The sequence below is a fragment of the Xenopus tropicalis genome, chromosome 5 (assembly GCF_000004195.4).
Source record: "Xenopus tropicalis strain Nigerian chromosome 5, UCB_Xtro_10.0, whole genome shotgun sequence".
Classification (NCBI taxonomy): domain Eukaryota; kingdom Metazoa; phylum Chordata; class Amphibia; order Anura; family Pipidae; genus Xenopus; species Xenopus tropicalis.
The window spans coordinates 32,665,740-32,737,828 of NC_030681.2; the positions used below are offsets into that span (position 1 = coordinate 32,665,740).

At 41.8% G+C, this 72,089-nt stretch overlaps 1 protein-coding gene across 2 annotated transcripts; it reads right to left on the reverse strand.

The window, feature by feature from the left end:
• Window positions 1-236: 236 nt before the first annotated feature.
• On the reverse strand, window positions 237-55,241 carry ugp2 (UDP-glucose pyrophosphorylase 2). Of its 2 annotated transcripts, none has more exons than XM_012962907.3 (10): window positions 55,087-55,241; window positions 36,818-36,945; window positions 36,475-36,582; window positions 15,849-16,034; window positions 13,293-13,426; window positions 11,594-11,891; window positions 7,814-8,011; window positions 6,839-7,081; window positions 2,114-2,218; window positions 237-622 (listed from the first exon to the last, which is right to left on the reverse strand). In XM_012962907.3, the coding sequence occupies exons 2-10, from the start codon at window positions 36,929-36,931 to the stop codon at window positions 515-517; spliced, it is 1,494 nt and encodes a 497-aa protein (XP_012818361.1). In that variant the 5' UTR covers window positions 36,932-36,945; window positions 55,087-55,241; the 3' UTR covers window positions 237-514. The 2 variants fall into 2 exon arrangements, with proteins under 2 accessions (XP_012818361.1, NP_001007511.1); NM_001007510.1 differs by lacking the exon at window positions 55,087-55,241 and adding an exon at window positions 51,233-51,478.
• Window positions 55,242-72,089: the final 16,848 nt, after the last annotated feature.

Genomic DNA, 72,089 nt, shown 5'->3' on the forward strand with positions numbered 1-72,089 from the left:
CTCGCAGGATAAGAACCAAACAAACCATGTATTTCTTAATCCGTCACTGTCAGTATAGTCTCTTTACAATACCAGTTTCCCTTCTGGACCCTGGATGTCACCATAAAAGCAAATACACATGTAGACTTTCTCCTATACCCTTCCATTGCTTCAAGCCAACCACAAATAAAAATAATGCAAGGACATGTCCCCCCCCCCCACTCACCCCCCAGAAAATAAATATGACCACAAACGTGTCTGTTTGTCCTTTTATTTACTTCACAGTAGAGGACAATATTGCACTTGAAGTTTTCTTGCACATGAATAGATTTCTGTATATACTATGTGTTTAGGTATTGCTTCCAAATAACAAGGGCTTTATCATTCTGTAATTAAATAAAGACTATCGCACACATAGGAGAATACTGTGAGGTACAGCGGGAGTCGGGATTACAAACTAGAGATCTACGTGCCAGCAATCCCTGTATGGAACGCTTGCCTATACTGTACATGATCCATAAAAAATGTTGTGAGCTCAGTGATCCAGGATCCGCAGGTTTCCAGACACAATCTTGTTTTCTAATACTGCCCCGGGAGGTATGTCGATTCTATCTCCGTGGTTTGCAATTATAATCACAGTACCCTAAATGGAGACATGGAAACAGTTACAGGCATTAGGTTCATATATGGGCCATTGAACAGCTGCATCCATACATACATATAGAATGGTATATTTTGGATTTTTATTGTGCTATATTCTATGGCAGGTAAAACCAGCCCATATAGAGCTAAGAGTGGCTAGTACAACTCTATGGCAGCCTTCACACACTGCACTTTGGTTTTCGCTTCTTAAACACCGGATGAACCTTAGGGGTAGATTTATCAAAATGTGAGATTGTAATTTACCAGAAAACTCACCCACATTCTATTCATTCCTATGGGATTTTTACAAACACATTTATCAAATGGTGAACTCTAACTTTCACCAATTGATCAATACACTTTAAAAATCCGAAAAGAATGAATAGAAAGTGGGTGAACTTTTCTGTGGTACACTCTAATCTCACTCACAATGGGCCCTTGAAGATGCAGTACATCCCCTTGCAGTACATCCTCTGTGTAGCTACATCCCAAGCAGCTGTGACTGTCAATACAGCTATACGGAGAGGCAGAAGGGAACAGCACAGCCAATGCTCTCTGTGCACTTGTCCTTAGGGCAAAGACACACAGCGCTACTTGTCACAGCAAATAAATGCCAGTAAGGGTGAAGACACAATGAGCTACTAGTAGCAGCTACTTTTTCACGGCTACTAAACTCCAGAAAATAACCTGCCATAGACAATACTGAGAACTGCCTTTGCTATAACACACGTAGAGACAGTTATTAGTAAATGATCAGTATTGTCTATTTTAGTATCAGCTGCTACTAGTAGCTCAGTGTGTCTTTGTCCTAAATACCCTGCCACCCTGACAATACTGACAGTTCCTCTGCTAAAACACACAGAGACAATAATTGTCTATTTTTGTTTATTAGCCATGGAAAAGTAGCTTCTACTAGTAGCTTAGTGTGACTTCACCCTTATACAAGTGAAATATCTATGCATTGCAATCTAATTATAAGGACCAAACATGGAGTAGCCCAATTCATTGCATTCATATGGAACAAGGGGTGTACTGGCACTTTAATGAGGATCAGTGATAAATGCCAACACTATGGCTGGTAGAACTGTTCCATTTCTAAAGGAAATGATTTTGTGCATCTTTAGCCTAAGCTGTACTATACCTGTTATAAGGCAAAATGACATTCTGCACCTCCGCGTAAAATAATAAGTTCCTTGCCTACTGATCCTGTATGGATACGCTTGCACTGTACTATTTACATGTCAAACTGTCAGGGCCGATCTGCAATCACATTTCTATTTATAAGTTTCTTTGTGGCTGGAATAGTTGCCAGTGTAGATATTTGCACACTGCACTGTATTCTATTGTTTCACTTGTTTGCCCATCCATTGTGTGTGCGCGGCCTCACAGCTCTGACCTGGGAAGCAGCCGCCATGATAAGGAGGCAACACCCACGCCTGAGCTCATACAGGGTGCCGTGTGGAACAAAGCACTGACTAATGGTTCTACGCACCTTCAGTACCACATTCTTCCCAAACGTGACATCTCCGGACACGGTGAGGTGATCCAGTTCCAGCATATCCGGAATACTTTCAAATCTCTTCAAATAGTCTTGTACCTTAAATAAAGAATAATAATATATGAAGTGCTCTAAAGAAGGGGTGCCCAAAAGGTAGATCGTGGTCTACCAGTAGATCACTTTAAAGTTTCTGGTAGACCTCAAGGTGGAATGTAGTGGGATGACATCCCAACACTTCATTTTCTCCCCAGCTTTCGAGTGCGGCTGCTTAAGCCATCCGTCTTTAGTAGTTTCATCCCTGTATAGAAAATTGTCCCTACCAGGCCGCTGTATTTATTTATTCCCAATTCATATATCTTTCTGTGTGCAGACTACAAAGTGGGCCATGAAGAAGGGAAGTAAAAACTACTACAATCCTTTTACATCAAACTTGAAGTTGGCACCTGAATAATGTTATGTGGGGTTTAAATGTGAATTTGGCACTGCATTTATATATTGCTATGTGCATTTGTTAAACATCGATACTTTTTCTTGCTTATAGCGCCAAATAATAGACGTCACACTATTTTAACTTTTTTTTTTTTTTATTCAGGCAAGTTTATTGAGAAGAATTTACAGCAGTTTCAGCATATATACATCACATTATGAGGCAGAGTTACGCAATGTAATAAGGTTCTAGCATAAGACATGTTTTTCAGTGACAAAAATTGCGAGTTATGTTGCATTCGAAAATACATTGTGACTTTTTCATTTGTAACCATTTTCCTTTTCCCCGTTCATTTCTGACCTTTTCCCTCAGGATGTTGACACAAATTACAGTTTACTGACATATTATCTTAAAATGCTTTATTAAAATACCGCCTATATTTTCCTAAGTGGATTTTTCCAGCCGTTTTTCCCATATTTTTTCTTGTTTTTTGGGAGCTCCTCTAGTTTTATGTATTAGATTTTCCAATGTACAAGGAATTCTCCTATTGTACTCCCAAGTTGTTCATCTATGTCTAGAATATCTAACCATGCTGGGTTAAGGGACCATCTCCTATCTGTGTTAGTTTTCAGATTTTCCAAGTTGGTTAGTAGTGGAGCATGGTCCAACGTGAGATGAAAAAGGTGAGATGTAGAAAGAAAAACAGGAGTAGTGTAAATCATTGGGGGTGCAGGTGTCTCCATCCTTCTGTTAAACCCATGCCGTTGTTAGGACCATCAAATTAGAGGGGGTGGAATCGTGGTTGGTATACTTTTACAGAGTCTGTACTTTTGCGGATGGAGTGTTGAGTTAAAGTCCCTTGCACATATTACTTGGGCATGAGGGTATGATGCTACAAAGGCAGCCAATTTTGAATACAGATGTCTGAGAATGGGGGGGATGTATATATTTGCTAATTTAACTGCAGTAGGGTTTAGTAAGCAGTAGACAAATACCTATCACCCACGCGGGTCTGTTTGTATATTAAGGGGTTGAAATATAGTTGATTTCGGGACTAGAATGGAAGTACCCCCAGCATATGTAGAAAATGTGGAGTGAGAACTCCATCCAACCCAACCTGTTTTGGTAATGTAATAAATTTACTTCCTGTTAAGTGTGTTTCTTGAAAAAATTATTTTAGCCTTTTGTTTCCTAATTTAATCCATTACCAGTCTCCTCTTAATTGAGTCATTTAGACCCCGCTCATTCCAGCTCAACACAGACACTCCCATAATTGTAAGCATATCGTTTTACCCGTGACACTGTGCAATACAAGAATTTTAGCTCAATACCGTGCCTTAAACTTAATCATTTGCCTGATTAACATTGGAACTAACAACCCTTTGAACTTCCCGGGCCCAGATACACTTTGAGTTGCACAGTTTATATTTACATGCTTGGTTTTCTATCTTCCCCTTCCCTCCCCACCTGCTTTCGTTGTATAATGGAAGCAGATTTGACCCAAACAGAACTGTTAAACCGAACCAACATGCACTCAATAGGGAGTGCTGCGGGGCGCAAGTGGCTTATCTTCCAGCTTGGCCTGAATGGCCTTAGTAGAGAGTCAGAACAGTAAAAATACCGATTTGCTCCGTTGTCGATGGGTCCTTTTGAGCAGAGTATTGGACACAGCTAATAGGAACCAGGTAACATTCAGGCATATAAATACAGAAGATCTCTGCGCCAATAGTGAAGTATTTTAGTAGTTGTCCAGATAGTACAGTTTCCCATGTGGCGCTAGTGGCCTCCAGATCTGTTGGTGCAAAAAATTTGGCGCCATCAGCGAAGCATCGTAGCGGCTTTACGAATTTGTAACTTGTTAACTGTTAACTTTATTTATTATCATGCTGTTGTTGCAGCCTGCATTACCCTTGTGTGGAGTTTAGCAAAACTTTTTATTCATTATGCTGTTGCAAATGTGAAGCCAAGTTGTAGCCTCCTGTGGGGTAGTGAAGAAGTGGACCTTGCCATCGACCATAATGCGCAGTTTGGCGGGATAATGCATTGCATATGTTATCTTCGCTTCTCTTAGTGCTTTTTTTGACTTCCGTGAATTTAGCACGTTGCCTTTGTACCTCCAGGGAGTAATCGGGGTATATAGCAATATTGACATTTCCAAATGGCAGTTGGCCTTTGTTCCTTGCCAGTAGGAGAATTTTGTCCCTGTCCCTCGTATTTAGTAGTCTGGCTATTGCTGGGCGGGTGGGAGCACCCGGAGGAGGTGGCCGCATAGGGACCCTGTGGGCACGCTCCACTGAAGAGGTAGATGTAAGCGAGTCACTCCCAAACATATCAATAAGCCATTTTTGGATAAAAGATTCTGGGGACTCACCCTCCGCACATTCTGGGAGCCCCAGCAGGCAGATGTTGTTACGCCTCAAGTGATTTTGTAAGTCATCTGCTTTACTTTGCCAGGTCTGAACTGCAGCTTGGAGGTCTCTCATTTGTGTCGGGAGAGGTCTGCTTGCTTCCTCTAGGTCACTGACACGCTGTTTTACTGCCGCGGCCCTTTCTCTTATCTTTTGAATGTCGTGCCAGATGATGGATAATGCCACCTTCACCTCGTCTACTTTCGTGGCTATCAGCCCCGTGCATGCCTCTCTGCTGGATGTTATCTCGGAGAGTAAATCAGTTAGTGTCGGCTCAGCGAGCGGTGCTGTGTTGGAGCCTACTGGGATACTCTCCTGTTGCTCGGACAGGGATTCAGCGCCATTTTGTTTCCCTTCACGTGCATACCTTTCAAGCTTTACTGCAGCTTCTGCTGCTCGTCTTTGTGCTTTATTTTGCCCCATAAGTGCTCTCTGAGGCAGAGGATGCTGCTCTTGCGATGTAGGCTCCGTGTTTGTTCTTTGGTAAGCTTTTTAGGTATCACTAATGGGACCCAGACTCTGGAGCTAAGCTGTTGCACGTCCTCTCACATTGAGCTGGTAGCCACGCCCCCCCCCACACTATTTTAACTTTGGTAGATCTCATGACGGATGCCAGGTGGCAAGAGTAGATCACAGGGTGACGAAGTCTGGGCACCCCTGCTCTACAGGGAATCAGCAGAAAAGTGTAATGGCCGATTCTTAGCAACATTTCAATTGGTCTTCATTTTTTATTTTATACAGTTTTTTATCTGCCTTCTTCTTTCCAGCTTTCGAATGAGGGTCACTGACTCCATCAACAAAAACTACTGCTCTGTAAGGCTACAATGTAATTGTAATTTTTCTGGTCAGGCCTCTCCTATCCATCTTACAGTCTCATTCCATCCACTTTCTGGGGTAAATCAAACCCTAGCATCCAGAAACCCTCCGAACAAATAAGAACCAAAAGAAATGATGACTAAATGGCAAATATCACTGTCTAAAAGTGATAACTAAAGTTATTGTCTTGCTTTTGCTATACGTAAGGAAATCAAATAAATATAATATCAGAGGAGTAGTTACACCTCATAAATGTCTATGGTAACTAATGCAAGCACCCTAATTACATATATTCTCTTAATATAATGCAGGGTAGATGCAGGTGTAACCAGCAAAGGAAAAAGGGCCTTTGGCATTTCACTTGCTCACTGCTTAAAGAGTGCAGACCCTTCCTTAGGGGGTGGCAAATAGGGCAGTATCACCAAAAAATCAAAGTGTTTTAAAGTAACTAAAATATGATGTACTATGGTCCTGCTTTTTTCAGAAAATTATAATTTATATAAACAAAGCTGCTGTGCAGCCACGGGGGCAGCCATTCAAGCTGGAAAAAAGGAGAAAAGGCAAAGGTTACATAGCAGATAACAGATAAACTCTGTAGTATACAATGGGAGTCTGCACAGCTTATCTGTTTTCAATGATGTTCCTGTACTTGAATGGCTACCCCCATGGATTAACGGCTACTTGTTTATATAAACTATAGTAGGGTTTCTGAGGCAAACACAGCAGTTTTAACACTGCAGGGAAGGAACCCAAGCTGTTTTGAGAATTTTCTGTTTAATGACTCCTCCATTAATATGGGAGCCCTAGAGCACAGAGCTTCTTCAAGGCCCCCCCTGGCCTCTGAGGACGGCCCTGTTAGGATAGCTCTGTGCCAGTAACATTTTCAGTTAGTGTTACGTGGCCTTAATTCTACAGACAGCAAATCACAGATACGTATGCATAAACACACATATCTACAGTGTTTCCCAGACCTCCTTACTACATACATGCCTACATACATACATACATGCCTACATACATAAATTCCATTACTTTAACTAAAACCCCAAGAGCAGATGGAAATCTCACCTTTGTGAAGGAGCTTCCCAGTTTGGTGAGTGGGACGGTGGGGAACTCACGCTTCTCGCTCATGGTCAGGGAGCCGGCATGAAGGCTGTACAGGTTGGACATGACAAGCAGAAGGTCTGACGTGGTCTTGACAGGAAGGAAACGGCTTCGAGGAACATTGATACCCAAAGAATTTTCAAAACTTTTAATAGCTGCTCCAACAGCCGTCTCCAGCTGAATAACATTTAATCCTCCATCCAACGTCTGCAAAACAAGATGAGCCATGCATTGTCATCCTACCGTTCCATCTTGATAATTAAGATGCTCGGCCGATTTGGCTGTTTAATAACAATCATCACTAGGGGACATATTTATCTAGTGAGTAAGCCAACATCACTAGTGATGGTGCCCATAGCAACCAGCTGCAAAAGCAAAGCTTTGATTGGTTGCTATAGGCAACATCACAGTTAATGTTGGCTAACTATAATAAATATGCCCCTATGTGTGTGGAAGTCTACTGAGCAACCAGTGCCAGATCTGATCCTGCGTCTCTAAGTTAAAAATCCTCATGGCAGGATGTAAAAAAGTGTAAACCTGCATGGGGTGGGCAAGCAAAAATGCTTGAGTGATGCCACTGCAGGAACCAATCAGGCTCATTTTAATTGCCCACTGAGCCCACAGTGACTCTATTGCATTTACAGATTATTAAAGAGAGTCATAGGGAAACCCAGTCAGTCAGGGCGGTGCCTTCATTTATTTATTTTTTTTTAGTGACTGTCTTTGGCATTTAATTGTTGTTGGAAAGTCTCCCAGAGCAACATTAACCTAATTTGAAGGGTAGAGATTTTCAGCTCAAATGTTCTTGAGCAAGGTTAATGCCAAAATCTAGCCAGTGATTAGTTATAGTCCACGTATTCCTCTATCACTACCTAATGCCACAAGGCAAGCGTTAATAAACTGATACATGAAGAGAAATATAGCATTTTGAATGTTTACCTTGGGATTAACAATGATTTCCATATCTATGGCATTGGCTTCTTGCAGCCTCTTGATTGCAGATAAGGAAATCCACAAATTATTTGTGTTAAAGATCTTAAACTTGGAGACAGATTTAAACTCATCTACATGGGCTCTTGGCACTTGGGCAATTTCCACCAGCCTCAGTTTCCCTTCGCACTGAGTGAGGGTCCCACCCTGGAAGCAATAGAAAGGAACATGGTTATAAAGCAGCACATCCCCCCCCCAAATAGCCACATTAGCGCTACCGGTTACCTGCCCTGAAGACACAATGCACACAAAATGAAAAAAGTTTCTATCTTCATTATATTCGCTGAAATTAACACCTTTCCATATATGTGTTAAGAAATATGACAGAATCGTTAACTCCCTTATAGCACAGGTTGTGGCCATAGGAACCAATAATTCAGATTTTGCATTAGAATGCTGTCTGTGAGGAAAGCTTCAGGCAAGGCAACAATATGGCAGCTTTTAGTCAAATTTGTAGAATGTTCTCACACAGGTCACACAAAATAGGCCCTAGCATTTCAAGAACACAGAGGCCCAAACAGCCCCCCACAGGCCTAATAAATAGTGACTGTCAATGGCATCTTACAGCAGCCCCTCTGGCAATTGTCAGAACCAACAAATTGCCAGTCCGGGCCTGTTCTCAAACAATAATTGCATAATTCCATTGAAAACCATTTCTAATGAACAATGGCATCAGAAGGAATGCGTGGGGAAAGGATTAGGAGGCTTACAGGTGATTCAATTACAAACATATAATCAGAAACCAAGTCATGTTTTGGCACATGATGAGATCTAATTTATAAAGGGATTTAAAGTTACATAGTTACATGGTTGAAAAAAAGAAAAAAAAAGTCCATCAAGCTCAACCCCTCCAAAGGAACCCTAGTGTACAGGGTGGGCCATTTATATGGATATGAATCCATTCCCATTATATTAAGGTGTATCCATATAAATGGCCCACCCTGTATATACACACACACACACTCTAGTAAAATAATATCAGTTTAAACTTGCTCTGAAGCTATAAAAGTTTGTTTTGAAACCATTTTAAATATGGCTGGCAGTTTTCTACTTCTAATATTGGGATTTAGGCTCAGAGTTTGTTTCAGAGCTGCAGTGACTGTGGCTTGTGACCTAACTAAATATACATGTGGCATCTCAATAGAGTGCTTTCCCTGAGAACACTAAGCAGGGGGACATAGGATATGTGTTATGTTTCCTCACAGACAAGAGTCACTAGTGGGGATATAGGAAGCAGTGTTCTCAGGAGGTGCCACACACAGCAATATGCAGGAAATGTTGTACCTTATGTTTTGGGCTTCTGGCACAAGCCCAAGGCAACCACAGCCCTTTAGCAGGGTAGATCTGTGCTTTTTTTTTACTATGTATTATTATGAAATTGTAATGTGGCATTAAAATGCCCATGGAAAATATAATTGTTTACACACACATATTCCAGTTAGGTGTATTTCTAAATTGCCCATGATCCATTCTTCTCCATTCACGTTTCCCACAAACTACCACATCATTATGTCAATCTAAGCTTTGCCATGCACATTGCTGCAAGTAACAACGAGATGGACAAATCTGCTCCTACATCTTGAAACGCACATTCTAGCTTATTTTGGGGGATATCAGTATGTGTTGTCCAACAAACATATTACAGTGTTTTCTACGCTTATTTGACATTTTAACATCACACTGGCATGTATAATAATGCAATCTTTTACTCAACCCTAAAGTAACTAGAAAAAGTGCTTAAATTCAGATAATCTGAAAGTACAGTAGAATTTTATGAGATGGCAACTACCTTGCACCTTAGGCCTAAGAAGCACTTAGTCTGGAGACAATTGGTTCTAAAGCACACAAAATAAGTCTATCTGTATCCTGTAGGGTGGTTATATTTGCTGGGGACACCATGTGAAGCTTAGAAATGGTTTAGAAGAAATGGCAGCCAATGCCTAAAAGTATATTAATAAAGCACAGCCTCTTTTGCCAACATTCAATAAATGTACTAAGGGAGACTTAGCTGCTGGCATGGAACAAAATATAATTCTCTCTCTGAGTGGCCATGGGGCAACTAACCTACCAAATGAAGCTGTTAACACTATGGAGATAAGCTTCTGCAATATATGGGTTAATTTGTGTGTGCGGCACCTCATTGTTACAGGAAAAATTAGGGATTTGGGTTTCCCTGTCTGCCCACAATCTTGTAATATCACAGGTGCAACACTGAGATGACAATATCTCTAAGTAATGTACTGACTCAGATCTGCATGTCGGACAAGCCCTGGTACAGGGCAGGCACGGTGCTCCATGGAGCAGGAGGGAGCTGCTGTTAGTAGTTAGTGACCAGAAATGATGGAGGATTGTGGCCCCTCATTATTCCATAAGCACTAGGCTGTAGCCCTTCAGAGCTACATCAGTTCTACAGTGTCAGATGAGGAGATCTATTATAAAGTACTGATATTTAAAAATGAAGAGTGTATAAATAAATTGCAGTTTTTTTGTATTTAGTAATTACCCTTTAGGATAACTGACATATTTGACCACCTTGTGCGACCACCACAAGACTTTGCCAGGCACCCCTCCTCTGGAGAAGCTTATCCTCATCTAGCTCAGCGCAGCCTCAGTATGCACTATATATGCTGCTAAATGCATCACCTAATTCTACATGTCTCACCTTGCTGACTTCTGATCTTGCCCATTCCCATACCTTGTGTCTCAACCCCTATGTTGGCGCTGTATAAATACATGTTAATAACAATAATAAGGACATAATGTTAAGCCAGACACTATTTCTGTCAAATTCCTAGCAAGAGATTAAAAGATGACAGTTATTAGAGTATAATGAGCCAGTCAGTGCATAACAATCCTAAGTGCAAGCAATAAGGATCTGCAGCCATATTCACTTTTCTGGCAGAATCCTTTATTTTTTATTTAGTTTTTTTTAGGATCAGGTGCTGCCCATATATTTATTATTTTTTCTGTCCTTTAGCTCTGTGCAATAAAATTCTTGTTCAAATTACAAATCCAGAGGCACCAAGCCACAAAGTCATGTGTAAAGCAGTGTTTGCCAGTTATTAGCTTTGGCATCTCTAAGTCTTGTTACGAGGATACAAACATAAACTGCTCAAATATATACATTACTAATGAGTCTACTGCATTTGCATTTCAGGGCATCATTAATTATTGGAAGGAGGAGCCCTTCCATTAAATATCAGCGATCAGAGTTCATACTGTGCCTAAGGCTGAGTGCTTAGTGCAGAATGTGCCAGGCTACAGTTACACACTACAGCAGGCCCTATGTTTCCAAATAAACTATTAAGACCATTGTTCCGTGCAGTTTGGCTGCTGGATCCTGTTCCTGGTGGCGAATGACACTGTAAGCTTTGGCCATCTGGACCAAAGTGTATGGCCCCATGTACTTAGATGAGAAAGGTTTGAGGCCCAGCATTGTACATAATTACCCTTAACAGAACATAAGAGGTTCTCCACTGTTTAATCATTTGCCATAAAGCAAGACAGAACAGTTGCTTTTTAAAATGAAAAGAAGTAGAGACACATATTAAAACCAAGAAATACTGTTACAAGCTGTTTTTGTAGTTACAAAATATACCATCTACTGCATAACTTTACCCAATATTTTCAGGCATACATTAGCACTTTGGTTCTGATAACAGTATGCCATTCATTGTGCAAAAAATATAAACATTATGCATCAGTGAGATGTGCAAAATACAGCCATACCTTGACATCAGCCCTCGTTTTGTCAGTCACCTCCATGACAAATTCACATTTCTTGCCATTTGGTGGATTCATGAGATGATTAAGGATATATAGGTCCACTGTGGCCCCAAGATTGTCAATGTTGGAAACAAAGATGTACTCCTTCCCTTCCCCTATGAGCCTGTCTAGGAGGCCGGAATTATAAAAGCTGGCATAGATATCACCATGACCAGGGGGGTACCACGTCTCAGCATTTTCCACAGAATAGGACAAGTCTTTGGCAATGGGCAATAGTGACTCCTTACTTATCCTTGGGTACCTGAAAGGGAACATGTGTTAGAGCAGTAGTGCCACAAGATATTGCCAGCAAAAAGATATTCTAATCTTTTTTACATATTTTCTAACCTACCTGCAAGGATGGATTTATTAACATACAATATAGGAATTTACATTTTTCCAGTAATCGTGTTATAGTTCTCCATGATCTCACAGAGAAAGAATTACAGCAATTGGCATCACTTGCTTTCCTACTCTTTTCATGCAGCAAGCCAGTCATACAAAATGTTTGTGAGATCACAACCTCGTACGCAAAAGTCTATAAAGTCAGTGGACAGTTGGGGGGTCCTTAAAAGAGACCTTGGAGGGCTGCATAGGGGCAGTGGCAGACGGAGAGATACGTCGCCCCACGACAAATCTTCGTTGCTGCGGGCAACTAATCTCCCTGCAATGCCATCCCACTGGCAAGAATGTAAATTGCCGGTGGAATGGCATACGCGTTGCTACGATTTCCCAAAATTGCCTTGAGAGGAAACTTCGGGCATCTTTCGGAAATCGTAGTGACGCGTATGCCATCCCACCGGTGATTTACATTCTTGCCGGTGGGATGGCATTGCGGTGAGATTAGTCGCCCGCGGCAACAAAGATTTTTTACATGGTGACTTATCTCCGTCTGCCACTGCCCTAAAGGTGCCCATACACCTTCAGATCTGCTCGCTTGGCGACATCTTCTCCCGATATCCCCCACCTACAGGTGGGCGATATCGGGAGAATCCAGGCTAATTTAATCGTTTCGCCCTGGGGCCAAACGATCAAATTATAACGACGGGCATAGGAAAAGTTGGTCCGGAGGTCGCATCAACGAGCTGAAGCGGTCCCCGATCTGACTAGATTTTTTAACCTGCCCGATCGATATCTGGACGATTTCAGGCCAGAAATCAGTCGGGCAGGCCCACCAGTAATGCCCATACACGGGCTGATTAACTGCCGAATCGGTCTAAGGGGCCGATACCGGCAGCTAGAATCAGCCCATGTATGGGGACCTTAAGAGTCTCCAGATAACAGGCTCTCTGACTTAGTCTCTCTGACTTTGCTTACATCCTTTGGTCACGACTTCTCTTCTTGGCTGTCAGTGACCCCAATTAAAAGCTGGGAAGATGTAAGAGAAAGGCAAAAATAAATAATGAAGACCAAAAAGTTGATAAGGAGCAGCACATTCTATGATACAGTAAAAGTTAACACAAAGGTGAAGCCCTACATTCTACACTGAGTGATCTTGACAAAGTTCTTGTGGAAGGAATATATCTCGATATTGATTCTGTATCTACAATTGCAACCAGAAAGCAAGGAAGAACTGGCGTTTTGCTGTGAGGATAGTAGCACTAAGAAATATCACATGCAAGAGCTACAAAGTGACAGAGTGCTAATGTGAATAGCACAGTACCTGCTCTGATTAAAAGTATGAATCTTCACTCGACAGTGACTGTACTTCTGTAGGATCTTCTTGGTATCTTCATCTGTGTTGAAAGAGTTCATCAGGACAAGGGGAACATCTGTGTTGTATACTGTATTCAAGTGCTGGGGAGAAACACAATCCAACTTTATAAACCTCCTAGAATTTCCAAATGACTCAATATCTGGCACTAATGAAATCTCACATCCATCAAGCACGGAGCTGTGTGCAGGTCATGAGGAGATATTCAATACATTATTTCTCTGACTGTTGGAAATGCCAGTCTGGGATTTTGTGTAGAGAAGCTGTAGCTTAGACACATAAGCTTTAGGCTAGGCTCTCCGGCATACAGGCATCTTTTTGTTTTGCTTGCTAAGTCTAAAGGCTTATTGGAAAACTAAATGATCTAGAGCTTTCTTGATTTTAATAATTTGGATTTTAATATAATATCCCTTGCCTACTGGTATTTTGGTTCCCCTTGGTTGACCTTTTCCTCAGCTTTCATCTGATTAAGTTAGTTGTGAGAACATAAGGAGACAAAATCTGACGGAAATTTCTGCACTTGGAAGCATCGAAAACCAATTTTGAGATAGGAATAGGAAAAGCAGAACCAGGCAACAGCACCTATATTGTAGGCTGAGCTGGCAGCTTTAGTCTTGCCTGAGCAGCCATTGTCTATCTAAAAAAAAGTCATTATTTAACAGGTAGTCTGGGGGGGAGGGGGTTGTATGACATAATGGTGCTGTAAATTAGAAAAAGAAACAAATATTGGATTGGTTGCTAGGGGTACCTGTACAATTTAGCAACTATGTTAGTAAATCAGCCCATGTGCCTTAGGTTTATTCATAACCTGTAAGGAAAGACCTCACATCTATGGCAGAGTAGTAGTAGTAGTAATCCCCTATAACAGGCAGAATTCTGGAGAAAAATGATTTATGTCTATGCAGTCTGCTTAGTGTGTGTGACTACTGTACCCTTTGTCATGTAAAGAATCACAAAACAAAGCACTGGAGATGGTGGTATGAGAGATTAGTGTATTGTCACTAGGAAAGATGTTTTTACTAGAGTGCATTTTGTGTATCTGTTTATGACTTGGAAAAATTACATAATAGATTATGAATGATTAATTGCCAAACGATATTACAAACCTAGAGCACAGGTCATGTGATACAGTATAGAAGATAGCACATTCTGAACTGCTCTGCCATCGACTTTGACTGTGTGTTCAGTGCAATAAAGATAAATTTGCCCTTTAATACTCCAGTTACAGAGAACCACAGTATACATTTGGCAATAAGTTTACAAAACAGGGTTCTACAAGCAGGGACCTCCCTTATCCCTCATCTCCCATAATCATTGCCACTGTGTTGGTTTATATTTATTTATTGCATGTCAGTCCCCTTGCTCGTACTATTACTGCACTGGAAGAATGTGCTGAGGAGTCAGTACTGTATATAAATAAAGCTATACAAGTAGTTTAAGTACTACTATTAAAGATGCTTAAGAGTAGCAATAAAGTTACATGATAACTACTATACGACCATGGTTCACACAGTGAACAAAACAAGCAGATTTTTGCCTGGTACACACCAAAGCTAACACCGCACTCCTTCTCAGCTCAGCCTCCAATATGTTTTTCATCGTCCAGCTGAACAAAGTGAATTTCTTAGAACAGATGTTTTATTGCATAAGCCCTATGCTCCTTTAACCTCAGCATTCCTGTGAATGCCCCAATGACGGGAAATGAGGCGCATTGCTGTCCGCTGCAGATGAAAAACATGATGAGGCTGAGAGGAGGAGGAGGAACAATGTCACTGTGTTTGCGTGTACGACACTTACTCCTAGTTACACAACAGCTGATTTCAGCAACAACTGAATAAATTATTTCTAGAGAAAGTATTTAAATACTTTCCAAAAGTAACAGCAAATCTACTGTGATTGCAAGCACTGGATCATGGCAAACTGATACTGATGCTGTAAGCTTGCTCTTCAATAGCTGGCAGCAAGCAGAATTGCATGAACAGATGTAATTTGACATGCTAGAATTTAAAGTTAAAGGGACAACAGGAATACCCTCCTAAGCTCCTAACAGCTTTCTGATGTGGCTGCACCCAGAGCCACTGCATTGGCCTGGGTGTAGGCACACAGAGTGGATTTCGGTGCAGAAATGCTTGAGCGTGCATTTTTCTGCCTAAATCTGCTCTGTATGCTGGGCAACACAGCGTCTCCAAGTGCAGGTACATCAGAAAGCTATTAGGACCCTAGGTGGTGTAGAACTAGCCTAAGGGCTCCTGGAAAATATATGGGAATGCATGTTTATTGTAAGTGAATTTATTTTTGCATTTCTAATGCAATCATTTGTGAATGTTGTAATATTTAAAGATGCATTTTTCTGCAGACCACTGGGTACCACTTTGCCTTTGCTAACTCTTTCATGAAGAGCTACGTCAGTCTGCAACTCACATTGTAATGTAGCTTGGGGGCTTGCAGGCTTAATCATGGTTAAAGTAATTTGCAAAGTTAGATCCAAACATCCTCTGCACTTACCTCTATTTGCTTCACAGTAAGATCTAGGAAAGTATTCTCATTACGAACGCCAATCAGGCTTTTGGGACCTTTGCAGCCCATGCTTGTACCCAAACCGCCATTAAGCTTTACCACAACCAGCTTGTTCAGGACCGAAGCTATGTTATCTGGAAGGCCTTTTGCCTTTATCTTCTCGTATGGCTGAATCTTTAACAAAAAAAAAAATTAAATTAAATTAGAGAAGGGAACAAGAAATCAATGTGACCTTTCATTATGTAAAGCAGAGGTGCCCGATGCATATGTTACAATGTGCCCTTTTATTAAGTACTATTCATGGAGCAAATGAAAGAGCAAGTAACAGGATCCTAGTGGAAGAGGAACTTCAAGCTGCCAAACATTTCTTTGAGGTAAAGCAAAGGCCAGAATTACGAGGGTTATTAACTGAACAGGAATAGGAGCAAAAGTGGCAGGAACTCTTATAAACTGCTGCTTCAGTGGGAAGCAGAGAATTCAGTCTAAATGACTTTTGTGCACGGGGTATATAATATACCTTACACGGATCACTATCACTGACCTACTAAGCTCATACAAGGCTTCCCAACAGAAAGTACTTTAGGAAACAATATATTTTTATAGAAGCTATTTGTATGTCACAGTATGCATATGGCAAGCATTTCACACATCGTGTGACATTTTACTAAAATTTCATATAGGACACCATCATAACCCTGCCCCTTAAAATTTACCTTAATATGAACTTTTATTATGATGTGGAGATTGCAATTGGTCTTTATTTTTTATTATTTAACAATAACAATAAAATTGTAGCCTAACAGAACAATATTTTTGTGGCTGTCTGGGTTAGTGACCCCCATTTGAAAGCTGGAAAAAGGCAGAAGAAGGTAAATAATAAAAAAAAACTAAATTAAAAAGGTGCAATGAACTGGCAATTCTATAACATACTAAATGTTAACTTAAAGGTTAACCAACCATTTTTGTTGGGTGGGGGGGGAGGTTACTTAAGCCCATTTATTTACGTTATATTTTTATTTAAATTAACATCATATTACACTTAGATTGTAAGCTCTACGGGGCAGGGACCTCCTTCCTACCACATGGTACTTATTCCCTGTGCATTTATATATATTTACTGTATTTATTTATTATAATACTTGTCCGCCCTGTGTGTAATTTTGTATTTTGTAAGACTGTACAGTGCTGTGTACCCATGGCCGCCATCAGAAATCACGGGGCCCCTCACAAAAAAGTTTTCTGGGCCCCCCCCTCCTCCCACACCCCCAATGGCCCCTCCCCCAGTGACCCCTCCCATCAATACAAAGAACATAAAACATTGGTAGCCAGGGCCCCCTAAAACATTGGTGTCCAGGAGTTACATTTTGCATTGGTGCCAGTGCAGGTACAGCGTCTCCAAGTGCAGGTACATCAGAAAGCTATTAGGACCCTAGGTGGTGTAGAACTAGCCTAAGGGCTCCTGGAAAATATATGGGAATGCAGGGGCCGGCCGACCTGCTGCCGTGGTGTCCTCCGGTATGTGCCGCGGCTCCCAGCTACTTCTGCGCTTTTATAAGGTTGCGCCCCGTGCGTGTGACGTCAGCACGCACGGGCGCAACCTTATAAAAGCGGAGAAGTAGCGGCACATACCAGAGGACGCCGCCGGAGCCGGAGGAAGCGAGGGCCTGGACTTGATTAAAGGGGGCCCGAGCTAAGAAAACTTTAGCGCGGCCGGGCCCCCTTTAAAGCTAAAAACGTCCGGGCCCGGGACAATCGTACCCCCTGTGCCCCCCTGATGGCGGCCCTGTGTGTACCCTTGTGGCGCTTTATAAATAAAGTTATACATACATACATACATACTCCAATGTATTATATGCTATGATTATTTTTTGTTTGAGCTTTACCTCGCCCTTATCATTCGCCCACCTCTTTATGAAGATCTCTCCATGTTGCACATATATAAATCGAATTCTTACACATGATGAGGATAGCTTATCATGTACTTAGTAATTAGTAATAAATATATCTAGACTTTCGGTGGAAACATGCAATAGAAACACGCAATAGAAACACAAGAGCAGGCAGAGCTGATAAAGTTACATAGTACAATAGCTGACAAGGGACACAGGACTAAGGTGTGTTTTTCTCTTAATGGAAGGCAAATATTTTCCTTGAAACAGCAGCAAACACAGTGCTGTTAGTTCTATCCTGGTTAAGTCAGACTGTATAACACTGGCGCACAATTCTTACTCCCACACTCTGTGTGAGCTATCTCCCTAGTTCTGCAAGTTCATAAGGTCCATTATATGACACAGATTACTGAAGGGACTCAGTTCCGTGCAGAAACACCTCAGGGAGCTTTACCAGCTAAAAGCCCATGACTCATAGTGAAAGGAAAGGAAAATGTGAGGTGAAATTTACATATTGCGAAACTGGAAAAATGAGCTCTCCAAAACCTGATCCTGTTGTTCCCCCACTCCATATGTAAGTGGTTTATTCTGCACATGAACGGCACATCTTTTCTTGTAAAGGAAATGGCTTCAGAGATCACAATTGATTTCAGATTTACCGATAGCTGTAGGTACTGCAGTTAATTACCAGCTGGAGAGCCCCATAGTTCCCTCATATTGTGGCCCCAGCACATAAATCTAGGGCTTCATTAGATCATAGGTTCCCATGGGAAGCACAGACAGCAATATCACTTGACTAATCAAATAACTGAAACAACACTATTCATTGGTGGGGATAAAGGCAGCAGCTGATTATATCAAATGCAAAGCTAAATTATTGATACGCCAAGTTTATATAACTCATTAACTAAATGCCGATAGTTAGATACCCAGCGGTCTCATTACCGTAAGCTCCACCTCCACAATAGAGCAAAACTCATTAGCTCAACCATACATAAGCAGCTGGGACAATATCAACTTTTAAAAATTAGTACTAATAATAATTATAAACTTAAAGCATTCTTAACATGGGGAGGTCATACCCCTGTACCACTCTTTTGTCTTTTTGTTGCTAGCCCACTATTAGAATCTACCCCTGCCAATAAAATCTTGGGATACCTAAGCTACTGTACATGACCCTTAAGTAAATTGCCTGGAACCAGATGTTAACCCCTGTAATGGTGGTCACTTTCCCAAACGCCTGAGGACTCAGAGTCCCCAGCCTCCAAGACTGAAGGGATAACTCTTGTAACTGTTTGTATTGAACACAGGCACATTACATACAGTAAGATGCAGTGGGACTGTGCACCAAACGTACATGATACAGTGGTAGGCAGTAGGCATTGGTACTCTAAACACATTAAATAGAATGAGAAGCAGTAAGTACCAGGCACGGACTGACAATCTGTGGGTTCAGGCAAATGCCAGAGGAGCTGCTGTAAGATGCCATAGACAGTCACTATTTATTGGGCTGGTGGGGGCTGTTTGGGTCTGTGTACTTGAAATGCCAGGGTCTATTTTGAATCCCAGTCTGGACCTGGCGAGTACTGGCACCAAAGATTATATTATAAAGGGAAAAGAAGTGGGTATGGACACCCCAAGTATTTTACAAGTACATCATATACAGTTAGAGTCAGTGAGTACCGAAACTGTAAAAACATTCTATGCTGTGAAAAGCAAGGGTACATGCACCTAGAAGAACCTACTGCAGAACCGCCAAGTTGTAAAATGCCTGCTAAGATGAAGGTGAGCCTAGGCAGGATCACCAGCTGCACAAATTTTAGTTCTACAGTCCAAATAAAGATGAATATTTTAATGTATTTAATTCTGAAAGTGTTTTACCAAACATACAGCATTATAAGATAAGAAGATAAACTGGGCAGGGCATTACTGGGGCATAACAAGGGGGCTGTCTACTTTACTTTTAAATAACAGCCTTGACCATTGCCCATTATTTACTTGCTAGGACAAAGAAATGCCAATTGGGTGGCAACCCTACTGCTTAGTCAAAAACTGGGTAAATATTTATTCATCTATCTATGAATAATTACTTTCCTTTCAATAATTTCAATAAATTCTAACTACTATAATCTGTAATATCACCCATGATCACTGATCATAAAATACAGGTGAGCAGGGCGTCCATTCAAGGTACAGGTGTAGGATCCCATATTTGGAAACCCGTTATCCAGAAAGTTCCAAATTACAGAAAGGCAATCTCCTATACACTGCATTTTAAGCAAATGATTCTTATTTTTAGAAAATTACTTTTTCTCTATAATATTAAAACAATACCTTGTACTTGATCAAAATAAAGATGTAATTAATCCTTATTGTATGCAAAACAATCTTATTGGGTTTATTTAATGTTTAAATGATTTTTTAGTAAACAAATCATGGAGATCTAAACTATGGAAAGATCCCTTATCCAAAAGACCCCAGGTCCCAAGCATTCTGGGGAGATCCCATACCTGTACAGCTAAATCCTGCCTGTGTGGCCAGTGCCTTTGGTGCTAAGATACAAATGAAAAGTGTTAAAAACAGAGGCGTGGATCCACATGGGATTCTAGAAACTTTGTTCTCAACAGATCATTTCTTGTACCTGAGAACCAATCTGTCAAGACACACCAGATTCTGGTTAGGTCAGTGCCACATAGAATCTGTCACATTTGAGGTGCTGCCAAGATTCTAGACATGCTTCACTGGCTGCCAGCACCAGGAATCCCTTGTGTTTTTTTGCCAGCAATGTCAAACAAAGCACTAACCTGTATTTACAATGTTAAAGGCTTTGTTACTAGAAATGCTGCATTCCTGGCACACAGCTGTAAGTTCAGTAGGGGAACTTTGCTCATTACAATATATAAGTTTACTGTACCACACACCTCTGTAAAATATGCACTACTGCATTAAAGTTCTACTGTATGTAACATAATGCACTGTGGCCCACCATATTTGAAAACAAGAGAACATGCCTCTAAAGGTGACCATACAAAAGCCATGCAGAAGCCTATCTGCTCATGTATACGGCCCTCTGACAGGCCTGCTTGCCTGATATCTGGCTGAAAATCGAGCAGATGTTGATCAGGCAGATTTAAAAATCCCATTGGGACTAGGCTGTATGGTCTTGCCCCAATGGCCTGTATCCCCGTTGTATTGATTCAATCTTTTGGCGTTCTAATTAGATCTAAATTTCTTCCAAGCTGCTTTACAAACCTGAGCACAGTAAAAACCTGGCAACAGAAAGTTCCACCTCAAAGGGTCTATGTTTTATAGCAGCTTTACTTCCAACTCCCAGGTAGCAGAACTCTGTAAGAAAAATGTTAGACTCTCTCTCCTCTTCCTTCTTCTGTCTTGGTGCTGCTTGCACATGAGCAGTAGAGTGAAAAGCTGGACTTGAACAAAAAAGTCGGCTTTTTCACTGTACTGCGCATGCGCCGGCCCGGGGATTCTGAAGATAGATGAGAGAAGGAAGAGGATTGCAGCTACCCTGGGCCCGTTTGGTTTTCTGTTAACAGGAGCACCAACCCGGGGCATCAGGTAAGTGATTACAATCCCTGGGAGGTGCCTAACATTTGGCACCCCCCGCCCCCGTGATTTTACCTTTCCGTCTCCTTTTTTATTTCATTTAAGTTGCTCACATTAGTCTTTTTGTTCTCTTTTTGGCCCAGTAAATTCATCTCTATATATTTAATAGCTGACAAGACCTTGTTGACAAAATATTTGAGCTAGACAATGTATGTTTGTGTGTGCTTTGCCCATGTTGACTGCAGAACACTAAAAAACTTCTGCAGAACTTCTCTGAATTAAAATAAAATGTCAGTTAAAAATGTCTGGTGGCTGGCCATGATTGATTGCCTTGGCTGGTAAGTGGCCACTTGCTACAGCAATGAAACAAAATGACAAGGTGCAAGCTGTAACTTACTTTTTTTCCCTCAAGTAATAATACCAAGTGAGGGAATGATTCAGTGAACATAACATGGGATAACAATGAATTAGAAGGTTTTTAGACAGATACGTGTCTGTACATTACCCCTCTGTTTGGGTTAATCGGAGAAACCCCTCCCCTCAATTCATACTGCCACATGTGAACACCAATCCGGCATTATCAGTAACTTCACACACAGCCGCAGATTAGAACAATTCAATGAATGACAATATTGGATGGAGTTTTCCATTTTGTAGGTGACAATTATAAAAAAAAAAAAAAAATATAAAAGAATTTAAAGCTGCAACTTTAGAAACCTTTGATCTCCTTTCAACACTTGGCAAACTTCCCTGACTTTATTGGTAGCAGCAAAATAAACATAACTAATATTAGACTCAGCAGAAAAAAGAGCCGCACACAGCAAAGTGCACGAGGGAAACTCCACCAAACAAACTGGTTTTATGTAATTCAACAAAATGGAATTTTAAGCCACTTTCCAACATTCATCTTCGATAGATATTTGCAGGTGTAACTGGAAGAAAAGTAGTGTCTGTTTCTCTCTTTCTGTTCTCTGGTTCTTAAGCAATGTGGAAGAATTCAGTTTTCCTCTAGGTTTAATTATTAGTTTGTAATTAATTAGTAATTATTCTGCTACATTTGATTTTTTTTAACATTTACAAAAAACATTGAAAATGTTTAATTGAAGTTGCAAAGTTTGTTAGAATAGCATTGTGTTACATTGTGCAGTTATTAGTTGAAGGTTCCCTTTAACTAATTTTTAGCCACAGAGAGTGACCAACAAGTGACATTTAGGGGTGACAATGGTTGGCCCCAAAGGCCATTTAAACTCTTCTGCACAGTGCCTTCTTGTTGTATGCATGTGTGTGTATGTATGTATGTATGTATGTATGTCCCAAGCCTATGAGCTGGGCACAGGATATGGCAAGGACGAAAGCTGGATCTGTCAGGTTGGGTCATTTTTACAAAGAGACAGTAAAATATAACCAGAGTAAGCAAAATGCAGTTTAGGTCCAATATAGGGGGTAATTAACTAAAGATATTGCCTTGATCAAATGCCACCAGTACATTTAACTGCCCCAGATAAATATTATATCACTTATATTATTAATAGAGGTAATGGATAAGACTACAGTAAGAGGGGAAAGGTGACACTAGAGGTTGGGTAATTTTGATCCACGTCTGGGTGTGAGCCAAAAAACAAACATGGAGTAGCATTAGTTTTCCTGTTTAGCTCAAGAAATTAACAAAAACCATAGTTTTTGTGATTAAAACAATAGGAAAAATGTATGTTCTGCATAAGTCTTATTTATTGAACTTATGTTGAATGGTGGTATACTTTAAAGAACCTGTAACGACCACTCAACAGCTTGGACAGTTCTTTTTCAATTAGGCCCTTCATGTATTCATGAATCAGTCAGTCTATCTGCAATAAAGTCAAAAAGGAGTATCTGTCTGCATATAGGCAATAATAGGCTCATTAAATCAAATATCTTATTGGCTACAATGCTTCCGTGCTTGTGAATGACCCCCCTCAGTTTTTAGCAGGCTGTTCCTAAACAAACAGTCACTACATACTATGTACAGTGGCACTACAGTAAACAGATTACTATGTGTACAACCATTCAGCATTTTTATTTTCTCAGCTGTCTCCTCAGTAAGACATGTTTTACAGTCTAGGAGCAAAGTCCAAGCTGTGAATCTCCATTTTATTGTTAAACTGAGTTTCCACAACCACTTGGACTCTATATATTATATGAACAACTGACATAGCCTCCCATCTAGCCAGATGCCAGAGCTTATGGGAGACATTGAGGCTGCAGCTGCATGAGCAGAGAACAGCAGAACATGCCTGCCAAAGCCTGGCTAAGTTGTTTATTAACTACCATAGAGACCTTCAAAGTAACCAACAAAATATGTTATGGCAACTTACCCTGTATATGGAAGAACTTTATGTAAGGGCAAATATATATTACCTATCTAAACTACTCCAGCTTATGTTGCTATGGCAGGTTCTCCATAAGAGACTGTAGAGGCAAACTTTGCAACTACACGTGTGGGATCACTTATCTGAAAAACCGTTATCCAGAAAGCTCCGAATTACAGAAAACCCGTCTCTCGTACACTAAATTTTAATCAAGTAATTCAGAATTTTAAAAACAGATTTCCTTTTTCTCTGTAGAAATAAAACAGTACCTTTTAATTGGTCCCAACTAACATATAAATAATTATTTTTGGATACAACAAATTACGGAAAGACCTCTTATCCGGAATACCCTTGGTCCCAAGCATTCTGGATAATGGGTCCTATACCTGTACAAAGAGAAACCAACAGGCACTCACTGCCATTTAAACAGATACTTTTACAATAATTTTGTAATAAGTGCTATATTACTTTTTAATTTTTTTAATTCATTCTACTATTTAAAATTCACTATTATGCATGATCCTGTTCTTGCAGAAACAGACAGCACAGAGCTCAGAGCTTGGGGGCTGGGCACTAAGTGGTGTGCTTTTGCGCCCCCCTGATGTCCCCCTATAGACTATCATTATATGTTTTGACTAAAGTGCTAATATGACAATTGGAACTAAGTGGGAAATGAATATTCAGCATTGCAGAAAATTTCTGAGCAAATTGTGACCTGAAAGAATGCTATAAACAACTCCAGTCTTAAGGTAACCTGCTTTTGGATGGTAAGGGTGTGTCTATTAGAGCTGTGACAGACAGGGAGATTAGTTGGCGCATGACAAATCTCCCTGAACTGCCATCCCACCAGCTAGAGTGTAAATCGCCGGTGGGATGGCATACGCATCGTCGCAGAAGTTTCCTCTCAAGGCAACTTCCGCAAATCGCGGCGCCGCTTATGCCATCCCACTGGCGATTTACATTCTAGCCGGTGGGATGGCATTTCGGGGAGATTAGTCGCCGCTGTCACAGCCCTATATATAGGGGGACCTATTACCTCTTAGTACATGTAATGTTTTTGCAACAAATGGTCACTGCCTCTCACAGTATTTCATGTATTTGTGGTGTCAGTACTCACTGCATAACAGGATGTAAGGATAACATTCTTGGAACTCTCTGTACCATTGTTTTCATTATTTACTGTACAACCTGTTTCAGATAGTCTAAAGATGATGGCAAAAAAGAAGCTTTTTTTTAAACTGGGAGAGACACGCCTAAAACCACCCATGCTGCTTGTTATTGATCTAAATTGAAACCATCTGACATAACAAGTAAACACATTTCTCAGCATAAGGGCATTTTAATACCAGCAACATTAGGCAATTTCTATTAGGGCTATGGTACACTGGATGTTTTGTCTATCAGAGGTCAGTGGCAGCTAAAATGCCCCAGTCCCCACTCCTGATAACATTAAGTGTAATGATCCAAGTGACGCCCCATGCATAAGTATTTTTCCATAGCCTTAAAGTGAATGGGAGGCAGCAATAGAAGCTTTGTCCATTTCTCCACAAATTTAAACACAGCGTAGTTTCTCCAACAGCATGTACTGATATATATCAGTCTGGGCAGCAGAATTCTTCAGGACAGAAAGTCAGGGAAAGCTGCTATCTTGTTACCTTGTGAGGCCATGCTAAACTAACAAGGCACTGTTCACATCAGCTGGTGGGGGCAGGGCTACTGCCTTCAATTTGCAGGGTAGCAGTAAAGAAAGACTGCAGTTTATCAATGCTTTATGAGGAACTCCATTAACTGATACATTTTGAAAACAGCATGTTTCCCTGTGACAGTATCCCTTTAAATGACTTTACATAAATAGGTAAGCACTATATAAGTAACAGAGTATAAATAAAATAAACCAGAAATGTGATCATCAGGCCTATATTAAGAAAAGACTGCTACTTCTTTTTTCTTCCAGAAAATGAGGAAAGCTGTGTAGTACACTGGCTCTTCTCCATCAATACTGGCAGGATGTTAAACAGGACTCTGCTTCACCTTAATTCAGTTTTAATGCCATGCAAACAATTGCACAATACCGGGTTACTGACCTAGCTGACATAACTTTTCAAGCAGAGATACCCATCTTCCACAAAGTCAAACATCCTTGCTGAGAATGTGCATAACTATATGCACGCCTTTTATCATAAGGGATAGGCTGTTACAGTAAAAGGTAAAAGACAAAGACGACTGTATGACGTGTGAACATATACTATAACACTTCCTGTTCAGTAGTTTAGACAGGACATAAAACCTGTTTAATGCAGCTATTCACATGTCCTGTTCATCTGAATTGACAATCACCATAAACTATTTGAATATAGACATATATACTGTACGCGCCAGTCGTGCTAAGCAGAACCTGTCAAATGATGCCAATGAAAAGGCTCTAGGGCAGGGATCCCCAAACTTTTATACCCATGAGCCACATGCAAAGACTTGGGAGCAACACAGGAATAAATCATGTTCCTGGGGCGTGCCAAATAAGGACTGTTATTGGCTATTTGGTAGGCCCTATATGGACTGGCAGCTGTCAGGAGGCTCTGTGTGGCACTGCATGTGGTTTTTATGTAACCAAAACTTGCCTCCAAGCCAAGAATTCAAAAATAAGTACCTGCTTTAAGGCCACTGGAAGCAACATCCAACAAGTTGCTCATGAGCCACTAGTTGGGGATCACTGCTCTAGGGCAAGCCTCATCAGTGGCTGCATGATACAAAGCAAAGGCCAGATAGGGGAAGAGAATATTCTCTGTGACAAGGGGGATGGAAAGGTCTTCCCAAAGTTCCTTGCTTTGGTCAAGAACAGCCCTGGATGTAGAAGTTCAGTGAGACTATCCCCAAAGCTGCTCTATTAATCCCCATAATAAAATGTCATTAAGAGTCACTGCCTTCAATCAAATGAGCTGTCCATTTGAAACCACTTCCCTGGTTTCACATAAACTGCACCAAAAGGGGCAAAACCAGGAAGCATTTTGTATCTTTAGGGCAGTGTTCCCCAACCAGTGGCTCGTCAACAACATGTTGTTCACCCACCCTTTGGATGTTGCTCTCAGTGGCCTCAATGCAGGTGTTCATTTTTTAATTTCTGACTTGAAGGCAAGTTAAGGAGTCAAAAAAAACATGTGAAATGCCAAACAGAACCTTCTGTAGGCTGCTAGTCCACATAGGTGCTATTAACTAGCCAATTATAGATCATATTTGCACCCCAAGAGCCTGTTTCATGCTTGTGTTGCTCTCCAACACATTTTCCATTTAAATGTGGCTCACGGGTATAAAAGGTTGGGGATCCCTCCTTAAGGGTATAGGGCAGGGAGCCACATTTAAGTGGAACCTACCAGCATCCAGTATGGCTTGTCCCACAAAGATTAGGAGCTTTCTGGGTTAATTTAACTTTTGCAGGGATAGTGGACTATGTAGGCAGCTACAAGAGTGCAACTCCTAACTTCTCTGTATGACAAGAATCTCTGGCCCCTAGGTTGCTTTAGGACAGTGGTACACGGGGAGATTAGTAGCCCCGCAACAAATCTTCTTTGTCGCGGGCGACTAATCTCCCCGCAATGCCATTCCACCGGCGAACATGTCCCGATGTCCCGCAGTCGCCCAAAGTTGTCTTCGGAGGAAACTTTGGCGACTCTGGGACATCGCAGTGACACGTATGCCATCCCACCAGCAATTTACATTCTAGCTGGTGGGATGAAATTGCGGGGAGATTAGTCGCCCAAGACAAAGAAGATTTGTCGCGGGGCGACTAATCTCCCCGTGTACCACTGCCCTTAAAGGAAACATGGATAGTGAGGTGGGTTAGTCTGGCTCAATCAATTATCCTGAATGAAGACCATGCCCTTCTCTAACTTTCTTGGCACAATGTTTCTGGCAATTTACCTGTATCCTTGTATAGTAAGTAACATGTGCTCCCAACCCATTTTACTGTTTGCTCTCGTCGGCCTGGCCATCTGACCTCATGTCTTTCCTCATCACAGTTTTCTATACTCCCCCCTAATATAGCTAACAGGTCTAAGGAATATACTTCCGCTTTATAAACAAACCATTATGAAAATAAAACGTGTAGGCACAGAGTGGAGAAAGTGACTCCTGTTAATGACAATTTAATCTGTCTTAATAAGGAGATTTTGTGATACTCACCGTTAAATCCTTTTCTCTCAGGGCGTCTGTGGGACACAGGGACCATGGGGTATAGTAGGTACCAGCAGGAGGCAGGACACTAGAGTAGGAAGAAGAGAGCTAACCCCTCCTCCCTGCTGCTATACCCCCCAGTACTTCCTGCCTTCGCCAGTTTTGTCGCAAAGAATCATAAGGTAACGATCAACTTAATAACTATATACATGTAGGCAGAGAGAAGTTCAGAAGGTTTATCCGCTTCCAGGGGGGGAAGCCCTGTGTCCCACAGACGCCCTGAGAGAAAAGGATTTAACGGTGAGTATCACAAAATCTCCTTTTCTCTAACAGTCGTCTGTGGGACACAGGGACCATGGGGACATACCAAAGCTGTCCCTTTATTTCTGGGTGGGAGAAGCGGATTGGTAGGTCAATATGAGGACTAATTAATTGCCGCCTGTAGCACTTTTCTACCAAAGTGCGCGTCAGATGCTGCGAATACCTCGAATTGGTAGAATTTGGTAAAGGTGTGAATGGAGGACCAAGTGGCGGCCCTGCAGACCTGATCGGCTGAAGCTCTGTTTCTAAAGGCCCAGGATGAACCAATGCCCCTGGTAGAATGAGCTGTGATGTGAATGGGAGGAGATTTGCCGCGGGCGATGTAGGCTCTGCGTATGGTCTCCCGGATCCAGCGAGATATGGTGGTCTTGGATGCCTGGTGTCCTTTCCTTTGGCCGGAATGGAGGACGAATAGAGAGGTTGTGGCTCGAATGTCTCGAGTGCGGTGTAAGTAGAATTTGAGGGCCCTGACTGGGTCGAGGGAGTGTAGCGCCACCTCCTTGGGGGATGTCGGATTAGGACAGAATGATGGAATCGTGATATCTTGGTTAATGTGGAAGGCCGAGACCACCTTAGGGGCAAAGGATGGTAGGGTCCGTAGGACTGCTCGATCCTCGTGGAATATCAGATATGGAGGTTGACTGGACAGTGCGCTGATTTCTGACACCCTGCGAGCTGAGGCGATGGCCAGCAGGAATACCGCCTTCCAGGATAGCCAGGCTAGGGGGATGGTGGCTAGTGGCTCAAATGGGGGGGTTTGTAGGGCCGATAGGACCAGGTTGAGATCCCACGGGGGCAGAGGTTCCCGGAAGGGAGGGCAAATGTGTGCTACCCCTTGAACAAATGTGGTCACGTCGGGTAGGATGGCTAGCCGTTGTTGGAAGAGTACGGAGAGTGCGGAGATCTGGGACTTGAGAGAGCCTAGGGACAGACCCTTGTCCAGACCTGATTGTAGGAAGGACAGGAGGTGGGGAACCGACAGATCCTGAAAGGAGTGACCAGCCCGGTCGCACCAGTCTCTGTAAGTTTTCCATACTCGATGGTATGTCTTGGAGGAGACGGGCTTTCTGGCTGACATCATAGTACGTATGACGTCGTGTGAGAATCCCTTTTTTCTGAGGACTATCGACTCAATCTCCATGCCGTCAAATTCAGGAAGGCTGGATTGGGGTGAAGGATTGGTCCCTGAGCGAGAAGATCGGGGATCTGAGGAAGCGGCCACGGTTCTGATCTGCTGAGCGCCACCAGTTCGGTGAACCATGCTCTTTTGGGCCAATGAGGAGCTATCAGAATGACTGTGCATCGTTCTGATCTGATCTTCCTGATGACTCTTGGTAGCAGAGGAAGAGGCGGGAAGGCGTATGCGAGATCGAAGTCCCATGTGGTCGTTAGGGCGTCCGCTGCCAGCGCTAGAGGATCTCGACATCTGGACATGAATTGAGTCACCTTGCGGTTTTGGCGGGAGGCCATGAGGTCTACTTCTGGAAGTCCCCAGAGAGCTACGATGTCCTGGAATATCCCTGGGTTCAGGGCCCATTCCCCCGGATCGAGCCGCTGTCGGCTGAGGTAGTCGGCCTGCCAGTTTTCGAGGCCGGGAATGTAGATGGCCGAGAGACGGACTTCCCTCGCTTCTGCCCACGTTAGGATGCGGCTGACTTCCTTGAGGGCTTGTCGACTTCTTGTGCCCCCTTGGTGATTGAGGTATGCGACCGTGGTGGCATTGTCCGATTGGACCTTGATGTCGCACCCTGTGAGTCGGTTCTGCCAGTGGCAGAGCGCTAGGCGTACCGCTCGGATTTCCAGGATATTGATCGGAAGGCGGGTTTCTGCCGCCGTCCAGGTTCCTTGAGCTGTGAGGTGACCCATGACTGCTCCCCAGCCCTGGAGGCTGGCGTCGGTGGTAAGGATGAGCCACTTTGGTTCCTGTAGGGAGCGTCCCTTCTCCAGGTGGGTCGAGTTGAGCCACCAAGTCATGGCCACTCTGGTCTTGGGCAGGAGCTTGATCGGCTGGGAGAGAGAGCTGCGGTTCCATTGATCTAGTATGTTCCACTGCAGGGCCCTTAGGTGGAATTGGGCAAAGGGGACTGCTTCTATGGAGGATACCAGTGACCCCAGTACCTGCATGGCCAGGCGGACTGAGGGCTGGGGGTTGTGTAGAAGTTGACGGACCAGGCTCTGGATTCTGGTAATCTTCTCCGGAGGGAGGAGAACCCTCTGCTCCGTCGTGTCGAATACCATGCCAAGGAAGGGCATGCGTTGGGATGGTGTTAGTCTGGACTTTGCCGTGTTGATCTTCCATCCCAGGGCAGTCAGAAAATCCATGACCAGGGAGAGTTGGGATGTGGCTGCTGGGAGGGAGGGAGCCTTTAGTAGAAGGTCGTCCAGGTAGGGTGTAATGGAGACCCCCCTGTGATCTCAGTGAGGCTGCAGCCGCCGACATGATTTTGGTGAAAATCCGGGGGGCCGAGGTGAGGCCGAAGGGAAGTGCGGTGAACTGGAAGTGTTGGTTTTTGAGAGCAAACCGCAAGAACTTCCAATGGGGAGGGAAAATAGGCACGTGTAGGTAGGCATCTTTGATGTCCAGGGCCACCAGGAACTCGTTTGGATTCATGGCTGAGATGACTGACCGAAGGGACTCCATCTTGAAGCGAGAGAAACGAATGAAGGCGTTGAGGTGCTTCAAGTCTAGGACGGGTCGAAAGGAACCGTCCTTCTTTGGGACGATAAAGAGGTTGGAATAGAAACCTCGATATTTTTCTCCCGAAGGGACCGGGACAATCACTCTTTCGTCCAGCAGGTCCTGGATGGTGGAGAGGAAGGCATTCTGTTTGTTTGAATCTGGAGGGAGTCTTGACATGAAGAAACGGTTTGGTGGTCTGGACACGAACTCGAGCCGATACCCTGAGGAGATTATGTCGTGTACCCACGGGTCGGCGGTGAGGCGAAGCCACTCGTCTCGGAATAGGTGGAGTCTGCCTCCTACCGGGGTGGAGCTCTCTTGTGGTAGGTAGTCATGCCGTGGCGGACTTGTCGGAAGTCTTGCCTTGGGGCTTCTTATTTTGCCAGGAGAATTTGGGACGGCCCTGGAATCTAGGCTTGTTGGAGGACTGGGAATGGTAGTCCCTGGATGATGATGATGATGATGTCCTGAATGGTCTTCCACGAAAGAAACGTCCTCTGCGAAAGGAGGTACGGTTCTTTGGTTGCGGGAGTAGAGTGCTCTTTCCTCCTGTAGCTTGGCTAATGATTTTGTCTAGTTCAGGACCGAACAGGAGTTTTCCCTTGAAGGGGATGGAGGTTAGTGATTTTTTGGATGAGAGGTCGGCTGACCACAATTTGAGCCATAGAGAACGACGCGCCGCTACCGAGAGGGCCGAGGTTCGGCTAATGGCTTGAGCCGCGTCAAGGGATGCTTCGCACAGGTATTCGTTAGCGTCTTTGATCTGAGATGCCAAGGTCGCCAATTCCTGTCTAGGGGCGCCCGAGTTGATTCCCTCCATAAGGGAGTCGGACCAGGACTGGATGGCCCGAGAAACCCATGCCGATGCCAAAACAGGTCTCAGACTTTCTCCCGCCGCTGTGAACGCGGCTCTGAGGAAACCTTCCGTCTTTTTGTCCATGGAATCCTTGAATGAGGACGCGTCGGGGACCGGAAGGGCAGTGTTCTTGGAAAGACGCGAGACAGGTGCATCGACTGAGGGTGGCGTGGACCACTTGTGGAGGGTTTCCTGAGGGAATGGGTAGGAGCGCTGGAACCTCCTGTTGGCTTGAAAGCGCTTCTCTGGGTGTTCCCATTCTGATTGAATGATGTTGTCTAGCTGTTCGTGGGTAGGAAACATGGATAGTAGCTTCTTTTGGCGTTTGAAAAGCGGTTGTGCTGAGCTCTGAGACTCTGGAGTCTTGAGATCGAGGCAGGAGATGACTGCCGCAATGAGAGAGTCCACGGCTTCTGATGGAGGTCTGGAAGGTTCTTCGGTGTCAGCAGGGTCATCTTCGTCGGATATTTCGCCCTCACTTAGTGACTGTGCGTCCCAGTCGGCTGATGGTTGAGGTGATTCGGAGTCGCTGTAGTCCTCGGCATGCACGGGGACATGGCGTTTAAGGGACTTGGGACGAAGGTCTGAGTCTTCCCGATCCAGCTTGTCCAGAAGCTTGTCCAGACATGCAGCCAGTTTGGGGATACCCGTGGAGAGAGACACTGCCCAGGACGGCGGATCCTGGCTAGGAGCCACGGTCGGTGTTTGTGCTGTGTGTGTTTCTGCGGAAGTAGGCTCGCCCTCAGGTTCTGCGGCCTGGACCGTAGGAGTAGGGTCCTGGGCCTGGGAAGCAGTTTCAGCATTGGCTTTGGAGCAGGAGGAGCAAAGTGGTTCCTTCCTGCCGGAAGGTAGGCGTTTGCAGCACCTGGCGCAAGCGAGAAATTTTACCTTGGAGGAGCTGGAAGCCCCTCTGGAAAAGGGACCCCCTGAATTGCCCTCTGCCATAGTAGTTAGTGCGAAGGGAAAGGTTAATGCAGAACAGTACAGTAGCGTGGTACCAATGTGGTAAAATGGTACAATTGCAGACTGAGTGCTGTAACGGGAACAGTGTCAGTACAAGTCAGTAATAACAGCCAGAGTATTGCCAATACAGAGCTAGTACAGAGAGCTAGTACAGAGCTAGTATACAGTGCCAGAATGGAGCTAGTACACAGTGTCAGTACCTGCCAGTAACAAGACTCCTTGATAGTGAGAGTTAGTACACAGATCAGGAGAATATGAAGCACAAGCGTAATGTAGTGCTCAGTGCTTAGGGATGTATAGGCAGCAAGACAAAAGTGTAGTGAATACACACCCAGCCCCCAATGTCTGCCCAACCCCCTTATGCCTGTTCTCCCTCTGACCAGCGCCTGACCCCTGAGGAGGAAAAATAGACCGTGGTCCCTGTGATCCCCTTCAGCCAGAGTCTGTGCCGGAGAACTGCCTTTTTGCTTGCTCTATTCAGGATGGAGAGCGGAGAATGGCCATGCGATCCGGAAGGAGAGAGTGAGCGCATTGAAGAGAAGCGCGCGAAGAATGGCGCGAAGTAGCTGACGTCACGCGGCGAGCAGGAAATGGAACGCATAGGTGGAACGCATAGGTGGAACGCATAGGTGGAACGCATAGGTGGAACGCATGGTGGAACGCAAGTGAATCGAAGGAACGGTAGAGTCGCATGGATGCCGGTTGTAAGGTAATAGGCAGAGAGGCATGGTTGGAGGCAGAGGCAGGGCACAGACAGGCAAAGCTGAGCAGGGGGGATATGGGAACCAGGCTAAGGGGCAGCGCTGGGAGCATGGCTAAAAATGGAGAAGGCATAGTGGAAGAAAATAGGGGGGGGGGTTGGTCGGGCTGGTAGCCTGCAGGGAGCATGGCTACTAAGTTAAAGGCAATTTTAAAGCTGGATAGGGGCCATGGCACTTAGGAAACGCTGGGCAGCTTCTGCACTCTGTGTTCAGAGGCAGGGTATCTGCGGGGCTGTTCAGTAAAAACTTACGTGCCCCAGCGTCCTTAAATTATTCCCACGTAGGGGGAAGCCTGAATAGAGTGGCTCCTGTTGGAGACCTCTAGGACGACCCCTGTTGCCAGATTGAATCTGGCCGAAGAAATACTTGAAGAGAGAGATGATGATCCTGTCTCCTTGTGGGACACTAGAAAAAAACTGGCGAAGGCAGGAAGTACTGGGGGGTATAGCAGCAGGGAGGAGGGGTTAGCTCTCTTCTTCCTACTCTAGTGTCCTGCCTCCTGCTGGTACCTACTATACCCCATGGTCCCTGTGTCCCACAGACGACTGTTAGAGAAAAGTATTTAATCAGGCATAAACAGGGCTGTGGAGTCGGTAGATAAATTCTCCGACTCCGACTCCTCAGTTTCTGATACTTCCGACTCCACTGTTTTTAATATGCTAATGTATTTTATACATTCATACAGTCAATGAAAAGCATGCTTCATGGTCACTCAATGTGTTCGTTTATGCACTGCGTGCATTGGGCTTTATTCTTATAGCAGAGAAGTAATTAATTATGACTGTTAGTGAATTGGGACATTTAAACTTGCTTTATTTTTTTTTTTTATTCCCATTTAAATTTAGTAGGAGTCGGAGTCAATTCATTTTTTCATATAAATGATTATTTATATATTTTGTTGTTAGTTTTACCATTATCATGACTCCAGGTACCCAAAATTGCCTCCGACTTCTCGACTCCGACTCCACAGCCCTGGGCATAAAGCATATTCCATAAAGCAAACAAAAGTTAATAAACTTAGCTTTTTTATATTTAGATAATGTAATTATAGCAGCACACCTGCGCCTAAAGAATCGGATGCAGTTTTCATTCACACACTGAATACCAGAACTGTCAAAAGCAACACCAGAACTGACACCAGGCAGACTGCAAAAATATTTGATGCAACTATATTCAATTTAGCGCACGTGAAATTGCATCCATTTTGGTGGATCGGACATAGTTGCTCATAGCAGCTCAATTGCGCCCGACTCAGCACCCACATTGTGCGTACAATGACACATGAATTCTGGGGAACACGGATAGATAGTGGGGTGAGAAACATGGTGATTGTGTACAGAAGTGCACTTTGCTCACTGTGTCATGGTAAATGAATGAGGCCTTCTGTCTTCATTTGCTTTATTTGCAACCAAAATGGAAAACAAAAGTAAGTTTAGAGGCCAGCAGCCCAGCCCAGCCCAGTTACAGATGAGAAACTGGAATAATCTGCACCTGACAAGTGGATATAGGGAAACGGCTCAAACACCTTCCCAACTGAGTGAAGAATTCAGTTCCTATCTCCATGGATCAAAGGAGCGTTTCTTGACTTCGGTACATAGTGGGAATAAAGTACAGTACTTTGCTTTATGTTCCCCACTGCTGACTCTGGTTTGCCGCCAAGGCTGGCACATGGCCATTCCCTCATAGACAAGATTATGCAGAAGTCACACAGAAGTGCATTCAGATGGAAGGCAGTGCTTGCACTGTAAGATCACAGCCCAATAAGCTTGAAGAAGAAATCACTGTTAGCATGGGTTAAATAATGAGGGCAGTCCTCAGCTATTATCTGGTCTGAATGGAAATTATACCACAGTTGTACCTTTATAAAACCAAGTGCTTGTGACTACGTTGCATACTACTGAAGACAAGTTCTGAAGGCCAGCACATAAAACTAATTGTGGTGCACACGCTGAGTTTTGTGTAAAAAACACATCATTTAGAACCTACACAGATTTACCCATATAGCTGTGCACAAATGTCCCCTCTGTGCCCATATTACTGCATAAGCTTCTCAAATATTGCCCAATATATCTGTGGTAACACCACACATTTTGCCTAAATATTCCCTTCAATCATTTCTGCAACACACAGCACTAAAAAAAAAGCCATTTATTGATTTCTTAATACACATGAAAACTAAATGAAAAACTGTAATTAACCAGGTATCCACTGTATTTACACAGCAAGCAAAGAGCAAGTTGATTTTATCGCAATTACAACTATTTCTAAATATTTACAAGTTAAGTCCCTACAGGAACTTTCAATTATTTCTGTATTAACTCTACTAATTAAGCTATCTGAGTAATTTGTATAAATACCGTACAGCACAGGGTATGCAGCTTACCTTAACGGAGCACTGTATTTATACTGTAATCAGTTAAACCAGCTGCTTGAATTAAAATAAAATACATTTAGATGTAAGTAATTAGCAATAGACATGATTTTCATGTGATCTTACTTTCTCTCCTGCTGAAAAGGCAGCCATAAAAAGGTACATTTACAAAGAATGTAGGAGCCAGACATAATTGGCTACTGTGTAGCAGAAATCCTTGGGGTGCTTAAATGGCCAGTTAAACCAAAAACAAATAAATTACCGTCACCTACTGACAAGCCCAAAAGGTTATGAAAGGTGGCTTGTCCCCTGAAGTGTAAAAATGAGTTAAGTATCCTTTTCCACATTTACTGTGTATAGCTCTCTGTGCATGCAAATTATAATTTTTGGCCAAAACTGCAATTTTTTGCATATGGTCTCTATTCAAACAGGAGGTTAAGAACAGCACATCTGTCTGGGAGGACACTAATAAACTGATCATAAAAGCCTCACTCCCATGTACACAACTGATGAATATTAAGGAGACAGTGGGATGCTTGGGTTGGGAAACACAAAATATAGAGAAAATACTATATAAGTGCCACGTGTAACTTAAACAGCACAACCACACTACTGTTATGCTTTTATTTTTTTGTAAAATGAAGTCATCTTTTTACAAAGATAGCTCCTCTATGAAAGTGAATAATGTTTAACTTACAGAATCCTCTGGAGGTCTCTGGATCTTTCCCCAGTCCACTGATGGACCTTTTTCCTGTAGAAATCTGTGGAATAATTTCTGAAAACCAGCAAGGTCTTTCTTTATGTGCTACAAAAAATAAAGCAGAAAAAGAATTTTAAAAAGTAACCCCCTTATGCAATATTTACGTTATTGAAACACAAGAGAGACCCCCAAGATTTGCTAATTAGAGGTCTGAAAGCAGAAGAAATGCAAACCTCTTCATACATGATTGAAAACCCAATATCAAATGTAGTATGGAGTACATCATTGGTACTGGCTGTGTAAGTGCCGACAGCAATGTGCAGAAGTATTGTGCTGGTACCTCTAATTCTGATTCAGGGGCCGTGGAAAGAATTTTTTCCAAGTCTGACTTCATGGCTTCTTCCAGCTCCTCTCGGATGGCCTCCTGGAACTGTAACATGCCTCCACCCGCCATTGCGTTCCTTAATCCTTCAACAGGAAATAATAATGCGAAAAAGCAGAACGAGAATCAGTACAATAAACCCACATTTAACTGCCAAACATCTACATATGTCTGTACACATGGACCATGAATCTGCACTACTTAAAGCTGTGTAAGTCTGGTTAACAGGCAATTTATAAACCAGCAAACAATAGTCTTGGGAGGCTTGTGGCAAGCCATCCTTAAACCACTACAAGCTAAAAAGCTTTCTGGAATCTGTATTGCTTTTTAAAAATCCCAATCAGTTACGTTCATGGGCTATGCTCTCTAGTTGTGTCATACGCATCTGGGGTATGGAAAAATGTTTTTTGTTAGATTTGTGGAATAAGAAGAAAGCCAGTGTATAGGTAGGGTCTATTTAACGTTTTTATATATGTTCAATAAAGTACATTATACAAAAAAATATTCAGTTATCACTTTTTCTATTATGGATATGTGCGTGGGGGCTGCCACTGTGCTATCCTTTCCAAGTTAAAAGTTTGTTCTTAACATCAGAGGGTTTACTACAGTTATGAGCTGGGTCTGCCAGAGATGGGGAGAGATTCCCTGGCATTGCCCTGGAGGAAGCTGGAGTAGCAGGCAAATTCCCTAGTCTATGAAATGGTTTCCCAAACTTAAAGGATAACTAGAGTGTAACTAAATAAGTAGGGCAGAAATGTTGTACTTCATGTTTTGGGGTTCCGTACCAGCTCAAAGCAACCACGCCCCTTTAGCAGGGAAGATCTGTGCCCCCAAAGATGCCCCCAGTAGCCCCCCCATCTTCTTTTCTGCAGATTCCCCGAACATGCTCTATGCTGCTGTCACTTACTGAGCCTAGGGACTGACACACAATATACTGTATATATAGAATATAAATGTCCCAATATAAGGCGGATTAATTCACATTACATAGCATCTCTGAAACCAGTGCAACTAGCATCAGAATTTAATAATCAGCCCTGTAGCATCAGCTTATATGACAGCCCAACCTAATTTTCTACTTGATAATTTGTGACAACCCCTAAGCTTAACTTCTCAACAGCTGCTCAGAGCTCACTGAGTATGTGAGTGTTGAAGATAAGATGTGAGTTCTTCCAAGATGGGGAGCTCCTGTAACAACTTTGAAGCCCAGAATCATTGTAGCTATTGAGATGCGGAAACTTTAGGCTGGTGCAATAAGTACAGTATACAAAATATGTCCTTTTTAGCCATACTCATTTTTAGGGTTTAGTCCTCTTTTAAGCCTATGTGGTCTCAACTTGCTGGAGGAGGGTAGATGGTGCTGGGAACCTGAGGCCTGATCCTGATCTCCAACATCACATCGGGAATGGAAATTCACTGAGCAAATATATATGTACACTGCACTGCGTTTAGGTAGGGGGATTGCAGCAAAGTTTAAATACACTTTTCTTTTTAAGTGTAAATTTAAAAGCCAATAATACTGAAATATTCTTATATCTCATCTGTTACAGTACTTCTATCTTCACACCCATTACTAACCAAGCAAACAAACCAGCAGCCTTTGGTAGGGCCCTGGTCCAAGGTCATGTAAAACAAAAGGGACATAAAATACTTTCCCATAGTCAAATGAAAAAGAGGGAAAAATGCACTCAATTAGAAAAAAAAAAGAAAATTATCCCAAGCATCATCACGGATAATTGCGCCTAATAAACATCACAATGTTTATAGTCATGATTATTTATACTGAGTGATATCAACCTCTTTACCCTTCTCTCCAGCTCAGCCTAAACCTGGTTAATGGAAACATTCGTCAGTAGTAAGAGCTGAGGAGCCAAGTCAACCGTATGTCTCTGAATGGTCTCCTGGGCATGTGGGCTAAAGCCTGCACAGTGTACAGAACTGCAAACACATGCTAAATAGGAAGAGATTTAATCAATCCTAAAATAGCCATACACAGTATAACTCTGCTGATTGTACACACGTGGGAAAATAGGAGGCCAATTCAGCACTGAAACCCAGAGACAATGAAAAGACATTTATTATGGAGGCTTTCATAATAGGAAGTCACTGACCAACAGCTAAAACATTTATAGGAGCCTTTTGCATGTCAGATGTAGCAGAACTGCAATTCACGATGTTCACTCACAAGCTCAACCAACATCCACAGCAAGCCACTGTTCTTATTTGCCACTGACAAATCAGACCACCTTGATTATGAGAAGGAAAACTATACTATACTATACTAACACTATAAACAGACTTACCCACTATTCTAATTGTTATTGAGTATTTATAAAATGCTTATAGCAATCAGTCAGCAAGTCTACAACATATTAAAAGGAAATATCTGATTGGCTGCTATAGTGATACCTACACTAGTGCAGTTTAGCATATGTTTGTGTTTGCCCATTTGTGTGTATTTTATTTATATATAATACACAAAGGCCATGAATATCTTATAAATTATGTCCTTATAAAGTGTGCTTAGTGATGTTATCAGATATAATCAGCGGCTAGTGATGTAAAAACTCACTGAAACTTGTGCATTATAATAAATAATGTCTCCCCCACACAGTTGTAAAATATAAAAATATTAGAAGTCATCTCAGAGTTCCATGACCTGTATTAAATCACTCGGCCTTCAGCCTTGTGCCTTTATATGGACATGAAACTCCACCTTTGTTGTGACTTATAGTTTACAATAGGGGGTACATTTTTGACTATATTATGCAGGAAGAGACAGTGAGCAAGAGCACTTTGGCTCTCTCAGACTGCAGCCTGGCATGGTGCAGGGATGTTCAAAATTAACCAGTTGTGACCCTAAAGCAAAACAATGATTTTTGTGTTCCAAGGTCAACTACACCTCTTTTCATGAGACTGACTGGTACCAACCCATCCCTTATCTCACATCCCAGCTGGGTCCCCTGAAGCAATAAGAGACAAACTGTGTAGCTCATTCTCCAGGCAGCACATAAAAGTATCTAGAAAGAAACAGGGAAATGAATTTGCTTATGAGAATATGATCGGAATGCCCACATCCCCCAATCTGACCTCCAATTTCAGTAGAAGGATATTAGGTTTATTTTTCCAAGGGCAGTTTTTGACAGCGCAACGGTTACAGTAATGAATGGTTCCACACAATGAATATAGCCATTAATGAGATCAGCTTGTTTGCAAGACTTATACACAAACAATGTGCTTCCCATCCCCACATATAATAAGCACACTCTTATTGTACTCTGTCATACCCCTGGAAAACTGCATTGCATAAGCTCTGGCTCCGGATGGCAAATCCCTCCAAGGAGCAAGAGGCCCTCTTTCTGAAACAAGAGCATGTTTATATACAGGAGGCCTCTGCTCTACTGGGGCAATCTCTCTGCAACACTTTAATGAATAACAGATTTCAGTACAGAACATATTTTAGAATGACACATCCTAACATTTCCTTTTTCCATTGATTCCATTTAATTTTCATTCTTTTTTTTTTTTTTTTTTCATGTAAAAAAACCCATTTTACATTTTCCAGGGAACCAGAAAAAAAATGGTGTAAATTGTGGGGGGAAAAAAAACAAGCAAATGCATTACATAGTGCTGGAACCACAAAAATAAGAAGTGTAAATTGAGGAAAAACTGTACTGTATAGGACCTGTTATCCAGAATGCTCGGAACCTGGGGTTTTATCGATAAGGCATCTTGGATCTCCGTACCTTAAGGCTACTAAATATATTTTAAACATTAAATAAACCCAATAGGGATTGTATTGCCACCAATAAGGGTCAATTATAGCTTAGTTGGGATACAAGGTTCTGTTTTATTATTACAGAGAAAAAGGCAATTAAAAGTATGAATTATTTTGTTAAATGGAGATGACCTTCACATTATTCAGAGATTTCTGGCTAAAAGGTTGCCGGATAATGGATCCTATACCTGTATATAAAAAAGAGGCTTCAGTGTAGCTGTTTGCTGTTGCTCACAGTCTTTAGAAAACAACTATAGTTTAGATTTATGTGCTTTGAGCATATAAGAGTAATGTAAGTAGTTAACCCAAATAATGGCTCATGGGGCACACTAAGGGGCCCATTTACTAAGGTTTTCTGAGAAAAGTTCAATTGTTTTTTATTTAGCGTGTTTTTTTCTTCGAGATTAACATATGTGTGTCAATTTTGAGTGCCACAATCGATGGCTCTCCTTAAAGTAAAGCAGAAGTTTCACTGGAAAGTTTCAGGTTTCGCTAGGAGACTTGGGGAATCAAAACAATATTTTTTTGTTCCAACTGTGTACAGTGCAGATGTTAAACTCGCCCCAGACATCCACATTTCTATAAAGCACTTGGCTTATGGCCTCGTAACTCTCCAAGCCTGAATCCCCTAGCTGCCCAAGATTTTCTATTATTACTCACAGCGGAGTATCTGCTTTATCACCCAAAGATCAGCTAGCAAATCTTAGCGTCAACTTCCACAGAGATGATTTTGTTGTTGATGCTGGTCTGGGGATTATGGATTCATAGAAATATAATTCATATAGTTACATAGGGATGAAAAAGTCCATCAAGTTCAACCCTTCCAAGTAAAGCCAGCACTCACAAACCTATACTGACCTATCTATACACTCACATACATAAACTATATATATACAACATATATACCAACATCAATATTAACTAATCTTAAGATTTTAGTATCACAATAGCTTTGCATATAATGCTTGTTCAAGAACTTATCCAGTCCCCTCTAAAAGACATTAACAGAATCTGCCATTACAACATCACTAGGAAGGGCATTCCCCAATCTCACTGCCCTCACTGTGAAATAACCCCCTATGCTGTTTCAAATGAAAGTTCTGCTCCTCTAATCTAAAGGGGGGGGGGCCTCTGGTGCGCTGATCATTTTTATGGGAAAATAGCACACCCCCTATCTGCCTATAATCCCCTCTAATGTACTTGTACAGAGTAATCATGTCCCCTCGCAAGCGCCTTTTTTTCCAGAGAAAACAACCCCAACCCTGACAGTCTAACCTCATAGCTTAAATCTTCCATCCCCTTTTTAGTTGCAGTCCCTGCACTCTCTCCAGCTCATTAATATCTTTCTTAAGGACTGGAGCCCAAAACTGCACTGCATACTCAAGGTGAGGCCTTACCAGGGACCTATAAAGAGGCAAAATTATGTTTTCATCCCTTCAGTCAATCCCCTTTTTTTTTTTATACAAGACAGCACTTTGTATGCTTTAGTACCCACTGAATGACATTGCCTGGAATTAGACAACTTGTCATCTACAAAACCAGATGCTCTTCAGCCCAATTTCTAGATAGTAAAAGAGAGAGAAAAGGAAACACTAACATTGCTAGACAATATGCACAATATACTGACAGGCATACACATACTCTCAGTCAAGCATATAAACATATGAGCTGCTGGACCATCTGTATGCACGCACATATACCCGTCTGCATCTTTTTCTTAACCGTACCAGTCTTACTTGTTAATAACATTGGCAGCAAGAGTTATTTTTACTGGCTGAGTCAGTAAAACACAGGCCCATTGGAAAAGCCTATACATAATAAGCCCTTTGTAGCATAAGGGCTAGGATTATGTTAGTAGTTGGCAAATATATACAAATGTTAAGGGCCACATAGAGTTGCTACTTTTCCAGGAAGGGAGTAGGGTATGTGACATCAGTGGCGGGAAGGGTTATGATCCAAGGATGGGGCAGTGACATCAAGGGCAGGAAATGATGCAGCAATTGGTGATTGGCTGATTGCTGCATCACTCACTTCAAGTCCTGTTCAGATTTCCTAATTTGGAAATCCAGCTAGGAAGTTTTCAACCAGACAGCCAGAAAACTGGGCTGTCCAGGTGAAAACCTGACAAGTGGCAACCCTGGGGCTGGATGGGAGGACTCTGACATGAAAATGAAATACAAAACATAAAAAAACATGAAATACAAAAATGCTTGTGTCAAAAGGGAAGTGGTTTGCCCCTTCATGCTATGTCTCCCTACAGAGAGCTGTGATCTAGGAAACGTCTGTCCATCACCAGCATGCTACAAGGTATAAAAGTAAATTGCATTTCCTTTATATTCTTGGGAGTGGGGTAAAAAACCACTTTTGCCAAAATGGGCTAAATAAAATTGTTCTTTTGTTGGTTTTGTTTCACTTCAGATATGCATGCCCTTAACTGGAGGTCTTTTACCTTAGAAAGAGTAATTTGCATTAAAAGCTCTTAAGGAATTCTTTGTATCTTCTTTTTCTTATTCTTTTCACAGCTAAAAGAGTCTAAATATTTTATTCAACTGTGCTAAACAAACTTTTTAACCTATTGTTTTAATCACAAAAAAAAAATGTATTTTTTTGTTTTGTTATTTCTTCTGTTAAATACAGCAACAGGAAAACTGAAGCTATTCCATGTTTGGTTCTTCCAGTGTAGATAAGCAAAAGTTCATTATACAGGGGAATTATCTGTGCACTGGTAACTCTAACTGGTACCTTACAAGGACAAAACATATAGTTGCTTCAGTTTCGCTGTTCAGCCCAAGCCCTATTCTTTGAAATCATGTTGAAATGTTATTATACTGCCCCTTTAACAATGCATTATAGTTAAATAAAAACTCAGGAAACAGAGTGAATCATTCTGAAATCTTACACTTCCATAAGATGGATGCCTTCCAGCTATTCCTTCTTCTGCTTCATAAGTTAAGTTTTTTTTTAATCATCCAGACAAATATAATGAATCCATATTCTGCAGCAAATAACATCACAACTTAAATACCACACAGCTTAACTGCTCCTTAAAATGTCAGCCTATTCTGGATACAACACTAAGATAGAAATAGACTTGTCAAAAGGTCAAACAATGGTGCTAGAGCCTATAATTAGGGGCATCAACTATCTGGCACCATTCTAAAGGTTCCCATACACGGCCGATAGTAGCTGCCGATATTGGTCCCTTGGACCCATTCGGCCGCTTATCGCCAAGCGAGCGAATCTCAATGTGTATGGGGACCTTAATTGTCCAGTTTACATTTACTCATAATCAGTTTTGTTACTATTTTGTAGCAAAGGAACGTCATGGCTGCAACCTTTGATTTCTAGTTATAATTTAGTCTGAGACTTCAACTGACATTCTGTACACGGATAGGGTGGGCAACACTGGGTCATCTGTAAATAGCAGGTTGATTTTGTGACCTTTGCACCATCACTAGCCCATCTAAGCACCTAGCCTTAATGCCCCTTATCCAGTCCTGGCCAACCGAGACTGCGCATGAACTACCGCTAGAGGCACAGGGAAGAGAGGTGGGTTTTTACCTAGAGCTGTGGTGTCGGAGTCAGAAGTAATTTTGGGTACATGGAGTCGAAATGTACTGACTCCGACTTCTAATACATTTAAATTGTAATGAAACAAAAATACAATATGTTACAGGGTCCTATTTAACAGATAATAAGTCATAATAAAGTACTTCTCTGCTGTAAGAATAAATGTCCAGCTGAGCTATAATAACCACCCTGTTTTAATTTTTGGTCTTTTGTTTAAACATTAGGTTTAAAGAATGTTTGCAATTGCTTTAATAAACAAAATAGTAAGCCACAATGACAAAGGTTTAGTTTTAGACTTAGACAAAAAAGTATTCTCATTCATGTTGGCAGTGCCAGGCTTGGATAGCCAATAGGTTTGTGCGTAAGCTTCCTAGCCAGTAGTTCTTTGGTTTGTTCCCAAAAGCAGACACCTTCTTCATATAGCTTTAAAATTGTTGAGCTTTGGCAGTAATGAAATGCCTTGTATGTTGTGTTCCTTTAATCAACATGGAAAACACATTAGTAAATTATCAACAGAGCAGTCTGAGGTACCATAAATAGAGGAGTCGGATTGGAAGGATTTATGTACCGACTGCACAGCCCTGGTTTTCCCTGTGACATCGCATAGGAAGGTTTGCTCATGCAGTCCCTCGAATATGGACCTGTTCCTCATGCTACAAATGACCAATATAAAAAGCAGTTAAAGGGACATTACACTGGCAGTGCATGGTAAAACAGTTCTGTTCTTTAGTATAACCAACCTTGTATCAGTAACAGAATGCATAGTAACAGCACTATTGCCATTGCATTTAGCTGGCATAAACCTACCTAACCATACTATCTTTTGAACAAGTTGCAGAATGAGCCAACATTTGCCAAATCTGACCAACCTATAGGCAGTCAACACCAGGCTGTTTCAATACATTCCCCCCTAGGGCTAAAGCCTGTGTGGAGCAGTCAGCTGCAGAATGCATCTAAAGCTGGCCATACACGTGGCGATCTGACGATGTACACGTGGCGATCGTCAGATGTGCCACACACCATTCAGGGCTGAATCGGCAGGTAAGGAGGTAGAAACAATAGGATTTCTACCTCCTTCTGCCGATTCAGCTCTGAAGGGAGATTTTGATCAGGCGCCTTCTATGGTCAAAATTTTCCAACTGGTCCGATCGGCGAGTCGGCCGATATCAGCAGCTTCCTGCGATATCGGTCGACTCGCCGACATACCATACACGCACCGAATATTGTACGAAACGAGGTTTCGTACGAAATTATCGGTGCGTGTATGGCCACCTTAATGCTTGATGCTTGTCCTTGGACATCAGAAATTTCTGCCCCATCAATACCTGAAGGAACCATAAATATATCAGTCAACAAGGTGATTGTTTTGGTTCCATCCACAGGGCAATTTTCAAAGGTAGTCAAAAGCCCGTGTATTTACCCAGAGATACAACTGAAAGGGGTTGGTGAGAACTATGGTTCATGGGGGGGGTAAATTCTGCCCATGGCCAGTGAATGCTTACACCAATATGTAATAAAAGTCACTATATGTTTGCCCAAGTGCAATAACCCACACCAACCAATAAGTGAAACACGGTGGCACCATTTCATGCAATCCCACTGATACCTTGATAGTCTGAAACAAGACATGCATGCTGCTTACATTGGACAAGAAATAGTGTTTGTTTTGTCCACCATTCCATCTATTTTTAATTGATAAATTGTCTGTTTTGTATCAGGGTGACCTCTGTTTTATTACATTCAATAACAGAAACTGGTAAAACAGACACGCTGGCTTACAGACTTATCATTTAGAATCTAAGGCACATGCAATCCAGAGATTTACTGGCCCTGCCCTTTTAGTCCTTCCTGCAGCCATGAAGGACTAAAGGATAAGCCTCAGTTATTAAATTGCAGTGTTTCATGTTTATAAGAGAGTAAAAATCAATTCTAAAAAAAAAAAACAACTGCATGAAGTAGGAACACACAGTAAGAGAACAATGGACTGCCTGTATTGAGGTGTCTCTTCAACAACAAAAAACATGAGAATTCACTACTTACAATCTAATGTAAAGTATCAATCATACTAATTCTGTTCTTTACAAAGATACCACAATTTATTCGGCATTTCACTATGCAGCTCCTTTGCACACACTACAACAAAGGTTATCTGTAACAGGTATGGGATCAGTTATCCAGAAACCTGCTATCCAGAAGTTACTGAGTCAATTTACAAAACATGCAGTACTGTATATAACAAGGGTAAGTGTGTACAACAACAGACTTACTGGTTCAGTTTATCCCTCCTCATCCATAAGAGTATATAGGTAAATACTACCCCTTTAAGGTACACTGGTCAACAAATACACAACATGAAAGAAACACAGTACTATGCCAATATACGCAATGGCCCAGATTTAAACACCACACTTATTCAACACAGACAAATGCTCTGAAACATCTCTTATCAGGATCAAGTCAGGACAAAAGAGGAGGGGCACTAAATAACCCATAGATATGCATTACAAATAACACAAAACTTCAGTGCATATTTACAAACACAGTTTCTAAGTATGGGCAACTGCAAATACCAACCAATTATTAATTAGTTTTGAATTGCCTACTAAAAAATTAGAAAATGAAGCAAATACCTGGTTGCCAATGGCACGTTCACTTGTGCAAGTTATGTTAGTAAAAGAGCCCTTATGTGTACTTATGTGTAACAATAGTAACAATGAACATTAAGTCAACCATGGTGGAAACTGGGTTTAAGCATCCTATCAGTAGCCAGGGTATCCATGGGATGACCATTTGCAAAACTCACTGACTATTCGATGAATGAACTGCTTGGATCAATACACTGGTCAACTGCCAGAATATCAGACTGTTTGCAGCACAACCCAGTCACATATCAATTGATTTGGCCACTGATATCGGTAGCTCAATAGTTTACTCATGGAGACAGAAGGAGCTTCCCCCTCTCTCAGTTGCAGATCTTCGAATACCTTAGACACAGCAAGGAGGCAATAATAGCTTTTTGTCCTGTGTGCTCTGTTGTGAACCTGATGGAAGTCATGGCTTGGGGAATAATGGACTCTGAGTGCATCGCCCACTCAGCATATTGTGAATATACCTTTGAGCTCTGCAAAGAGCAAACCAGGTCAGCTCTGATAGAAATATATGTTTATAGAAATGTGCATTCACATCATTGACTATGCTATGTATGTGAGCTAGAGAACGGAATGAATAGCCAGTTTTTCTATAAAGGCTTTAGGAACATGCTTGGAATTAACCACTGCAATCCTGACAGCTCTTGATAAAATGAAAATCAAAGCACCCAGAACAAGTTCAGCTATTAGGTAAAGTGTAGATCAACACCAAGCAGAGAACAGGGGATTAAAAGCCACTATTTTAGGTATATAAATCACTGGTACAGTATTAATATAACATAGACATTATCTAAGCACTTCATCATGAAGTCAAGAAAAACGACCAGCAGTGGGATCCGTAAAAATAATTAAGACACTGCTGAAATTACTTCCTAAACTGTACTACTAAAGAGTTGAATATTTTGCATGCGAGGATGGTTTAACTGCCAGGAAGTGTTGTGCTGATGGATCTAAGATAGCCTACATTTGCTTTGTATTGTTTTAGAGCTGGCCCGTTTCTGCACCCTGTGTCATATTTACATTATTCCCAGCGTCTGTCCCACTCTCCCACTTTGAATGTCCTCAGTGCAATGCTGGTGCACTTGTATTCTTTTTCGACCTTCAAGTGACAGCACATATACAGAAGACTGCTATGCATGCTGCTGTACAGACATCTATGCACAGCAGAAGAGACAGATTTCATATATATATATATATATATATATATATATATATATATATATATATATATATATATATATATATATATATATGCAACTGTAGCCAATATGGTAACCACAACCCATAGTGCTACAACCATATGCCTACAGAAGGGCAATAGCAGAGGGGACATTTAGTGACCTTTGCAAAATTGCAAAACGCTTTATATTGTGTATAATGTGAACCACTAAATGCAAAGTCCAATTGCTTTGTGAGACACTGCCCATAGGTGCACAATTTAAAAGTGCTGTATGCAGGGCTTTGCATTGGAATTTGTCTAATTTGTATCCCAATGCATTAAGACTGGCTTGCATGTAACAATTCACCTTTTCAGCAATACAAAAGTATTTTTAGGCATTTTATAACCCCCATCGGAGGTGATTTCATGCTGGCAACAAAATGCCATGGCCCTAATGAGTAAAATGGATATCAGAGAGTTACATAGAAGTCAAGCCCGGACTAGGATTCAAAATAGGCCCTGGCATTCCAAGCACAAAGAGGCCTATACAGAAGCCCCCTAGCTCACTAAACAGTGACTGTCTATGGTAGGGATCCACAACCTTTTTTACCTATGAGCCAACATCTAATGTAAAATTAATTGGGGAGCAACACAAGTGTGAAAAATGTTCACAAGGGTGCCAAATAAGGACTGTGATTGGCTATTTGGTAGCTCCTATGTAGACTGGCAGCCTACAGGAGGCTCTGTTTGGCAGTACAACTGTTTTTTGAGCAACTAAGACTTGCCTCCAATTCAGGAATTCAAAAATATTCACCTGCTCTGAGACCACTAGGAGCAACATCCAAGGGGTTGGGGAGCAACATGTTGCTCATGAACCACTGGTTGGGGATCACTGGTCTATGGCATCTTATAGCAGCCCCTCTGGCATTTGTCAGAATCCACAGACTGACAGTCTGGGCCTGAGAAAGGTGTTCTAAGAGATAACACTGTATCAGAAATAACTGGTGCCAATCTTTACTAGTGAAATCTTACAGGAAGACTCTATTGTATATATCACTCCTACTTGAAATTATTTTGTAACAAATGCTTTAAAACTTTTAAAAAAACAGCTGAAATTTACATTGGATTGGGATCGGCCTTATTTGACACTGAATGTGGTGTTTTACTGTGACTTTACAACAGGAAAACAAACAACTTTTTCTGCAGTCGAAGAGACAAGCACAATGGAAAGTGCTTACTTCCAAGAAAAGGTATAGCTATTTTTAAGTATGGTTTATGGTCACTTGGTTTTGTAGAAATATTTAGCATGCAATGTGAGTTATTCTGCCCAAAATCCTTATTTATCTGTATATATCTTAGTTGTTAATTGTTATAATTATTTTTTAGTAGCTCCAAATTATGGAAAGATCCCTTATCTTGAAAATCCCCGGTCCTGAGCATTCTGGATAATATATCCTATACCTGTATTAGGTAAGAGGGGCCCTGAAACTCCAAGAGGTGTTTGATCTGAAAAAAATCCAACAACCACTGATCTATAGCTTACTATAAATATGTTGCTTTATATGAAGACTGGACCACCGCAGTATGAGACTGAGGAGCAGGATAAGTAACCCTAATAATCTCCAAGACTAACATAAAAAAAGAAAACAAATGTCCCACAGAAAAACTCTTATGGTTACTCTATTATTTAAACACATTTGGAGAAATATATTGATTTTGCTGCTTTTTCATATTACAATGATTATTGTTGGTCCTAAAGTATCACAATAGCAGTCCTCTGTAGAAGCAAAATGTGAAATGATTCTGCTCTATTAAACAAAAGGCTGGACACTCCTGTGCTACAGAAAATTCTACGACACAGTGGCATCTCATATAAGGCACCCAATAAAGCTATATTGTATGCTCCTTTTCTAACTGTGTAACACTGGAGAAGCAACACAAAGCAGTGTGATACAGTTTAATGCCTAAGGAATATTTACCAGCTATGGGACTTAAATGTACAAAGTCTAAACATTACATAGAAATACTTTCAGCAACTTCTCCAGTAAGGAATCTAACATGCCTATTACATGCAAATACACAGAGAAAGCCGACAGTCGGCCACTCTGACAACTCATCCTGCCGATGTGCACACAGGCATAGATCCTGTCAAGAGAGCACAGCATTGCAGCAAAGTCATTTTCTGCTCCTGGTTTGACCTCCATTGACTGATTGCTTTTTATGTGTGAGGCCTCTATCAAACCATGTAGACTGCTTCCTTTCTTAGCAATTCTGACTGCTATAAAATATAATTACCCAATACTTAAAACCAGTTTCATATACACACAAGCATTTTAACTGCTGCTTAGGCAAAAAGATGCTATAGCTTGAAGCCTTCTCTTTTTATCTACGGTCACCTAAAGAGAACAATTAAGTAGGCTTTATGCAAGCGTGCAATCAGGAGTCTTTTCATTACACACAGCAGTAAAAAATCAGAATGTTGTTTCTTTGAACTACAGCTCCCGCTCCTTTCAGAGCAGGGAGTTGCTGTGCAAATTCTGCAGACATATCCCACTGATCTGAAAGAATATAAGCAGAAACTCTTGCAACCCCAATTTAGGCTTGGCATTAAAAAAGCACTCTACTTCCTCCTTCCTGTGCTTTACTGTGGGGCAGATAAAATGTTTCTGGGTGCTCACTGCTGGTGATTAAGGTCTGGCCTTTGAATGGGCACAGAGTTCTGGTAAAGAGTATTACACCTGTGGCCCTCCAGGTACTGATCCACAGCCTCCAGCATCCTGTGATCCAGTAAAAGGGTGAAGGCACATAGAGCAGCACATAGCAGATACTTGTCATGGCTACTAAAATAGAGAATGCTGAGGTTTTACTGATAATTGTATATATGTGTGTTTTAGCCTAAGCAATTCTTAGTATTGTCTATGGCAGCGTATTTCCTGGCGTTTAGTAGCCATGACAAGTAGCTGCTACAAAGTATCTCTTCATCCAAAGGGTACAGGTCAGACATTTCTGACAGCTATGCTACACACATCTGAGATTTAGGTAGAGCATATGCATTCAGCTTGTCCCTGTAGAAGTGATGATTTGGGTTGCACAGGACCCCTTCCTAGTGCATCTGTTCCCTGAAGAGTTAACCCTTACCCGGCTTGTCAGCTGAGGGGCAGGGACTAGGGCAGTTACTACACGCAGTAGAAGTCGCAAACACTGAGCAATTCACTTACCTCCCGGAAAGGAAGTCATGTTTTCCTATGAGCTGTGCGAGAAGCTACTATATTACTGGGTCACCCCAAGGCTCAGCGCCACTATGGCAAGGGAGTCGCTTCTAGGGTGACACCAGTTTGGCAGCTATGGCCGAGAGCAGGCAGCAGATTCCAGATAGCCTCCAGCAGGGGAGAAAGTTGGAGAACGGTGCAGACTTGAGCGGATCGGACACTATTTTGTAGTTATTGCCCCCGGGTAGCGCTTGGTCACCTCCTTGGATGCACTGTACAGAGGTGCAAGCCAGACCTATGCATTTCATCAATGGGGGAGGGCGTGCCTAGTACAACGTGTGCCAGCCCACTGCCCGTAGGGGGCCAAGTCAAACAGAGCACGTATTCTTTCTCCTCCTCCCCATTCCCCGATGACTAATGCCTCTGCCTTTAACCAATTCGGGTGCGACTCACCGCGACTCCCCCTGCCAGAAACCTCACACTCTTTCTATAAAGGCGAAATTCACTGAGCTTCGGCCAACTGCAACTGCCAGCATCATCGGGCAACTGAGGGGGGCTGGGGTTATGCTTTTCCAACGTAGCGCCTCGGCTTGTATCACCCACTGGGGCTGCCTGCCCCCCTGCGCCAATTCATTCCAGCCCCCCTGCCCACGCATCTGGATGGCAGCAAAACCACAGCAGTCGGGCTGTAGAGAACTACAGCTCTCAACATCCCAAAGGATGAAGGTCCATAGGCTAAAGATCCCTGGATACGGCCACACTCTCACTGAGAGAAAAGCAATACGCACTGCAAATCCCTTCCCGCACTAAAGCTGATGGCACGGCTATTGGTCAGGCAATTGGTCAGGCTCTGGGCCCTGCAGTAACGAATCGAATCACAAAGCATATAAATGGCACATCTACCAGCAAGCCTTCCGAACATGGCCTTTCAGTGTATTAATCACTATGGGCTTGGCTCTTTGATGGTGCCCGTCCTGCAGCATGTGTTATAAATGAGGTCCCATAGAACATGGATAAATGCAACAGAATGTATATTTCACTATTACAAGAAAATACCTTTGTTACTCTGAGAAGCAGGAGAATGCAATAATGCAAATTCTGCCTGTTTTTTTCTTTATGAGGTGATATGCTAATTATATTAAAATGTATATTTATGGGCCAATTATTAATTATGTTTTATCTATTAATGAATGTATTGCAGGGGTATTCTTGCACAGAGCTGTCCAACTGGTGGCTTTTAAAGATAATTCTATGGCCCCCAGACAGATGGAGTTCCATTGACCTCTTTGGATGATGCCATTATTTTATTATAAGGTAGCCCCCAAATGTGTACTTTAGTAAATATTCAGTTAAACACTTGGACAGCACTGTTCTTTTATCAGATAATAAGAAAATGTTTATGAGATGCTAAATTCTTTGTTCCTGAAGCACAGCAAGCAATTCAACCATATCAACAGCCTCCTCTTAAGGGTACAGCTTTATAGGCACCACAAAGCATGGCTTCCATGTGCAATAGCTTATCTCATAGAAAAAATTCTAGGTAGTGCAGGATTATAAAACATTACTCTATAAACTGATGCTTTCTAATGGGATGGAATTTATAGGGGTGTTAAACACAGAAAAAACAACCTTGTTGCCAAGGCGGGAACACTCATGGGTACAGTGAGGTAGGGGTATGGAGTTCCCTTGCTTCCACCACCCATAATGCCAATTTACCAATACAAATAGTGTGCAACTACAAATGGGCTACATACTATTATAATGCAACATAAGCTTTCACCTTGCTTTCAAGCAGGTATTAGAAAGACAAAGCACCTTATCCTGTTATCATGACTCAAAGTGATAAACCTGTACTTTAGGCACCTACAGTGTAAGGGCAATGACACACAAAGCTACTTGTAGCAGCTAAAAAATACTGATATTTGTCTCTATAAGGGCTCTGGCACATGAGGGAGATTAGTCGCCCGCGACAAATCTCCCTTGTTGCGGGCGACTAATCTCCCCGTGTACCAGAGCTCTAAGAGTGTTTTAACACAGACTATTTTTAGTATTGTCTATGGCAGGGTATTTCCTGGTGTTTTGTACCTATGACAAGTAGCAACATGGGTCATTGCTTTCTCTCTCCGACACCATGTGACAAAGCTCTCGGCCCATTCTCCTCCCTATTTAGCACAGAGGAGGCCTACCAGCTCAAGTGTGGTTTGTTCACGAAGATATCCAGAATCCCTTTTGCTAGGATTGCTGGGTCTTTTTTTCATAGGAAGTAGCTCCATCACATGAGTACAAGAACATACACCAGGATTCACAAGCACAAAAAAAAGCAACAATTGCTTTTTTAGAAGTAAAACATTTGTTTCTCCCACAATGACACATTGGTTTCAGCTGTAACTGGATTGTGAGTTTATCTCCTTAACACAAGTTATTTACATAATTCCAGCAATACACATTGTTCTGTCTCATACATTCAGGAAACATGAGAAATGGGTGGACAGATGCAAACGAGTCACCTGCACTGCTGTCAGGCTATCCTGAAAACAAACATTCCTTCTCACAGGGGAGGATGACTGGTTAAGGGAAGGACAGGCAGGGTGATTGTCGATTACAAGTATAGTTAGTGGGTGAGCAACAAAACACTGATAACTGCCAATGGGCATAAATAATAACCACCTTGACCCTGCCAGTGCACTCACCGATGATTATCATTTGGAAAGAATATGGAAATTAACATTTTGGTTCATGTAAGGGCAATTGCAGCAAAATATCACAATTGCCCTGTTCTCCACTGACCTAAGCATCACTGCAGTAGAGATAATTAACAAGCTTATGGCTCAGCAGGCACCTATAAAGGCCTGGTTTATCTCAAGATTTTGAATTCTCGTCACCAATAAGTAATGATAACGAAATGGGTGTAGTGCACATTGAGTTACATTACATAAATGATGTGTACTTATATGTGGCTATAGCATAAGCCACTGATCTAAAAGTTCACCTTTGCTCTCTACAATTACTGCCCTCCTCTTACCAGACACCCTTCTCTTCTAACAGCACAGGAGTTAACCCAGTTTAATGCCGGAGCTGACATTTCTCTGGCCCAAGCAACAAAGTGCAGTGTTATTTTAAGAAAGCGACGGAAGCCTAAGTAGCATGCCAGCCTGATCCTGAACTCTTGGCGTGCAGATCTTGCTCTGACCTTGACTCAATGTTACAGGATGGTTTCACCACACACAGGCAACAGCAGGTTTAGCAATAAGGGTTTGGAAACAGGGGTAGGTCACAGGGGTCCAAGAACAAATCCAATACAAATAACAGAGATAAAAGCAAGCATGCTGCTATATTGTATGTCTATGATATATTATATGGCTGGTTTCACCTACAGTCCTGGCATCCCCTGACAGCTGCTTAGATTAACATAGCGACCATTTTGGGCTGCAGGGGGTTCAGAAGATCATGCATAGCTGTGGTTTATACCACATAAAGGGAAAGCTGTAAAGTGTGCTGGTTGGATATAGCTGGCATATATCAGGGAACTTTAATGTGCAATAGAGGGTACTTGTACAGTTGTATCAGTGATGGTTCATGTGCCTGATGGAAGTTATAGATAGGCTTTAATTTGTAGGGTACAGGGTGGGTATTGGCTTCGTGATGCTGATAATGTACAGCAAAATACATGTGGGCGTGGCCTGTTTAAAGGATAGCCCTTCAAATACAATATGGTTGCCAAGCAACATGTATATAATACACATACTATAATACAGAACAATGCCTCATGTACAGAAGCCAGTTCACAATGTGTATATGATCTATGTATGTATAAATTGCTCGGTGTATCTGTAAGCGTAAATGGCGATACGGCAACCACATACCGCCCAACAGTGACACTTTTCGCGGGGGCAGTGCCGACTTTCCTAACACAACCCGCAGTCCCGGATCGCTGCTTATGCGTCCCGCAACGCCAATAATGTCCGGCTCCCCGGCTGCGGTCTGACAGCTAATCCCGGCGTCACAAACCTCATCTCGCGAGATTATGGCGTCACATTCACGTATATAAGCGTGTGACGCTACGGTGTGGGACAGTGACGAGCAGGCTTACAGGGTTCTGCTCTAATAGGATTATTCGGTTGTGGAGTCTGTGCTCCTAATAGATCACAAGTTGGTCATTATTTTCAATCCACAGCTCCTACTTGTTCCAGAGAAGAAAGAGGACTAAACGCTTTATTTTTCTTGTGGTTATTAATAATATTTGCCATCACCAAAGTATCTGCTCTCAGAATTTAACCAAAAATAAAATTCATTGTTTAGTGTATGCAAAGAAATCTGACTCCTGCCAGGGAAAAACATAAAAAAATATATCTGTTCCTTGTTGCCAGCAATACATGATAGCACCTGTAGCATCAGCTTTTACTTTTCCAGGTTCTCTGTCAGTTTTGCTGAAGAAAGTTCCTGCTCCCCAAAATGGTGTCTGTGAAGAGTTGTGCTGCAGGGGTTCCCCTTGTTTGATGGAGGAGTAAGCCCACACCAGGGGTCACCTATACAGACTTAAAGTTGTTTTTAGTTCTGGTCCAGTGTTTTATTTGAAGACTAGCAATATTTAACAAGTTATGGATGAAATATGGGCTAATTTAGGAGCACATTATTGGTGAAAAATACCAACAGTAGTCTTTAGTTCAGGGCTGTGGAGTTGGAGTCGAGGAGTCGGAGGCAATTTTGGGTACCTGGAGTCAGAGTCGGCAAAAAATGAACCGACTCCGACTCCTACTAAATTTAAATGGGAATAAAAAAAAAAATAAAGCAAGTTTAAATGTCCCAATTCACAAACAGTCATAAATAATTACTTCTCTGCTATCAGAATAAAGCCCAATGCACGCAGTGCATAAACAAACACGTTGAGCGACCATAAGGCATGCTTTTCATTGACTGTATGCTTCACTAAATGTGACGTAACGCACAGTTAAGGTGCGGCAGCTCCACTGCGTCGTGTTCCTCTGTTACAGGGAACCCAATGCCCACTGGGAACCCATGTATGTCTCCTTCCTTTCCTTCAATGAATGTATAAAATACATTAGCGTATGAAAAACAGAGGAGTCGGAGTCGGAAGTATCAGAAACTGAGGAGTCGGAGTCGGAGAATTTATCTACCAACTCCACAGCCCTGCTTTAGTTCTTAGGCTTTTTGTTCACGGCGGCGTCGGAGGGTCCTAGTATTTTTTGTGCAAATGAGCTGGGTTTTTCACAATTTAGGGACAAAATAGTGGCTAATTTAGGAGAAGGCAATGGGTAAAACTGACCCAAGGCAGAGATGTCAAATTCCCATATAATCCCTGGAGTTGCCCAGTGTAGGCATGTCTCCCCTGGCTTGGTCTTTATGTGTCTGTTCTATTTTAGTAGGAATTAATTTGTTTACTTTGGTATGCTTTTGCTTTTATTTCCCTAGTGGGCTCACATGATTATATAGGTGGGCCCCTGAGGTTCAGGTTCTCTGGTGGGCCCCAGGTGCCCCAGTCTGACACTTGAATATTTTACAAGTGGTATTAAAAATCTTATCGCAGAGATTCCCAAACCATCAAGCTGCTCCTAAAGAAGTCAAAGAGGGTGCAATAATAAAGGAAAGATATGGGGGGAAGCATTTATGTACACTGCTGCATTTTAAGTTTTCATGCATTTTATATTAAAGTCCCAAAAATTTATAATGCATTTAAGTGGTTGCTTTTCCCAGATTTTAAACTTGTTTCCTGCATTTTACATCAACATTTTGGCCAGTTCGAAAAATTCTTGTTTCTCCTCTGAAATGTTATTTTAAGTGAAATTAATCTTTATGACACATACACATTTTGCCCTAAGTCTTTCTATAAATAGTGAAATCCAGTTTGGCCATTTAAAAAACATTTATGGTGTTAGGTTGTCGGATATGTTAGCTCACCCAGAAATTCTTTGAGTCATGCATATTTAATGGCCAGTCACCTGACAGCAGTAATTTGCTGTAGAGCTGCTGCAGATCCTTCTGTTTAGGTGAGAAGCCTTCATATTTGTCATCAAGAATCACAGCAGTCCCATATGTCGCTGGTATAGGCAGCTGCAGTGTATTGCACACACCAAATGCTTGTGCATGGCAGATATACTGTATGCACAGAGGTTGATACTGGAGTTCATGAGGCAAAACGCACGTACACTACACGTTCACAGGCACGTACCTGCAGAGAGCAGCTGTGGGTGAATGTTGTTAGGTCACTGAGTACTGAGAGCATACAGCACTTCTGGCACTTGCGTGTTTCACAAGTTCAGCCTACTCGTCTGGCTAAGGAAAAGTGCCAATGACTAAGTGCCAGTAGGGTATGAAACGTGAAAAGTGGCACTCTGTAGGGTCTGTATGTTCTTAATATGGATATTGTGAATAAAAACATAATTTAAGATTAAGTAAAGACTTTGTATTGAGTCTGGGATACTATATTGATATTGATATATTGAGTGCAGGTTCTGCCCAATCCAATCAAAAAAGGGGCTCAAGCCTACTTTTTTCACTGGCTAATTAAAAGACATCGCAAAGAAATCACTTCTCCTTAAGCCACCAGAGCTTAAAGACACAAGGGGGCACATTTACTAATCCACGAATGTCCGAAAAGCGTCCGAATGCGTTTTTTTCGTAATGATCGGTACTTTGCGACTTTTTCGCGAATTGTCGCGACTTTTTCGAGCTCAATACGAAAGTTGCGACAATTCGCGAAAGTCGTAATGGCTACGAAAAAGTCGCGACAATTCACGAAAGTCATAATGGCAATGAAAAAGTTGCGACAATTCCCGAAATTTGTTATGGCTATGAAAAAGTCGCGACAATTCGCGCAAGTCGTAACGGTTACGAAAAAGTCGCGACAATTTACGGAAAAGTCGTAACGGCGACGAAAAAATCGCAAAACTACGAAAAAGTCGCAAAATGTTCGTTTTCCAATTCTAAATGTCAAAGCAGGCATTGTCGGGCCACCCTCTGCTCCGTGTACCAGAAGCAGATAAATGGAGCTGTGGAAGGGAGCAGGTCTGCTTCACTTATCCCATAGAAAAAAGCAGCAACGCTCTGTGTTCATGGCCATAGAATGGTTTTGAAAAGCTGAGATCTGACAATGACGACTTCCTGTAACATAAGGGGTGGGTTCAATATGTTCATCGCCCCCACATTCCCATATTCTAAAGGATTAAAAGTAGTCAAGGATTACGTCACATTACATTATTATTATTCTAATAATTTATATTATATGCAGGGCCTTGTTTATAGATATGAAAGGGCCTGTGCCTAGGGCAGCAGCTTTAGGGGTATGGCCCTCAAGTGCCTATATAATAAAAAAATTATATACTCCAAAAAAAATATATGGTGCAGAGATAGACCCTCAAATATAGCAACAGAGCTGATGTGTAGCCTTTGTCCCACCTATAGGAGCATGAAATTACACTATTATTCTTTTTAATTCTTTTCACTTTTTGAATTGGTAAATGTAATGAACCACAGAGGACTAGACTTGCATACTTGATACCCCAATCACATACTTACTATTTGTAAAAATATCCCCACAAAGGGGATATAATGTTTGTGAGCACCCAGGGTGGATCAAATTAGCTCCTTGTCTGAGCACTAATTAACCATATTACCTATATTGGTTGGGTTCTTATACAAAATGGTATTTCCCTATGTGCGCTTCTTTCTTCTAAATTTTTGCCATTTCGTTTCTGACCAGATTTATGTGCACTTTCTTCTTTTATACTGAAGCATGCAAAATGTAGAAGCCCTACTGTGCATGTACTGATTGCCAGTTTAAGTGGGGGGCAAGCTTCCAGGTCTCTGCCTAGATTGGCTCGGACCTAAAATACCCTGATTGTATGTGAAGGCACCCAATGATTGCCAATTAAAAGTAATATACAGGTATAGGACCTGTTATCCAGAATGCTCGGGACCAAGAGTATTCCGTATAAGGGGGTCTTTCCGTAATTTGGATCTTCAAACCTAAGTCTACTAAGAATTTAATTAAACCCAATAGGATTATTTTACAACCAGTAAGGATTAATTATATCTTAGTTGGGATCAAATACAAAGTATTGTTTTATTATTACAGAGAAAAGGGAATAATTTAACCATTAAATAAACCCAATAGGATTATTTTACAACCAGTAAGGATTAATTACATCTTAGTTGGGATCAAATACAAAGCACTGTTTTATTTTTACAGAGAAAAAAGAAATCAGTTTTAAAAATCTGAATTATTTGATTAAAATGGGGTCTATGGGAGACAGGCTTTCCGTAATTCGAAGCTTTCTGGATATCAGGTTTCCGGATAAGGGATCCCATACCTGTAAATACACCATGTGCATATGCAGTGCAAGGTGCAGAGTTAAGCACTGTCTCTGTTGCAGGAATTAGCACTAAAATACATGATTTTGCATCCATTAATACTTCTGCATTAGCGGCTGGTAAAGTCATGAATGACCTCTTATTTGTTCACACTGCTCAGTAATGGTGGCTAAAAGTAATACACAGCTCACATTTCTCCACATGAATAGACCTAAACTCATAATTTCTGGCTGGGGAATTGGCATCCTCTACCAGAAATGCATCCTCAGAATAAAATGCACTACAGGAGGCCTGAAAACTCCTCAGTAAATATAGTGATTTAGGGAGGTGACAGACGAGGAGATTAGTCGCTCTGCGGCAACGAAGATTTGTTGCAGAGCTTCTAGTAGCAGCTACTTTTTCACAGCTACTGAACGCCAGAAAATGCCATAGACAATGCTGAGAATTGCCCCTGCTAAAACACATGTAGAGACAGGTATTAGTAATTATCACTGAAACAATCTATTAGTATTTTAGAGGAAACCCCTCTATTTAATTTCTTCCATGGTACCTAGAAAAAACACTCTTCTTTTTTGGAGGTCTACATTCCTACTGTTAATAACACATATATGTTTCTGTATAGTCATTACTTTAGTTCTTATTCTTGATCATTTGTGTAATGTTCAGCATCTAGAATTTCCTGTCTTTTGGATGATAACCTTAATATTTGAGAGTTCGTTTCCTCACTTCCCTTCCAGTTTTCCTGATTTTATGTAAACAGGATATTTTATCTCTATTGTTAATTGATTAATAGTATAGTGGTCTTGCAAGCTGAGTACACAAGCAACTCTGCCACCCATCTACTGTTATTCTCATATCATATACTCATATCAGTACCTGTGCCCACCAGCTGGAAGTTTGAGTATAGGTGGGTCTTGTTAGTTTACCAGTATGTCTAAAAATTAATTCTGAGCACAATAAAACAGACCAATGCCTTTTTATCAGCATTTATTTTTCATATATACAAAGGGCTACCATATGTAGAAAGTAATACAGCAACAAACATAGTCAAATATTTACTTTATTACTGCCAAAGGAACAGGCAGGATTGCCCCATCCTATTTCATCTGGTAAAGATCCATTCTAATGGTTCACCCAATTTTTTTTATATACATTCTCTTACATATGCATTGCCATCCCCTTTTCTAACAAATAAATATAATTTTGTAACACAAAAATTGTGACTTTAAACAAAATGTTACAATAAATTAATTTTCCCAGTGCTGCGCCTACCCAGCTGGGTGCCATAGCTGCTACACCAACCACTCAGGAATACAGCAACCCCTGTAAAATTTCCAAATCCTACAAAACTTCAAAAACTATCCTTGGATGGTCTTATTAACCTGTTTAGTCTCATCATTAGCAATATAACTAATATCTTCATTAACAAAATTGATACAAGCTCACATGCCTGCATACAACTTTAAGGACAGTGGTACACGGGGAGATTAGTTGCCCCGTGACAAATCTTTGTTGTCATGGGTGACTGATCTCCCCGCTATGCAATCCCACTGGCTAGAATGTAAATCGCCGGTGGGATGGTATATGCGTCGCTGCGATGTCCCGCAGTTGCCTGAAGTTCCCTCCGAAGACAACTTCGGGCAACTGCGGGACATTGCAGCAAGACGTATACCATCCCACTGCCGATTTACATTCTAGCCAGTGGGATGGCATTGCAGGGAGATTAGTCGACCACGACAAATCTTCGTTGTCGCGGGCGACTAATCTCCCCATGTACCACTGCCCTAATTCTGTCCTTTTTACAGGGATTCAGGACCCAAAAATAAGCCCCAATGCAATACAGCAAAATAGAAGTGAAAATGAGGTGCATAACTGGTTTTGAACCAGTTTTTGGTCGCCTAAAAAAAAAAGGTTAAGAAATAGATAAATAAATGATAAAATTAATAAATGATTTGAATTACTAATTTAATAACTAAGCACCTACAGTAATAATCCATGTGGGCTAGTAGCCACCCAACAATTAAGGCTGATGGCCCACGGAGTGAGTTGCCGGTGGAAAGGCATTTCAGAGCGGTAAGTCTCCTGTGGTAGCAGTGATCTATCGTAGGTGACTAACTCACTCTGCGGGCCATCAGCCTAATGAGGATTTAAGAATTTGTTTTCCTAAGCACTGGCCTCTTCCCAAGAGAGGAGGAAATCTATCTTAAGGCAGCCGTGCAGCCTCCTGTTCCATAATGTACATCACTGACAGTCTTTTCTCAGCAAATATTAAATGAGGGCACAACTCCCTATTTTTGCTGAAGATTCATTCTCTACATGTTTATATTGTGTATAGTAATTAAAACCCACACTGAAACAAGAAAATACTGCATCTACTAGAACAGAGCAACTGAAAAAATAAAATGGATTTATTTGTAATAACAGTGTATAATCTATGTGTCCAAGGAACAGGCATTGATCTTAAATCTATTGTTTTTTTTAAAAACTGGCATCTCTAAAATCTAAGAGAACTTATTAAAAGCCCTATTTGCTAAAAAAAAAAAAAAAAAAAAAAAAAAGGGCGATTGCAAGATCATCACAAGATTTTCCTATACTGATATACAAAATTGAATAATATTTCTGAAATTTTAGATTAGTTCTATTGCCCTTAAGCCAACCCATTTTGAGATCTTAGTTTACAGCTGCCCCAAGCCTCCAAACTGCACCTAATAAATGTTAGCATTCATTGAAGAAGACATTCTAACCACCGAATGGCCACTTATTGTGCCATAATTAGAGTGCCATAGGCACTGGTATAGGATTTGCCTCCTAAAACATTCTTTAGGAAGTGTCTCTCCTGACACACTTGGCTGAAGCCATAGGCTGACTATTGCACTTCACAAGACTTTCCTGCAGTTTTTGCAGGAGTACATATTAGTAATATACCCACACAACATATTCAAAAAAAGAACAAAATGGCTAGTGCTGTGATTTTTTAAAGGCAGTAATAAGTAGTATCAACTAATCTAGTACCAACAATTGTTTAGATTGTGATCTGTGTTTCATTTTAGTGGACTTACAAACAGACCAACCTAGTTATTCATATTTATAGAAACCTTTCTTTCACCCCCCTATGCACTTGCTAACTTCATTTGTAGGCTGAATATAAGGATTGCACCAACACATGTATAAGTTATTCACAGAATGCTGAACATAGACTTTATAAGCAATCAGCAGTGGATGCAACAGAAATGCATTGGATTTGGCAGTTACACAGTATATATTAGCTAAGAAAAAACTCTGTATTTTTACTTGATGAACAATAATATTGAGAAAACTGCCATGAATATCCCGGACAAGTAGAGAGCCTGTTTCTGAAGTAGCATTGCGAGCCTCCATGTACATCAAATGAATTATTTTTTTATGCAGAATTGAAATATTTCTCTCGATTTCTTTCTCAGCTGTAGGGAAAATGACACAATTACTAAAAGCAGGCATAAGCTCGTTGCCCATTTGCATCTCAAAGTTGGTCCTGGGAAAAAAGCATAAAAGCAAAAACTATAAAAGGAAAAGTGAGCATCACATGAGAACTGACATACAAATTTGGCATTTTACCCTTCACTTTAGTACAGAGCTAAAAATAAAGCAGATGCAGATAAAATGACATGGGCCATGGGCACTTAGTTGTGACTGAGGGCCAGCAGATGTCTCTACTTTTAGCCCAAAGATAAACACAACAGGAGAAAGACAGGATTTTTAAAGGACAAAGTTTATTTTTTTCACTTGAGGGCTATGACACATGATGCTACTTGCCGCAGCTACAAAACACGAGAACATACCCTGCCATAGACAATACTGAGAACTGTCTCTGCTAAAACACTTGTAGCCACAATTATCAGTATTGTCTATAATGTGGCAGCTGAAAGTAGCTCCGTTTGTCATTGCCCTTAGGATGAAGACATACAGAGCTACTTAGTAGCAGCTACTTGTCACGGCTATGAAAAGCTAGAAAATACCCTGCCATAGACAATACTGAGAAGTATCTCTGCTAAACAGCTTGTAGAGGCAATTATCAGTAAATTATCAGCATTGTCTGTTTTTGCAGTGGTGCCAAGTATCTGCTACAAGTAGCTCTGTGTGTTTTCGACATTAAGGAGTCCATACACTTTTAGTTTTCTGATAAACATTCGGATAGCGATTGTACATTTACATGCAACGATCTAAAACTACCATTCAGACTGAAATTGTAGGATAAAGTCCTAAAAATAACAAATCGGAAATAGTTAGCAGACACCAATCGTACGAAAGAGACTTCCTGGAAATGAATTGTAGGTCCCCCAAGGATATCATCAGATACGCAATACATGCACAGATTTTATCGTTATCCAACTGAAATTTTCTAACCTGTCCGATCGACTAAATGACCAATTGCCATGGTACGAAAATTATCGGGATGATTACTCGGAGCCCACACAGTCTGAAGATCATATGAACTATGTTTCTTATTATTGTATGTCTGTGGCCACACAGCAGATATAAGAGATCATGCAGTTGGTTGGGACAGAAGATAGCAAATATCTGTAACAACACAAATCTTATTCTCTAGTTACATTATCAGGAAATGACTGCTGATCCCTACATGACAAGGGGACTCCTCAATTGACCCTTCGCCTTTAGGCACCCCACTGAACCCCCTTGTTACATATCTCAATGAAACACCAGGAAACAGAGGTGGAGAAAATGGCCACAGCATTTATTCACATTTTATCAAATAAATAGGACCTTGCCAGCCTAACCCAAGGCAATATTCTAAAGCCATAATTCCATAAGAGGTCGCTACTATGCTCTGCCGTTCCTCGCTGAAGACTTGAAGGAGTATTAGACTGCCTCTACCTACAGAGAGGATGGCCCCAAACTCTGCTACCAGCAGGAGCTGCATTACCAACCATGAGAGAAGTTCAGCAGCCCTGCCGGTCCTGGATCTGCAGTGTCTCGATGATAGGAAATCCAAGCAGGCTGTCACCTAGCACAAGCAGTAGTAGCGTCTGTATCTATCAATCCACCGTGCAGTCACAGGAGAGAACCTCCTTTCTCCCTCTGCTAAAATGACCTGTGCAGTACTCTGGCAAGGTCCTACCGCTGCTGTGACAAATAAAACTTAAAATATATTATCATATATCCACTATTTTGATCCAGAGGAAGGCAAAAAACCCAACCTGAAGCTAGTGCCAATTATGCCTCAAGAGGGAAAAAATTCCTTCCTGACCCCCTGGGCGATCGGAAACATTCCCTGGATCAAGAAATCGTTAACATGAATTAAACACAAAGCTGACTCTCAAGTTTATACCATATAAAGATACAGAAAGAACAATATAAAAATGCATTCAGGTAAAATTCCACATTCAGTTATTAATAGATAATATGAAAACCAAAAGAAGAGAAACTCCTGACATTTCTCAAAATATGCAAAAAGAGGGAGGGTGGGTGGGATGTTTCTACCTGCTCAGAAGATAAGGAAGTGAGTGCTTTTCTGACATCACATCCCTCTCTTTCTCCGCCCCTCCCCAGACCAGCCTTCTCCTGCCTTAACTCTTTCCTTCTCACCTAATCACAGCTGCACCTGGTTCTTCCAATCTCTAAATATAAACCAGTGTAATCTGGCTGCTGGTTATTCGGATCCCTTGTCATGCAGCCCCTGCGCTTATATCTCCAGGGCTTTCCTTTTCTGATTTTGTGACTCTTTGGGGCACATTTACTAATCCACGAACGTCCGAAAAGCGTCCGAATGCGTTTTTTTCGTAATGATCTGTATTTTGCGAGTTTTTCGTAAATTGTTGCGACTTTTTCGTAGCCGTTACGACTTTTTCATAATTTGTTGCGACTTTTTCGTAGCGATACGACTTGCGCGAATTGTCGCAACTTTTTCGTAGCCTTTGCGCCAAGTACGAAAGTTTCGGATTCATTCAAGCTTCAGTATCGTGACTTTCCTTGGGCCAGGTTGGAGCTGCAGAGTGCCATTGAGCCCTATGGGAGACTTTCCTTGGACCAGGTTGGAGCTGCAGAGTGCCATTGAGCCCTATGGGAGGCTTTCCTTGGGCCAGGTTGGAGCTGCAGAGTGCCATTGAGCCCTATGGGAGGCTTTCCTTGGGCCAGGTTGGAGCTGCAGGATGCCATTGAGCCCTATGAGAGACTTTCCTTGGGCCGGGTTGGAGCTGCAGAATGCCATTGAGCCCTATGGGAGACTTTCCTTGGGCCAGGTTGGAGCTGCAGAGTGCCATTGAGCCCTATGGGAGACTTTCCTTGGGCCAGGTTGGAGCTGCAGAGTGCCATTGAGCCCTATGGGAGACTTTCCTTGGGCCAGGTTGGAGCTGCAGAGTGCCATTGAGCCCTATGGGAGACTTTCCTTGGGCCAGGTTGGAGCTGCAGAGTGCCATTGAGCCCTATGGGAGACTTTCCTTGGGCCAGGTTGGAGCTGCAGAGTGCCATTGAGTCCTATGGGAGACTTTCCTTGGGCCAGGTTGGAGCTGCAGAGTGCCATTGAGCCCTATGGGAGACTTTCCTTGGGCCAGGTTGGAGCTGCAGAGTGCCATTGAGTCCTATGGGAGACTTTCCTTGGGCCAGGTTGGAGCTACAGAGTGCCATTGAGCCCTATGGGAGACTTTCCTTGGGCCAGGTTGGAGCTGCAGAGTGCCATTGAGCCCTATGGGTGACTTTCCTTGGGCCAGGTTGGAGCTGCAGAATGCCATTGAGCCCTATGGGAGACTTTCCTTGGGCCAGGTTGGAGCTGCAGAATGCCATTGAGCCCTATGGGAGGCTTCCAAAATCATGCAAAGTCTGAAAGTTTAAAGTCGCGACAATATACGAGCAAATCGTAACGGCTACGAAAAAGTCGTGACAATTCGCACAAGTCATAACGGCTACGAAAAAGTTGCGACAATTTACGAAAAAGTCGTAATGACGACGAAAAAAATCGCAAAAAATACTTCTGAATACTGAAAATGTTCGTTTCGGATTCGGATTCGTGGATTAGTAAATGTGCCCCTTTGATACCTAGCTTTCTATGACCAGGGCTGACTTGCAGGCCCCAGTTTGGACCTTTTGGGTTGGGCCACCCTAGACTTAAAAGAGAAAGAAAGGTAAAAACTAAGTAAGCTTTATCAGAAAGGTCTATGTAAATACAGCCATAAGCACTCACAGAAACGCTGCACTGACTTCTCTATCAAAAGGAAAAATATTTCTTGTCTCTTTTTTTTTCCTGTGCCAGAGTCTGTGCAGCTCTCTCCTCTCTCCCCTCACCTGCTCCCCCCCCCAAGAATGCTGAGAACTCACTCCCCCCCTTAGGAATGTGTGATCTGAGCCCTTCAGCAGGAAGCATCCTCATAGTCTTACAAACTGGGGTCTTGGTCTTGGTGCAGGAGTGAGGCATTATGGAACTTTCTTTACAGAAATCTTTTCAGATCATCTGAAATGGAGAAATATGGGGAGACTTAAGGGCACAAAATAAATGAATCAATTCAGTAGTCAGAGCCTGTGGAAGACAATTTTTACATGATTGATTGGAAAGTATGTGGACTTTTGCAAAAGATTAAATTGGATATGCCTGTATCAGAAGATTGTAGGAGAACTTGCTTTCATTGGGCAGATAGCATCCCAGCATGCTGTACACGTGGTTCCTGCAAGTCTCTATGACAGCAGTAGAAGGACACAGAGGATTCTGCTAACACGTGAGGCTCAGCTGCTGTAGTAATGCCAAGCATTCCAGATACAAAGGTCAGTCCTTGATCTCTTGCTCCGGTGACTGGACAAAAAGGGACTGTCACCAATAGGACATTTTTAAAAGAAGACTAAACTTTTTCCATGTGATACTTTGATTAAAGATAAAATAGTAGCTATTCATAAAGTTGAGTTTTATTCGCCCTTATTTGCCATAGACAGAAGTTATATAAAATGTTATATGATAAGTATAAGCTATGATATAATTATTATTATATTGCCATCTTCCTTGTCCTCTAAAGGAAGTAGTGGAACATGTACCCAGCACTGTAACAGAACCATGGGGAACAAGCATTAATTATTAAGAACAGCTTTGGGTTTATTGCCATCTTTCTTGTACTTTAAAGGAAGTAGCGGAACTACCATAGACCCGCCACTGTAACAGAACCACCGGGAACAAGCAAGGCCACAGGCTTATTTCGATTTCCTGTGCACACCACATGTACAGTAGTTCTACCTCTTGTTTAGGTATCATCAATTCAGCCATAATTATTACGGGAGTGTCTAGGACAGCATATACAGGTTCAAGACAAATTTCACTCTAAAAGTCCTTCAAGCTGAGGTGCCAGATGTATCTAGGAGATCAGTCAGCCAGTTTTCCAAAACTCTGGGCTTCAGGTTGGGCCCGCAGTGACAGCTTTGTACCCCCTCAAGTCATTACTGCCATTAAAGGAGAAGGAAAGGCTAATAAAGAGTTAATCTTAAGCTGCAGGCATACCTTCAGTTGTCTCAATAGTGCCCTTAAGTCTCTCCATATTTCAACTGTTCAGAAGATCTGAAGCCAAACAGGAAGAAAAAACGCTGAGCAGTGTAAAGAGAGTTCCCATAATGCCTCACTCCTGCACAGACACCCAGACCAAGTGAACATGCTCAGTTTGTAAGACTATGAGTCAGCTTCCTGCTGATTGGCTCAGATCCACATTCCTAAGGGGGGGAGTGAGTTCTTAGGATTCTTGAGGGAGGGGGGGAGCAGGAAAGAGCAGAGAACAGAAAGCTGTGTGTCTGTGGCACAGGAATTACAGACACAACAAATCTTTTTTCAGAGAAGTCAGTGCAGCATTTCTGTGCTATGTGCCTAGTGCCTATCCTTAAGTTAAACCATAGGCACCTGTCTCTCCTGCCGAACCTGAGTTCTGGACCTGCAAGAGGAGCAATGTGATGCGAGATGTTGATGAGGTAATCAAGAAAAAGGCTAATCGCATCCTCATTCCCTCAGCCGGCCTGAAAGCAGGTATTATATAAAGCCGAACTAGAGGGTAGGCAGGTAGGGCCCTAGGCACATGACATCAGTTAACATTAATAGGAATAGGAAGCCTGATAGGCTAAGTCACATACAAAGTAATTTAAGGCAGCAGCCATTTATTAAACTTATTTGTATTCAAACATGTTTCTTGCATTTCTGTATTGTGCCATTGCTTGCATCCAGTCTGCTCTGATGAATCATGTACAAGTCTGCCTATTAACATGGGGGGGGGGGTATTGGATCTACTGCCGCCCTGAACACAATGGTAATTCCATGGTTCCTGCAGTGTGTGGCATTAATAGGTACAGCAGACCAAATAAGATTTAAAGGAAATAGAAAAATGCAGGCCAAGAATCCGCCCTGTGCTCTATAAAGCTTATTGATGTGTCTGCATTGGGAGCCATTGCGTTGTCCCTGGTGCAGGCGCACACAGTGTATTTTAACGCAAAACTGAATACTTGAGTGCTAGTGCAGAACATCAGTAAGAGCATAGGGATTCTCAGCCTATGTTTTTCTGCAGGTCGAGAATCTGTCCTGAGTGGCAGTGTCCTAATGGCATTCATTGGAAATGCGCCATCCCCACTCTGACTGTAACTTCTGCCTGATAGACAGGGATCCACAACTGCATCCATTTAAACACACCAGGTGATTTAGTGGGTGCAAATCAGTATGCAATGACACTTTTTGTCTTTTGTATCTTCCTATCTGATTTCACTGGGAAGACAGCATGCCGCTAGAGTCACCAGTGGGTGTTTTTTTAGCCTTTCATAGTTCCTCGTATGGTATGGACACCAAAGGATTGTTTGCCTAGTTCAAAAAAATCTGTCCTGAATATCTAAACAGCCAGAAATCCCATTTACATGTGCCTGTGCATAGAGTTACCGGTGGAGCAGCCTGCATAGCACTTCTTTGATTTGGTGATGGTCTGTAGAGTTTTTATCCAGTTTGGTCCACTGGACTATGTGTATATGGCCAGAGAAAGCTGTTCAGTGGTTTGGCCAAAAAAGGGATAAGGCACACTTTCCCTTTAACTTGCTGTGAGCCTCTGTTCAAACAAGCAGTGAGTTTCACTCTGTTATCTGTATGTTATTTATATTGCCTAGCACAAGTGATGATAATCTGCAGTAAAATTCTGCTCAGCTACGTGTGGAAAGAGAATGACGCCAGGAAAAAAGACACATAGATGGAAAATACAGAAATGGAAAAATTAAGGCAATTATAATAAATATTTAGTGTCATCATCTGTGAACCGAATTTGTCAGCTTCAATCATCAAGAGTATTACTTCATCAAGAGAATTAATTCATGTGATGTTTAAAGGGGATTTCCACTCAAAAACTGATTTTTGCATAATGAAAGGAAATGTCATTGTAAGCAACTCTCCAATATACATTATTAAACCTGTTCAGTGCTTTTAACATTATTAAGATGTGTAATTGCTACTGAAAGCAGTATCTGCCTGGCTGTTTATATTCCCTGCCGTGCTGGAGTAGAACGGACTTCATAGAACCACAGAACAGAAAAGGATAAACAAGCACTGCCTTAACTTACAATTGCATTTACAAATAACTTTAATACAGGTATGGTACCTATTATCCAGAATGCTTGGGACCTGGCGTATTCTGTATAAGGGATCTTTCCGTAATTTGGATCTCCATAACTTGTCTGCTAAAATATAATTTAAATAATGAATAAACCCAATAGGATTGTTTTGCCTGCAATAAGGATATATCTTAGTTGGGATCAAGTACAAGGTACTGGTTTATTATTACAGAGAAAAATTAAATAATTTTCAAAAATTAGAATTATTTGCTTATAATGGACTCTATGGGAGACGGCCATTCTGTAATTCGGAACTTTCTGGATATCGGGTTTGCGGATAACTGATCCCATACCTGTACTATTGATATTTTTTTAATGAATTTGTATAGGTATACAAAGTTCCTAAGAATGACAAACCTGTTCAGGTCAATCCCCAGTAGAATTCTAGATTCAGGATATATACAGTATCATTTATTTTCATCCCCATTCGAGGGGATGGAAAGTGATAGCAGGGAAGGATATTTTTCTCCCTAAAAGCATTGCAGCAAGCATATCTACTGGTGTACATAGCACTAACCCATGTTGGGTGGGATTATCTGAACTTTCTCTGGGGTCTGTAGGGTTGAGCATTTATATCTTAACCTAATAGCCATATATCCCTAGACCTTAGCCCTATGTATGAATTCAAGGCAGAGGATAAGTCCTCAAATCCCACCTACTTTTACTATAGGATTTAGCTTTGTACTTAGTTATGAGAAAGCATGGGCAAAAGTTGCCACTAGTGAGTTCTTTAAAGGGGGTTAGTAGCTTGAACTGTATTCTAGTGCTGTAAGTGTCTGGGCTGAAATCAGGATCTGGCTTAGCAACCCTGCATAACCCTACTGTAACCCACCAGCTCTTTTCTACACAAAAGTTACACTAGGCACACGCTGAATATAGCCTTTAGTCCTTAGGTGCAACTTTATTTGCCCCTCACATATTTTACCCCTTCAGGTGTTCTTTCCATTCTAGCCCTTGCCCAATCCTGCTGCCTGATTTATTTTTTTAGGCACTGGCTCTCCCCTAAATGATGCATTAGTCCATACTTCCTAAACTACCTACATTAGGGTTGTTTTCATTACTGTAAAATTAGGAATATTAAGGGTGAAACTACACAGAGAGGAGACTATTTTTTCCATTTGCTATTGGGATTGGAAGGGGTATAGTGATCCACCTGCTTTGTACAGGTATGGCACTTGTTATCCAGAATGACCTGGGGTTTTGCAGATAAGGGGTCTTTACTTAATTTGGATCTCTGTACCAGTCTACCTAAAATCATTTAAACATTAAATCAACCCAGTAGGATTGTTTTGCCTCCAATAAGGATTATTTATATCTTATTTGGGCTCAAGTACAAGGTACTGTTTTATTATTATATAGAAAAAGGAAATACATTTTTAAAATGTGAATTTTGAAAATGTGGATTATTTGATAAATGGAGTCTATGAGAGATGGCCTTTCTATAATTCAGAGCTTTCTGTATAACAGATCTCCTGATAACAGATCCCATACCTGTATTGCAATGGTCTTTGGCTCTATGGGCTATAGCACTTAGTGACACTGTCCAGGTACCAGTTACACAGGCAAACCCAAATTGCAAATTGATAATACTCATAAAGCAGCCCTACACCCAATAGGGATCCAGTGACTGCATGCTTTTCAAAATTGCACAATACACACATAAATTCAACAAACTGATAGCGTATCTAACAGGTTACTAATACATAAAATAACCAACGAAGATCAATACTAGCCTATCTCTACTGCACTGCACAGATCTTTAGAGCGTTTCTGTATCTACAATTGTGCACAGTTCAGTAATGATCCGTCACTATATGACTCTGTTCACAGGTGAGTCTGTAAGGCAGAGTTCTGATATTTTATTAATAAACTCAGCTGGCACCAATAGCCCGGGGACCTGTTTTTGGAATTGGTAGACAGCCTTTTACTCCTGCTTTATGAT

Bases quoted from the DNA above. Each gene is read 5' to 3' on its own strand.
- ugp2 (NM_001007510.1), bottom strand. The intron at 16,035-36,474 runs GTAAGTTAAACA...TTTTTGTTAAAG, and splicing joins AGAGACCTCCAGAGGATTCT to ATTCAGCCATACGAGAAGAT. The intron at 7,082-7,813 runs GTAAACATTCAA...CTTGTTTTGCAG, and splicing joins AAATCATTGTTAATCCCAAG to ACGTTGGATGGAGGATTAAA.